At 43.7% G+C, this 72,089-nt stretch overlaps 1 protein-coding gene across 1 annotated transcript; it reads left to right on the plus strand.

Annotated features, from left to right (window-relative positions):
* The first annotated feature begins 14,725 nt into the window (after nt 1-14,725).
* Nucleotides 14,726-49,116, plus strand: APCDD1 (APC down-regulated 1). The gene is made up of 5 exons (XM_026495982.4): nt 14,726-15,193; nt 30,934-31,117; nt 34,106-34,637; nt 45,269-45,590; nt 47,030-49,116. The coding sequence occupies exons 1-5, from the start codon at nt 15,136-15,138 to the stop codon at nt 47,485-47,487; spliced, it is 1,554 nt and encodes a 517-aa protein (XP_026351767.2). The 5' UTR covers nt 14,726-15,135; the 3' UTR covers nt 47,488-49,116.
* Nucleotides 49,117-72,089: the final 22,973 nt, after the last annotated feature.

A 72,089-nucleotide genomic window follows, 5' to 3' on the forward strand; every position in this document is an offset into this window, starting at 1 on the left:
CAGAGCAATCTACACTTTCAATGCTATCCCGATCAAAATACCAAGGACATTTTTCAAAGAACTGGAACAAACAGTCCTTAAATTTGTATGGAAACAGAAAAGGCCCCGAATCTCCAAGGAACTGTTGAAAAGGAAAAACAAAGCTGGAGGCATCACAATGCCGGATTTCGAGCTGTACTACAAAGCTGTGATCACAAAGACAGCATGGTACTGGCACAAAAACAGACACATAGACCAATGGAACAGAATAGAGAGCCCAGAAATGGACCCTCGGCTCTTTGGGCAACTAATATTTGATAAAGCAGGAAAAAACATCCGGTGGGAAAAAGACAGTCTCTTCAATAAATGGTGCTGGGAAAATTGGACAGCTACATGCAAGAGAATGAAACTTGACCACTATCTCACACCATACACAAAAATAAACTCCAAATGGATGAAAGACCTCGATGTGAGACAGGAATCCATCAAAATTCTAGAGGAGAACATAGGCAACAACCTCTACGACATCGGCCAAAGCAACCTTTTTCATGACACATCCCCAAAGGCAAGAGAAACAAAAGATAAAATGAATTTATGGGACTTCATCAAGATTAAAAGTTTCTGCACATCCAAGGAAACAGTCAGAAAAACTAAGAGGCAGCCCACGGAATGGGAGAATATATTTGCAAATGACACTACAGATAAAGGACTGGTATCCAAGATCTACAAAGAACTTCTCAAACTCAATACACGAGAAACAAATAAACAAATCAAAAAATGGGCAGAAGATATGAACAGACACTTTTCCAATGAAGACATACAAATGGCTAACAGACACATGAAAAAATGTTCAAAATCATTAGCCATCAAGGAAATTCAAATCAAAACCACACTGAGATACCACCTTACGCCAGTTAGAATGGCAAAAATAGACAAGGCAAGAAACAACAATTGTTGGAGAGGATGTGGAGAAAGGGGATCCCTCCTACATTGTTGGTGGGAATGCAAGTTGGTACAGCCACTCTGGAAAACAGTGTGGAGGTCCCTTAAAAAGTTAAAAATTGAGCTACCCTATGATCCAGCCATTGCACTACTGGGTATTTACCCCAAAGATACAGACGTAGTGAAGAGAAGGGCCATATGCACCCCAATGTTCATAGCAGCAATGTCCACAATAGCTAAATCGTGGAAGGAGCCGAGATGCCCTTCAACAGATGACTGGATTAAGAAGTTGTGGTCCATATATACAATGGAATATTACTCAGCTATCAGAAAGAACGAGTTCTCAACATTTGCTACAACATGGACAGCACTGGAGGAGATAATGCTAAGTGAAATAAGTCAAGCAGAGAAAGACAACTATCATATGATTTCTCTCATCTATGGAACATAAGAACTAGGATGATCGGTAGGGGAAGAAAGGGATAAAGAAAGGGGGGGTAATCAGAAGGGGGAATGAAACATGAGAGACTATGGACTATGAGAAACAAACTGAGGACTTCAGAGGGGAGGGGGGTGGGGGAATGGGATAGACCGGTGATGGGTAGTAAGGAGGGCACGTATTGCATGGTGCACTGGGTGTTATACACAACTAATGAATCATCGAGCCTTACATCGGAAACCGGGGATGTACTGTATGGTGACTAACATAATATAATAAAAAATCATTTAAAAAAAAAAGAAGAGCCCATCCTTCCAAAGAGTGACTTCAAGGGATTCCAAGGGTGCCAATCCAACTCACCCACCCCAGGTTTGTAGTTGGAGCTCATGGTGACAAAAAGGGTCCTCTAGGAATCCATTCTGATGTGGGTGGAGCCAGCAGGTGAAGTTAGTCACCACTTTCAAGGGGATGGGGCAGTAGGTCTAGTGGTCATTCCTAGGGTTCAGTGTCAGTGGTGTCCACGGGGCAATCTTCATGGCCTGGTCCAGTGACAGCCGTGGCTGTGTCTTTACCAGATCAGCTGTGTGCTTTCAGTTTAAATGAACTAAAGTTGGTCTGTGTTGCTTTATAGCCAAGAACCCTAGCTTGTACAATTAGTGATTCAAACAGATTGCAAGGAAGATGTGAAGAGCTGCCATGGGCTCTCAGACTGGCTGCTGGCACGAGCTAGCACCATTAGGAACTCATCTGCCCAGCTTATCTCAAAGGCTGCTCAGCTCTTCCCACTAAACACTCATTTATTGGCATCTGCTAGGCGCCAGGCACGGGGCACAGAGCTTTTTGTGTCATCTCAGCTAATCCTCACACCATGCTATGAGATCCTCACTGCTGTCTTTGCCATTTGACAAACAAGAAAACAAGGTTTTCGAGAGATTGAATTATGTGCCAAAGCCCTACAGCTATAGTAAAGATTTGAAGCTGGGCCCCTCACACACCCAAGTCCACGCACTGACCTCCAGTCCTGCCTTCTCTTTCCCCCAGATGTGTAGTTTTCTACCACCATGCAGACCAACACCACATTCCTGACCCTGACTGGACCTCACAATTTGATCCGGTATGAACTAGTTTTAAAACTGGGAGCAGTTTTCAACCTAGACATTCAGAGCTTTGCTGCCACAATGCAGGTTTGAGAAACAGCTGTCAACTTGGCCAGTTCTGGTCACTGTAGCTGTGGCCATGACTTTCAGCGTCACTGAAAAAAAAATTGCCTAAGCCGTGGTTGACTCCATAGCCTTAAGTAGCCGAAGAGAAACCTATCTCCACCGCACAGTGGTCTGTGGTTCTTTCTGCTAGGACAGATCACTCCGGCAGGGCCAGATCAATGAATCAGTGGTTGAGTGATCTTATCTGACCGAACACTTACCAGGAGACTTACTAGCATTTTTCCTAAACATCCAATCAGCAGCCTTCCTGCCTTGTCTGAAGCAGTCCCAATGACATTGGTGCTACTTAATCGGACATCTCTTTCGTCATCTGTCTTGAGGCTGAGCAATGCCATCACTGACGTTAGGACAATAGAAAATCAGTGCACTGAATGCTCATTCATTGCAGATACTAGCCCCGGTCAGGCCGCCCCGTGCACGGGTCTTGCTGAGCAGATGGTTTAGTTTACTTTTACAAAGATGTGTTGTCTAATCTAGTGACACCATCTACACTTCATACACTTCATAAAAGGAGTTGGTTCTCTTAGCCATGGTTTTAATATTGTCCCTCTTTGTATGAATGTTAGTGCTAAAATGCTCACAGGAGATTGTCAACTGGCTGGCATATTAACTTCGTCCAGTCCTGTTTTGTTTTTCTCCAGTTTATTCATATTACCATGTGTATTCCGTGAGTGTATGAAGCAGGCGCCCCCCACCCTCACACCCACACAAAGCTTGATTGTTTGGCAGCTGCCTGAAGATCGCTTCATTGTGTAGTAAGATACAATGTAGTTTAATGTGATTATTACTTTTCTTTGTGTGTGTAATTTCAGGCTAGCTTTTAGCCATGCTGTATATATTTTATGTATTATAAGTAAAACTGAGCCCCCAAAAGCAAATGAGTTGAAGCTAAACTACTCCATTTCTCCTTTGTAACAACTTCAATTTCCACTGGAAATTACCTGAATACATTGAAGATACTACATTTTCAGATTACTAGAAGAAGTTGCTCTACTTTGAAAGAAGAAAGTAAACAAGAGGGAAATTTTAAATAAACATGGACAGCCCACCTCTCAGTAGGACAAAAAAAAAATACATACCACTTTTCTTTGCATTTCCTATCTCATAAAGAATCACAAGGCTTACTGCAATCCAGAGAAATGTTTTTTTTTTTGTTTTACTGTTTGTTTCCTGTCTTCTTATTTCTATTTATTTTAACTTCAAAGAGCTTTGCATCCAAAAGGAATAGAAATTGTAAAAAGTTATTTTGGAACTCTGATACGAAAATGTCTCTGCTTTCATCCTCAAAAGGGCAAACCTCTTTCCAAACAAAAGAAGTGATAGTAAGTTGTTTGCTAGAGTCTGTCCTGTTTATTTATTTATTTAAACCAGGTACACTAATTTTTACAATGAGTTATAAATAAATTTGTTATAGCTGACATTTATCATACCAAGTCCCACAGGTGAAAATAGACTCTTAAATTTTCCTTAGTTAATACTGAAATAGCAGAGTAATTGTCTTAGGTCTCGGGACAGGCAAACCCCAGCCCCAGGCCACCATAACCACTTTCGGGGTCTTTGACCCACCTTGAGAGTCATCTGGAGCCTGCAATCCATCCTGACACAAAGTGCTTCTTCCAGGGGTCATCCACATTTTCCCATTTCATAAAATGCTCTTGGACAACAGGGAAGACCATCAGCATATTCAATGATGGGACCACCAACCAGCTATTGAAATGTACCAACTTCCCTATCTATTACAGGAGAACTCATCCGTGATGTCACTGGCCAGCAGAGAACAGGAGCCAGGAATCTCCATCCCAGCCTGCTGATGATGGGGAAACCGCCACTGGGAAACCTAAGATAACAGCAATCTGAGCAAAACAGAGAATGAAAACCAGGTAGAGCTTCCGGTCATGCTGTGCATTCCAAGCCTTTCCCCAGTAATACTTTAGAGAAGATAGTGGCTAGCCAAGGGATAGTAAAAGGAGAGGAGAGGACAGAACCTTCTCACATGTGAGAAGCAAATGATCCTACAAATCTGACTAAATATGGGGGAGCCTGAGTGGCTCAGTCAGTTAAGCGTCTGCCTTCAGCCCAGGTCATGATCTCAGGGTCCTGGGATGGAGCCCTGCCACGGACTCGCGGCTCAGTGGGGAGTCTGCTTCTCACTCTGCCCTCCCCCTGCTCGTGTTCTCTCTCTCTCTCTCAAATATATAAATAAAATCTTTAAAAAAACAACAAATCTAACTAAATTCGTATGGCGACTATCTGTAGCCATGTCTCATATTCCTCTCTGCTTTCACGTGGGAAAGGGAAGGGTTTTGCAACCCAATTAATGGTTCAGGTAATCTAGATACTGAAGTTATATTACATAAAGTGGAAAACAGAATAGAACGAGATAACATTTACAAGTTAGAACAAAACCAGAAGACAACACTCCAGTGGTGTCACCAAATTCTCCACCTCCAGCGAGAAATAAAACATAAAACAACCACAGCCATAATGTAAACGAAAGAGAAATCTGGCTTCCCCAGAGTTCAAAATAAACACAGCAAAGCCAAGTCTCCACCACTCCCTCACTCACACCCCCACAAGGGAGTGAGCAGCCTCTTAAATACAAGCACAGAGGCTCACAGGCAACGTGAGTGCTTTGAGAAGTTGAGATGCCCTCTGATCTGGTGGTTACTCAAAAGGGTGCTTGGATGTCCTTCTTCTTCCAACTGAGATGCTCTGAGGTTGGGGTGGTCACTCAAGATAGTACTTGGATCTCTTTCTACTTCCAACTGAGATGCTCTGGGGTCAGGGTGGTTACTCAAGATAGTGCTTGGATAGCCATCTACTTCCAACTGATTCCTGAAATTCCACCTCTCCAGTTTCATTCTGGGTCAGGGTTCCATCTGCTGTTTAAATGCTAACACTTCAGACTTATTAATTATTTGCATTTTAGTATGAATGGTTTTTATGCAGTTCTTGTTTTGTTAGGGAATAAGGGCAGAGGAAATAAGGGTACTCTGGTATATCTGGGGAAGACAGGGTAAAGGAAAGAAGGAGGCTAAGTCAGATGAGTGCTGAACATGACCTAGGGCAGCACCAGGGAGACGGGGATCTTTCTAAGACTCCTTCGTCTAATCCTGACCCTTCTGTGTTTTTCTGATGAAAATAGTGGTGCACTTATGTAAACAGCATCTGAAATACAGTGGCTGCTAAGTAAATGTTTATCGAATGAATGCATGATTTAAAGAAGATGCCAAAGGCTGTTAGGCTGTTCGAGCAATGTTATAATAGGAGGCCCAGGACACGGGAGGGCATAAAAGGAGGAAGCCCAAGCTGCAGCCCCTTGCACCCACCCCTTTTGATTCCTAGAGAAACATCAGTGAGGCTCCTCTGGGGACCAGGCACTGTGCTATACGTAATTCACATCCCTCATCCACCCACCAGCCCCCAAAAGTAGCTGTTTCACTATTATGAGCATTTCCCAAATGAGAAGCCTGAGACTCGGTTTGCACAAGAGCTCACAGGTGGTAGAGTCGGAACTGTAATCAGTAGGCCAGGACCCAAAGCCCACTATGCTGCCTCCATTGTTGTAGAAAAAGTGAAAATATGCCATCACGTGTATCAGTATGGTTCCTTCCACTCTTATCCTACGTGTTTGGAAAGGGCCTAGATATAATGTAGTAGATCTTCAGGGGAAATTTTAGAAAACCAATGGCTTTCAAATCAGGAGTGTTTCTGCTGGTAGTGATTCCCCCACATGTGTAACTATACTTGCAACGCAGGTTTTAATTTTCAAAAATATTCTCAAAAATATTCAAAAATAGTCTGTGCGGGATGGTCTGAGGCCCAGGAAGGCTTCCAGGAGGAAGCGGCCTCTGAATTCAGATCTGAGGGATGTGTAAGAGGAGAAATAAGACTCAATAAATATTTGTTGAACAAAGAAAAAAAGGTTTTGAATGTTTTCCTTTCTCTGTGTTTGGCTTTCTGTATATGGCAGCTTTATTCTAAGATTGTTCAGTAATGTTTCTTTTCCTTCTCCTTTATTCTTAGATTGTCCCTGTTCTTTGGCTTATAGGAGAGAGTTGCTATTTGTTTTCAAATTATTTTGTTATAATAGGATTTCTGTGATTGCTTGTGCAGACATCTCTGCTCAGAGACATGCTTAACCACCAACTTATCTCTTTGAGCTGAGCTGGCCAGCCATGGAACTTACTATCCAAGAGGGGGACTTTTTTGTTTTGTTTTTTTTAATTAAGTTTTTTAATTCCAGTATCGTCAAAATACAGTGTGATATTAGTTTCAGGTGTACAATATAGTAATTCAGCACTTCCATACATCACCCGGTGTTCATCGTAACAAGTGCACTCCTTAGTCCCTGTCACCTACCTAACCCATCGCCCCACCCACCTGCTCTGTGGTAACCATTAGTTTGTTCTCTGTAGTTAAGAGTCTATTTTTTGGTCTGTGTCTTTTTTTTTCCTTTTGTTCATTTGTTTTGTCACTTAAATTCCATATATGAGTGCAATCATATGGTGTTTGTCTTTCTGTGACTGATTTCACTTAGCATCCTACTCTCTGGCTCCATCCATGTGGCTGCAAATGGCAAGATTTCATTCTTTTTGATGACTGAGTAATATTCCATTATATATATGTAATACATGGATTTCCATAATATATTCCATATATATAATGGGTATATATATATATATATATATATATATAATATATATATAATGGAATATATTATATATGATGGAATATATATTATATATAATGGTATGTATTTTATATAGATACGTATCTATATCTACATATATATATATATCACATCTTCTTTATCCATTTATCTATTGATGGACACTTGAAGGTGAAGATTTTAAGTGTTGGGCCAGACACCTGCACGTGTGGACTTGTCCCCTGGCACTCGTTGTAATAACTACTGCTGTCTGTACAGTGCTTTGTAGCTCTTCTGCTCTAGCACCCACCTCCTGCAGCCAGGCTTAGCTTGGCACAAGTGCTTGGGCTCCATGGGAAGGTCACATCTCTAGGACAGAGCAGTGGAAGTGTGTGTGGGAGGGGGGAATGGAGGGTCTTCTGTGCAAAATTGTGTCCAAGGGATTGGATTAAGATTTTAAACCTGAGTTACTGAATTGGACTATAATATGTGGGGTCAGCCGTCTTCAAATGGCCTTCTAGAAAGCCGTCCGACCTCTAAGAAGCTGTTTCACTTCGACTGTTTTGGAGTTACTCAACCCCTTTCCCATTCCATCAGGAAAGAAGTGAGTTCTGGCCTCAAGGCCGACAGCCTAACTGTTCAGCTTGACCACCTGCCCAAGTCCACCTGCAGACACTACGCTTACGGGTGGCTGTGCAGCCGTCCTTAGTGGTGTTATTCTGCTGCACGGTTGGGTGGCATCTCCACTGGTGTGGGGTCAGCCAAATGGTCCGCATTAGACTTTTACGACCAGAGACTCCTTCCTAAGCACGCTGCTTTGTTCTGGATGGATTGACTGTCTGCTGACCTCTTGTTCTACAAGCTTGGTTGGTGTGCATGACTCAGTTTCTTACCTCCTTGTCTATTTTCCAGCATGATTTGCCAGCATATTTGCTGCTTTTCATTTGACTTGATGGATCCATTACAGTAAAACATTAGATCCCATCTAATCAATTGAGTCTGTAAACAACTACTAATTTAAACACCAGGCTAACGTATATGAAAAACCTAGAGATAAAATGCGAGAAAATAAACTATATACCCTTATAGCTTTCCTAGATTAATATGATTAATTAAATTTAAAAAAGATTTTATTTATTTATTTGACAGAGAGAGAGCACAAGCAGGGGGAGAGGCAGAGAGAGAAGCAGACTCCCCACTGAGCAGGGAGCCCAATGTGGGGCTCGATCCCAGGACGCTGGAATCATGACCTGAGCCAAAGGCAGACACTTAACTGACTGAGCCACTCAGATGTCCCTGATTAATTTATTTTTAACCAAACTCTAGTGCTTTTTGAATCCTGTGTCTATATATAAAAGATTCCCCTTACTGCCTGCATAAGTATAGAGGCAGCAAGGACACCAAGTTCTGTATAAAAAATAAAACAGTTAGGCCTAAGCTAGGGCCTGCTGTGCCCTGATATAGCTAAAGTAATATTGTCAGTGCATGGAGATGCAAAATTGTGAAGTGTTCTGTGTCATGAGATCTTAGCAGAGACATCGTAATCCTCTCTGAAATTCGAGTTGGCATCCCTACATCAGAACAGCCCTGGCGGTCCTCTGGCCTTCACCAAATTGCATGAAGATCAAAAGAGACCATGTACTTGGACGTCTTTTGAGAATTACAAAGTGTGACACAAACATGGAAGTTAAGCGTCACTGTGGACTCCGTGATGTTGCTGTTGATGGCCGGGAGGACTGTTCTGTTTAAGCGCCACACTGCTTTAGAGAGCTGCATTTCAGGGAGAGGAGATGAGAGCATATACGGTTATGCCTGCACAGCTCATCACCGTGCACATACACCACCGAAAGCACACTAACACAGGCGTGGACGTTCTGATGGGGCTGGGCACGCCCTCATGCTGAGAAGTTCGGAGACTCACAGTAGCGGGCAGCACTTTGGTGACCTTCTGCTCAGCCCGCCTATCTTACAGACTGCAATAATCTGTTCTAGAAATTAGACTGTTTGCATATTTTACATGTAAAATAGGGAACTGCAGCAACAACCATCCAGATGACAGTTGCAAGAAATGTCCAAATATCCTCAAGGGCATTGCCTTTCTAGCTTGCATGTCTCAAAACACATCTAACTCAAAGTTTGGTTTGTTTCGTTTTGTTTTACTTCCAAGAGGTAAAAGGCATTTATTTTTGGTGGTAGGGCCATAGAGCTGAAGGTAGCACCTTCTTTAGAAGTTAGGAACCCTACCAATTCCGCCCCTCGAAGATTGTATGACTTTTAGGCAAACCACTTAATCTCTTTGGCCTTAGCTTTCCCATCTGTGAAGAGAGTTAGTAATTGTTCAAGTATCTAAATCGAAGATAAACAATATTTGAATGTGATATTATGATGATGTAATCAGATGGTAGAATGCCACACCAGATGGTCAGTTGAAGTAAAACATATTTGGTTTCATATAATCAAAACATATCAAGTGAATTAAAGAAATGAAGTTATGATAAACATTTGCTATATGATTAATTATAACAGGACTAATCTTAACTTTATTCCTCTAGTACTCGTGCTCCAACTTCTCTCATTATTGGCCCCCAAGGAGGCTTTTAGACATTTATTCCTAATTGCCTCCTGCCCCCATTAAATTGTAAGTAATGTGGATATACAGTACACCTGTTTAAGCAATGTGCCCCTTTGGAGAACCACAAATCATAAGAGGTGTTTAGTATTGTTTTGTTTTGTTTTGTTTTGTTTTTCAACACCCTCTCCCCACCAAAACTCAGTTTTCACCCTCTTGCGGGCGATTTCACCATCATTGAGAATGTATGGTCTAGTCTGAAGTCATCATTGTCAGTGAGTTATTTTTTAGGGTGCGCTTGACTCTGTGCAGATATATGCTACTCTTATCCCCATTTCACAGCCATGTTAAGTAACTTGCCCCAGGTCCTCGAGCTGCGAGACCTGAGCCTGGCAAACCTGGCTCCTTACCAAGCGCGCCACACTGCCTCCCATTTCTCATTTGACAAACATGTTTGAGCGTTGCTATGTGCGCCATAACAACACAGGGCGTGCTCAGATTGAATACCAGTGTTTTTGTGTCTTCCTGTTTCTGTAGTTGTGTGCTGCGGTGGCTTAGGGTGGTGTTGGTCTCATAAAGACTCTTTCTTGATGGTCTGATCTTATCCTGCCTCATCTATCAGCCCAACAAATGCCCATTATGGAAAGACTTGTGAAGGGACTGGGGGGAGGAGAGGCAAACATAATACCCAATTTTCTTCCTGACCTCAAAAAGCCAAGTAATCTCGTTAAGCAGATAAAGCAGTTAGACATACAGGGCAACCAGCCCAACAAGAAAGGATATTATAAGGGGCACATGAAAGTATAGACAAAAATGTTACTGAGGTCCCTTATTGCCTCCTGTTCCCATTGATCTCATATTTTCCTTTGGCGTTAAGGGTCCCAAGTCTTGTCATCAGCCCCGCGAAGACTTGTGACACAGGATGAATGGATGGGTAAGCTGGGCCATCCTCACGCATCTCTCTCCCTGTTTTGGGATGATTCATACGTACATGTTGGATGGATGACTGGATGAATGAATGAATGAATGTTAGGCTTACAAATATTTTAGTGGTTTCTTCAGATAACCGCTATGAAGATACAATGGGATGTAACCTTTAATTTCTGAAGCTCAGAAGACCATGTCACTCAGAAACATATCTATCTAAACTATACTTTGTTTTCAAAATAATTTGTTCTAACTAACATATTTTAAAAATGTAACTCGGACGTATGTCCCTTTCTAAGGACTCCTCAGGATAATGTTACTAGCTCTGCCTCTTACAGAAGCTGTATAAGATTTTTTAAATGTAATGTCTTTATCAACTATTGAAGTCCTGCTGGTAGCAAAAGACTGAAAAAACCGACGCAGGTGCTCGGAGGGGTTGAGTCATGACTAGACGCCATTCCTAGCCTCCAGCCTCTCACACTCAGAGGCATTTCTACAGTGTCGCAGGCTGGGCACTGACGTCCAGCAAGTTTTGAGAAAAGTCTATTCCCAGTGACACTTCCCATCTTCTGAGGATGCAGCAATAGTAAAATAATTTCAGTCTTAATCATAGTTAAATACATTTCAGAATTCATGCTTTCATTCCTCTGACCCTTCTTGAAACTGTCATTTTCTTTGAGAAATCTCCAAGGCTGCAAATGACTTGCATGATTCTACACCTTTCGTCAGTTTTCCCAAGGACTGATTAGGAAACCAAATTTTGGCACAGGTTTTCAAGGACATTGGTCCTTGTGCCTCCTGGGATAACGATGCAGTTGAGCTGTCCACTACTCTGCTCACTAACACTTGAGACACCCTCCTAAGAAAATCAAGCCTAGGTGATCACTTGAGCTATGTGGCAAGCACGGTCCATTCCAGAAAATGTGCTCATGACTCAGAGTAACTGGGGAAGAGCAAAGTGTGGTTCTGACTCAGAGATGGAGCCAACTGCAGAGGCTCTGAGTTAGGATCAACAGTGTTTGGGGGAAAAGACCACTCCCTAAGCACATGAGAAGCCCCGTGAGCTGGTGACAGAACAATCACAGGAGTTCCAAGTGTGCCTCTGATTTGCCACGTGCCTAAGAACTCAGCCCCTTTGACTTTCCTTTTCCGCATCAACATGCCAAAAGTTAGTTATGAGTAGCTCTGACTATTGTAACACACGGGTTGATACTGCTGAGGGTATCTGGTCCAGGGGCCCCGGCCAGGGACTCTCCCATCATCACCAGGACCTAGCTACAGACGCTAGGTTCAAGGCTTGGTCCTTGCAAATGGCCTGGGGAAATTCCTTGCACAGGTTGCAGGGGCCAGCTTCTGAGCTGGAGCTCACAGCCACCTTATTACCTCCCAGAAAAGGCCCTCATTCCAATTTTATTACTCTAAGCGGATAGCCACATACTATGTAATCACTCTAAGACAAATTCCTACTGTTGTTTTCATTATTCCCTCCCAGAAGCGAGCACACTCAGGGCAAAAGTGAAAACTAATACAGAGAGTGAACCCTACAGCCAAGACAAGGCAGAAGGCGATGAGGGAATTTCTGGGAGCAGCGACTCTGGCTGGATATTATGTTGAGGGTTGAGGGTCGAGCCTTTAAATCTATGACACTACATGTAGGAAATAAACTGGCAAAACACATTTTAAACTGATGACATCATTCTGGCTATGTTTATACCACACCAGTAAAACCAGTTGGAAAAACAAAAATTGAATCAACTTGACTGTCAAGATGACACCAAATTATTGGCTGGCCTGCTGGTTTTCTTCCTCTTTTTCTTAAATAACAGAACCAAATAATTATTTAACTAAATATATTACCTAATTTTTCTGCTAACATGTGATGAATGACCTTAACATTTTTCAAGTACTATCGACCCCATTGCTTATTCATAAACACACCATCCCTAATGTTCTCTCCTGTTGTTTGATTCTTTCAAATATTCGCCGAGAGACTAAAAAAGCATCAAATGACTAGAAGGCATAGAAAAGCTAAACACTGCCTAGTATGTGTTCTTGGTGACAAGGCTAATGTTCTGCTTTAAGCAGCCAAGTATGCTGTTTACATCATTTCCAACTGCCCAACATTCGTGAGGAAACCAAGTTCCTGCTTTAAACACGATTGACCTTTGGGCAACACTCAAATCCAACAAGTCATAATCTGCTACCCAAAGCTCCGAACAGGGACAAGCCCGAGAGACCTGGAACAAAGTGGGCCCAGGAGAGATGCTGGAAAGCAAGCCCAGCCCAAAAGAACGCTCCTGCTCAACCTGCCCTCCTCTCACACAGCCAGAGCCTTTCATCTTGGAGACTTGCAAACATTGGCTCGGAATCCTCACAACACCCTTGTGAGCCAGGCAGGTGGTACATGTTATGATCCCTCATATTGAAGATGGAAAGACGATAATGACGGTGATAAAAATTAAAGCACATCAAACGGTATCAGCACCATCCCATCAAAAGACCCACGGCTTTCTCATGGAAAAAAAAGAAAAAAAACCCAGAAAAGTAGAAACTGTCAAATGTATTCTTATCTATTTTACTAAGTTTTACGCCCATGCTAAGGTCCCACTAGTTTTGAAAGTCTAGAGCATAAGGAGTTGAATTGTTACATTGTTCAAAGGGGCCAAGAACTCTCTTGGGAAATTAGGCATTCTTTTTAAGTGTTTTATTTATGAAAAACACTAGCAGAGTCAAGAAATGTTCTCTTGATTCCATCTGGTCCCGTGGCTGCTCCTTATCCCAGTGTGAGGAGGAGGTGACATTTAGCCTAAGAGGCTGGATAAAGCTCCTGGGAGCTGGTGAATGGCCCATGGAGGAGCTCTGCAGAGGAGAGGCCTCCAGAGAAATCCCAGGGCCCTGGCACATCAACCCTGCGGGGGAGCTGCCATGGACAGAAACAGCTTGTACCAGCACCCTGGGGAATTAAGAGAGTGGAAGCCATTCCTGCCTTTGGGTCTTAAAAGACACTGTAAAATTGACTATACTCCCAAAGGCCCACAGAACACAGATAAAATCAAGATTTGGGCTGGGAAAGAGGAGGAACCAGAGAAGGCGCCACGGTGTACTTTCTTGGGGACTGCCAGCGAGTGTTCTCGGAGATTCCTCCCGTGTTTCAACAAGTCACTTGCCTCCTGGAAGGGGAAGAAGAGCAAGGGCTCCTGTTGCCTACACCATTCCCCTCACAGGTTGGGGCCTGTGACAGGGCTCCTTGCTCACGGGGGTAGATTGTTGGTGAAGGCGCTCACTGCACCCCTGAGGGAGCAGGCGCTGCCTCATCCCCACCCTGAGCAATTTTCCAGAACTCAACTCCTCTTTGCACTATCTCCCGTCTCTCCTAGTCTCTTTTTCTCTTCTGCGCCCGGACACGCGCGCGTGGGGACGGACACACACACACACACACACACACACCCCAATCCTTGCAAGCGGACTTTTCTCAGACTCGCTCCACGAGTCCCCTAGCCCTGCAGCGCCCCCCACCCCCTTTAGGAACACCTTTCACAAGTGGTCCCCTGCGGCGGGATAAGAAAGGGTCCACAGTGCCCAGGGTGAAGGCCGGAAGGGCACTTCTTTCCTGGCCGGCGGGGGCGCGGCGGCCGAAGGGGAGAAGGGAACGGGGCGCTGAATCCGGGGCTGGGAGAGGGGGATGCTGGCGGGAGGGAGGAGGTTAAGAACTGGGAGGGGGAGGGAAGGTAGAGGGGGAGCGGAGGCGGGGAGGGAGAGGGAGGAGGAGGCGGGAGGAGGGAAAGGGGCTGGAGTGGAGGACGCGGGAGGAGGCTGGAGAGGGAGGCAGGAGAGGCGGTGCCCCTCGCGCCCTTTCAAGTCTCCGCGCCCCCTGCCCCCGGCGGCGGCCGGGGAGGCGGTGGCGCGGCGTTGCCGCCCCGACTCCTCCCCTGGCTCCTCCCCCGGCCCGCGGCCCGGCTGCCCCGCCGGCGGCGCTCGGGAAATATGAAGAGAAGCTGCAGCTGCGGCGGCGGTGGCGGCCACTGCAGCTCGGAGCGGCGCGCGGGGCGGCGGCGGCGGCGGCGGCCGGGGAGGGACGCAGAGGGCCCGGGTGCGGGGAGGCCGGGAGCGCGGACAGGGCCGGGCCGGGAGCGCGGGGCTAGACGGCGCCCAGGGAGCGCGCGCCCCGCAGCCCCCGCGCCGCGCCCCCCGGGCATGGGGCGCGCCGCGGCAGCCTGACGCGCGGGGCCTGGGCCGGCCGCCCGTGTCCCCGCGCCGCCGCTCTCGCCTTGCTTGGCGCCGCCGCCTCGTCGCGTCCTCCGGGCTGGAGGCGAGGGGACAGAGCGCGCGCGGCGCCGCGGCCGTTCCCGGGGAGCGGCGTCCCTGGACCGCGGGCGGCTCGGGCGGTCCCGGAGGAGGACTGGAGATGTCCGGTCTGTGCCGCCTCCTGCTCTCGTACCTGTTCCCGGCCCTCCTGCTTCACGGTGAGTTCCTGCGCGGGCGCCGGGGAGCTGGGGCACAGTCGCTGCTCCCCCTGCCCGCCCCCGAGAGAGGGGGCTCGCGGGTCCCCCGGCGGCGCCGGGAGCTGGTTTGCGGTTGGAGCTTGCTTTCTGGAAGGGTGCAGAGCTCACACAGACACCTTTTAGCTCCTGAATGGATTGCATCAAGTTCCAGGGAAAACTTTTATGTACCGTTGGCGTTTCAAAGTAGACTGTCATGAAATCGCGGGGTCGACGATGCCGTCTTCAGAGTGTCAGAGTGCCTGCCGGAGGGGCTCTCGATGTGGTCCAAGCTTTTGTGGGTCTGTAAAGCGAAACTGGTCATTTAAGGGGAAAAACAGCCCGCGCGCGTTTCTGTGTGCCCTCGGAGAGGACGAGTGTTTGCTGAAGGTGTGGTGATGGGGCTCTCTCCCCAAGTGGACTGGTGCAGTCTCAAGGAGCAGGGGACTCTTAATAGCCAAGGTGCAATCATGCAAACCAGTCTCCTGAGGTTCTCCGGAACTGGACACCCTGTTTCCTTCAGACTCTTGCTTGATGGTTTTGTTTCTGCGCCCCACGGGCCACATTTCCTCAGGGGCTCCAGTAAACCCCTTAGCCAGGGAACATCAGCTCTTTCAAAGAGCTCCAGGAATTGCATGCAGAAACGTAAGGCCGATTTTGTGGTGGATTGGTGTTGATCCTCGCTGCAGGCGGTGGCAGAACACGTTGTGCTGATTCAGAAATCCTGAGTGACTTTTCCCTAATGGGGGACACCTGACATCTCAGCAGAGCGTCTCCATCCGGAGCACGGCTCTCCTTCCTCCGCACTACCAAGCCTCCAAAACCCCTGCAGGTCAGATGAGCGCCCTGAAGGACACTCACTTTCTGAGCAGGACCCGCAGCTCCGTGGAGCTTTAGAATGCTTTGCTGCATCGGAGGTAGCACTGAAGACCAGGCTGCGACCCCCGCCCCCCTCCGCCGCCACCCCCCGCCCTGTGTGATCTAGGAAGGCACAGCCAGTGAATCCGGGAGCTCTGTGAGTGGCTCTTTTCTTTGTAGTCCTGCTTCAGGGCAGACAGCTCCAGCGCTGCAGGCCCAGCTAAGGTGTCTGGTGGGGCCAGACCTGCCTGATTGCCAAGGTGTGTCCACTGAGCCTCAGTGATCCCAGACTTTAAAAGTCAGGATGGAAGGCTTGCAGTTTGAGGGCCAAAGAGAGAATGTGTAATTATAGGGTTGCACTCCTAGGCCCATCTGCTTAGAATTACAGAGCAGTTTTAATCTTTGGCTGAAACATGAAACAAATCAGAGCCAATGAACAGATCAAACAGCAGCTGCCACACACACCAGAAGAAAGAGGGTGAGAGAGATGAAACAGAGAAAATTGTCCCCTTAAAAAATGTGTTGTAATATCTGCGAACAAAAATGGCAGGATGGTCGAATGATAAAATGAGAAATTACTTGAAAATTTGGCATAAAGTTTTTTTTTTTTTTTTTTTTTTTTTTTTTGCATTTTGGACTACAAAAGTGGTCCTTAGATGTGCAACTTGGACCGGCTTATTCTGAATGCTTTCTCCCTCCTTTCAGAGGTGGGTGTTGTAATTATACTTCCTACCCTGATAGGAACTAATAGTTGGTAATAAAAGGCCCAGTATATCCTTGTGAGTATAGCCCCAAATCTCCAAATTTGAATCTGTGTTGGCCTGAACTTCTTGGGATGAGAGATTTACCCAGACCCAGTTGTGCTGGGAGGAGAACCTTGTGGGGGAAGGGAGGAAGGAAGGGGGCAGTCTGCACTATAACCCTGAGGGAGGGAGGGGGGCATCAGACCCTGTGCATGTGTGCGTGCCTGTGCGTGTGTGTTGAAGAGGATATAAGAGAAAAAAGGCATTTGCAAATTGTAATGGGATGACATGGATACCCTGCAAAAAATTATCCAATTTCAAAGTCAATCTGCAATGGCAAAGTTATTAACGCTGAAGTTGCTCAAAGATCAACTTGGATCCTGCAGGGAGTGTTGGACTCTAGAACAAAAAATAAACAGATGGAATGGTTGTTCAATGTATAAATCCTTGGGATTTAAGAAAGGCTTGTCATAATTCGTTAGGATAATGTAAAGCACCAGGAAACAATTGAGTATTCTCCTTTTCCCCTTTTTCCTCCTGATTTTCCCTGATTGAAGTGATTTGAACTGAAAATGGGTATTAATCATCTTAACCCGAGAATGGCTTGTTGAATGTGTCCTCCTCTGTAGTCGGAGGTTTTACAAGCATTTAAAAATTCTGTAGCAACAGATAAGCTCAATCATATATTCTAATAGTTATGAGTCGAAGGAAATTACCTGAAATCTTCTTAGAATGGGTTAACGATTTTTTCCCTGATACCCAGGCATCTTATTTTACTAAACATAGGACACTATTTGTCTGTTTATGGTAGCGATTGTTAAGTAACAAGAGATTATCTGGGGTTAGGAGTGTATTTATGACAAACTTCAGTAAGTGTAGTTTCAGACATCATTTATAGATTGTTACACTAGCAAGTCGCATTAATACAATTAAACAGTACACACGACTTTCATGAAGATTCTGTGTAAAGATGACATAGAAACTATGATGTTTGGCCTCCAGTCTTTGCTCAGTTTGTTGGTTACTTTTATTTCAAGTCATTGCAAGTCATAAATCACTCCTGTGCCCTACTGGTTAGTAAATTAGGCTCTGGCTAGACTTGAGCCTGTTGTTTGTTTTTGCTGTTTTTTAAACTGTAAATGTAGGGCAGGACTGAAGTTCAGAATTTAATGGCATAAAAGTATACATGTCAATTTCACTTTCCTCTCCTTCAACTTCTGAAAACAATTGAATTTCTTAATCCAAATAAAACCTATTGAATGTCACAGAGGTATGCAGCTGGAAGATGTCCATTGTCACTGTTTTCTTTGCTTAGATGAAAAGCCACAAAAATCATTCGGCTCCAGAAACACAGATTAGCATGAGGTATTCCAGAATAAGTGGTGCTTTAATGTACAGAGAAGGGCAGACTCTCCTTGCTAATGGAAGTACTTGATTTTAAGTTTTGGAACTGATGTTGGGGGAGATGTTCTATCCCCCCATGCTGTTTACTTGTGTAGAATTCGTTGACTTTTCTGAAAGGTGAAGGCAATTTTGAGCTATTCTTTCATTCAAGCATATTCTAGCAAAATGGGGAAAAAAAACCCAAAAAAACAAAAAACTGTAAATTTCCAAATAGGAGCTTACCCAATAAAATCGGACAAACACTTAAATAGGGAAAAACAGGAATCTTTGAAATACTGTTTTATTGAAGAAGACAGTTTTTGTAACCAAGAAAACATTGTGTTTCCTGCATCCTTTCCCCCTTGGTCATAAAATGAAATCTTGAAAAGAAATATGACTCATTGGTACATAACAGGGAGCAAGGGTCTTAGATGTTAAATATTCTCTTGCGAAATCAATTGACTTGCCTCAAACATGTGGCTAGGCAGATCTATAATAGCCATGTTCATTCTTTTTCTCCCCAAATGAGAAGAGAGCTAAACCTTTAGTGGATGATATGACTGTGTAATTACATACTGTTCAGCGACAGACTGATGACAACTTGATATAATCAATTAAAGTGAAGCATAAAACATTTAAGACTAGAAAGATGAAAAGCTGTGTTAGTGATTGTATACATCTGCTGAAAGCTCACACAGCAGGACATGTCTTCGATAGACCCTGCCATCATTGTCCACACACGCCTTCTTACTGTCAAGATTTTACGTTTACGGGTCCTTGTTTAGTTCTAATTTGGGAATAGAATTATTCTGGAAAGTCACATGATGGGTATCAAGGTTAAAGAAATGATACAGTGTCACCCTAAAATTATTAAGGATATTCTGTTCTGTAAGGATTTTCCAGTTTCATTCATTCAGCAAGTACATTTATGAGGCCCTACTGTGTGCTAGGTACCACTGCATGCCAGGGACAGGAGCTGTGAGGAACCGCATACTCCCTTTCCTGCAGAGCCCCAGAGAATATCGAGGGGGCTACGGATGGAACATGCAAATGGTGCAGTCTGTGGTTCAACCCCAGTGTCTAGCCTGGGGACCGTGGCATTAGATGAAAATGACATAGAAAATTACCTCGTTTTCAGCTACGGTTGAATGGAGCCAGGAATTTGAAATCTTGACTTTATTATATTTCTCATAAAGGGAAAAATACTTTTAGATAAAAAGCTTTAAAGATTGGCAAGAGCAGCTCTTTCAGCTTTTATCTCAAAAAACAATTTGGAAATAAATATAAGAGCTTGGTAGGCATAGCTATGCACATGGTAGTAAAATCCGGTTTGTCTGCAATGCATACAGGCTTTTATTCCAACACATGGAAAGCTGTGCTGAAGTTTATCTAGCAGAATCCACGGTAAAGCATACATTTACAGTAATGACTGCTTATTTAATTGGGCAGGGCAATTTCATGGCTAAGTAATTACCTGCATTTAATCTAATCAGTCACATTTTATCTGCTTTGGGTTCTTACATATCACACCAGTTCTAACTTGAGAATACTTTCTCACTCTGCTTATCCAAGTAATACATGTCACATTATTTAAAACAGAAGCATGCAAAATGAGCAAGAAAAGAATCACTCAGAACCCCCTCCCCAGAGACAAACCATTGTTAATATTTTTACATATGCTTATTTAGCCTTTTAATTTTTTTTAAAACATTGAACTACATATTATAGAGACTGACCTGATCAAAGATTAGTTCAGTCCCAAGTGTGCTTGAAAATTGTTTCCTTCCCCACTGATTTTACATTTTATTACACGTGAAATGGTTTGGAACTTTTGGTTCTCCATCTCGATTGGCAGGTGAGAAACTCTGGCATATATCTAGATAGTTCAAATTTTTTAAAATGTTATTGAAAAATTGGGGATTTGGACATGGGGTATACTTTCCTTCTATTTCACTTTTCCTTTCATTTAAAAACAACAGCCTGTGTGTAAGAGAGAACCTCACATGTAGTAGGCACTTCAGCTATTTGGTGAATGAATGAATATTGACTTTCAAAAGGCAAATAGTCTGTTGGAGAGGATGTGGAGAAAGGGGATCCCTCCTACATTGTTGGTGGGAATGCAAGTTGGTACAGCCACTCTGGAAAACAGTGTGGAGGTCCCTTAAAAAGTTAAAAATTGAGCTACCCTATGATCCAGCCATTGCACTACTGGGTATTTACCCCAAAGATACAGACATAGTGAAGAGAAGGGCCATATGCACCCCAATGTTCATAGCAGCAATGTCCACAATAGCTAAATCGTGGAAGGAGCCGAGATGCCCTTCAACAGATGACTGGATTAAGAAGTTGTGGTCCATATATGCAATGGAATATTACTCAGCTATCAGAAAGAACGAGTTCTCAACATTTGCTACAACATGGACGGCACTGGAGGAGATAATGCTAAGTGAAATAAGTCAAGCAGAGAAAGACAACTATCATATGATTTCTCTCATCTATGGAACATAAGAACTAGGATGATCGGTAGGGGAAGAAAGGGATAAAGAAAGGGGGGGTAATCAGAAGGGGGAATGAAACATGAGAGACTATGGACTATGAGAAACAAACTGAGGACCACAGAGGGGAGGGGGGTGGGGGAATGGGATAGACTGGTGATGGGTAGTAAGGAGGGCACGTATTGCATGGTGCACTGGGTGTTATACACAACTAATGAATCATCGAGCCTTACATCGGAAACCGGGGATGTACTGTATGGTGACTAACATAATATAATAAAAAATCATTAAAAAAAAAAAAAAGGCAAATAGTCACTCACTGGTTGCTCCCCTGGTGCCCCACCCTTCACTGTTCCGTTTAGTCCCTCCCTGTCCCTGGACTGGCTGCTTCCTGAAAACACCATGGGTTTAGGAGCAAGCTTTGCTGCCGATGACCATAGCAGAAGTAGTATGTTCATTTCCTTTGACAACTATGTTAAGGACTGCCTTCTGAATGAGTAATCTGGTGAATTCAGTGGGGGAAATAGTCACCTCATCACAGGGGCTTTGTATTTAGGGTGTCAATCTCTGCATAAATGCTCAACCCTCTGCTTCCTTTCATTTTGGGAAATCTGTTTTTTTTATTGATATCATTGAGAGTTTTCAGTCTCTGAATGGTAGACTATTACAATTATAATAGTAGTTAAGGTCATTCTGCAGTCATTTTGGATTACTGCTACAAAATGATTTATTCCCTGGGAGTAAATCACTCATGCACACGCACACGCATGCAGGTGTGTGAATAAACCATCCAGAGCTCCAGGATCTCGTTTAGTTCTCTAGAAGTGGTAGTCTGTACAATTATACCCTCAAGCCTTCAGGAATTAATTTTTTTTCAACAGGTGAATAATTTCCTTCCGAAGTCTACTATTTTCTCTCACACTTACTTGAAAGAAAGACCCACTTGTTATCATAATTTTATCTGAGCCCAGGCCCTGGCACCCCTAGTCTTGGAGACCATGGGGAAGTCCTTTTCCAGATTCAGAGCTCTGCTGGACAGGGAACAGTGCTGTGGAGAGCTTCCAGCTTAGTCTGTGTCATGGACTGGCAGTTTAAGGAACCCTTCCCATTAAAGAGCGGTTCTCTGCTTACAACTTTCTGTACCTCGGTAGTAACTGGCATTTGATAAATGAGATAGCATATACACAAAGTAAATTGTTAAGTGTTACACAAACTTTAGTTATTATTACCATTCACATAATTTTTACTTTCATACAAGTAAAAGGCACATATTAGATGACCTACCCAAAGCCACCTTGAAGACCACATTCACAGGCACTCTTTTACTGTATGGTGGTTGTTTTTTATTCCTTTGAGACACTCTTTTCCTTGGATCCATTTATGGCAAAATCTTAAAGGAACCCAATTAACTACTTTTCTCAGTTAACCAAAATATCTAGAACCCTCAGTTAACCAAAATATCTAGAACCCTCAGTTAACCAAAATATCTAGAACCCTCAGTTAACCAAAATATCTAGAACCCTCAGTTAACCAAAATATCTAGAACCCTCAGTTAACCGAAATATCTAGAACCCTCAGTTAACCAAAATATCTAGAACCCTCAGTTAACCAAAATATCTAGAACCCTCAGTTAACCAAAATGTTGATGTGCATGCAACTCCCACACACAGACTTCATCAGCTTATTAAACAAATAATAATAAATAAATAAAAAAGAGGAAAACACCTCTCATGGCTTAAACAGAGTTGTTTCCCGCTCACTCCAGTATCTCTGTATCCAGAGTACCATCCTACAGGGACTGATGTTCCTAATAATGACCTTGACTGTTTCCTTGGCTGTGCAGAAACTTTTAATCTTGATGAAGTCCCACAAGTTCATTTTTTCTTTTGTTTCTCTTGCCTTTGGAGAGGTATCATGAAAAAAGTTGCTGTGGCTGATGTCGTAGAGGTTGCTGCCTATGTTCTCCTCTAGGATTTTGATGGATTCCTGTCTCACATTGAGGTCTTTCATCCATTTGGAGTTTATCTTTGTGTATGGTGTGAGAGAGTGGTCAAGTTTCATTCTTTTTCATGAAGCTGTCCAATTTTCCCAGCACCATTTATTGAAGAGACTCTTTTTTTTTTTACTGGATGTGATGTTTTTTCCTGCTTTGTCAAAGATTAGTTGCCCAAAGAGCCGAGGGTCCATTTCTGGGTTCTCTATTCTGTTCCATTGGTCTATGTGTCTGTTTTTGTGCCAGTACCATGCTGTCTTTGTGATCACAGCTTTGTAGTACAGCTTGAAATCCGGCAATGTGATGCCCCAGCTTTGTTTTTCCTTTTCAACAATTCCTTGGCGATTCGGGGCCTTTTCTGGTTCCACACAAATTTAAGGGCTGTTTGTTCCAATTCTTTGAAAAATGTCATTGCTATTTTGATTCATTGGCATTGAAAGTGTAGATTGCTCTGGGTAGCATAGACATTTTAACTATGTTTATTCTTCCAATCCATGAGCATGGAATATTTTTCCATCTTTTTGTGTCTTCTTCCATGTCTTTCAAAAGGGATTTGTAGTTTCTAGAATATAGATCCTTTACGTCTCTGGTTAAGTTAATTCCGAGATAACGTATGATTTTTGGTGCTATTGTAAATGGAATGGATACCCTAATTTCTCTTTCTTCAGTCTCATTGTTCGTGTATAGAAATGCAACTGATTTCTGAGCATTGATTTTGTATCCCGCCACATTACTGAATTGCTCTCTAAGTTCTAGTAGTTTAGGGGTGGAGTCTTTTGGGTTTTCCATAGGAGGCAGCCCACGGAATGGGAGCAGATATTTGCAAATGACACCACAGATAAAAGACTAGTATCCAAGATCGATGAAGAACTTCTCAAACTCAATACACGGGAAACAAATAATCAAATCAAAAAATGGGCAGAAGATATGAACAGACACTTTTCCAATGAAGACATACAAATGGCTAACAGACACATGAAAAAATGTTCAAAATCATTAGCCATCAGGGAAATTCAAATCAAAACCACATTGAGATACCACCTTATGCCAGTTAGAATGACAAGAATGGACAAGGCAGGAAACAACAAATGTTGGAGAGGATGTGGAGAAAGGGGATCCCTCTTACACTGTTGGTGGGAATGCAAGTTGGTACAGCCACTCTGGAAAACAGTGTGGAGGTCCCTTAAAAAGTTAAAAATTGAGGGGGCACCTGGGTGGCACAGCGGTTAAACGTCTGCCTTCGGCTCAGGGCGTGATCCCGGCGTTATGGGATCGAGCCCCACATCAGGCTCTTCTGCTATGAGCCTGCTTCTTTCTCTCCCACTCCCCCTGCTTGTGTTCCCTCTCTCACTGGCCGTCTCTATCTCTGTCGAATAAATAAATAAAATCTTTAAAAAAAAAAAAGTTAAAAATTGAGCTACCCTATGGTCCAGCAATTGCACTACTGGGTATTTACCCAGAGATACAGACGTAGTGAAGAGAAGGGCCATATGCACCCCAATGTTCATAGCAGCATTGTCCACAATAGCTAAATTGTGGAAGGAACCGAGATGCCCTTCAACAGATGACTGGATTAAGAAGATGTGGTCCATATATACAATGGAATATTACTCAGCCATCAGAAAGACTGATTACACAACATTTGCAGCAACATGGACGGGACTGGAGGAGATTATGCTAAGTGAGATAAGTCAAGCAGAGAAAGACAATTATCATATGGTTTCACTCATTTATGGAACATAAGAAATAGCAGGAAGATTGGTAGGGAGGGGAAGGGAAGAATGAAGGGGGGGTAAACAGAAGGGAGAATGAACCATGAGAGACTGTAGACTCTGGGAGACAGTACTGAGGGCTTCAGAGGGGAGGGGGGTGGGGGATTGGGATAGGCCAGTGATGGGTTTTAGGGAGGGCACGTATTGCATGGAGCACTGGGTGTTATACGCAAATAATGAATCATGGAACATTACATCAAAAACTAAGGATATACTGTGTGGTGACTAATATAACATAATAAAAAATTATTATAAAATAAAAAATAAAAATTTTAAACTAAAAAGAAAAATGCCCTTGAGCCACTTTGGGAACCTGAATCGTCAAAGAACGAATGATCATAAATGTCAACTGCATTCCACATACAATGGCAGAATTTTTAACAGCCAGCTGTTGTGATTAGTCGACATTTCCAGTAACATAGGTAGTCCAATTAAATGGGGTTTTTAAAAAGTTATTATATATAACAAGCAGATTTATTATAAATAATAGGGATACTCAGCAGCTATTCTAAAAGTTGCCACCCCTGAGTACTGCATTACTAAGTATCAGGATGACGGATTTACACAATTTAAGATTAAAGTGTGACATATAAATATTTTGCACAAGTTTCTTTTCAGATGTAGTGCTAAATTAGTATTTGTTCCTACTTTCCTCTCTCCCTCCCTTCCTCTCTCTTTCCTCTCTTTGACTCTAACTTCTTATATACCTTCTCCACAACATGCAAAAGATGTACTGGACAAAAAACTCGGAGACTAGGAAAGAGATTTACTGCTATTTGTCCAGAGTGGTTCCCATCTCTTATCTTTTTCATTTATTCAGGCTAAAATGATATGCTGAGCCATCATCATAGAAGCTTCAGAATGGATCTTCCTGTTTCCCATCTGCTTCCCATACTTCCGAAAATGGGAAAAGTGATCTTCCCAAAATGGAATTCCTATTGTGCTGTTCCACCGCTTAACACCTTTTGGTTTCTCTTCACCTTTCCAGTGAAATTCACACTCAGTATGCTATGAGGCACTCTTGATCATGGCCCTGCCTCTCTTCTTCTGCTCTTTTGTTGTGGGCCACCCTGTGGTCACCCCACCCTGAGCCCGGCCCTCGTTCCTCCTATGTGAACCCTTCCTGTCTACCTCTTTATGTTTGGATATGCTGTATACTCTGCCCAGATCACTTCCATTCAGCATTGAAGGCATGGTTGCCCCTCCATGAACCCTCCAAGGATGAATTCAGAGTCTGCTCTCTCTGTCTTATGAGTCCCTCTACAAGCCCACTTAGGGTGGTTTCTGGCCCAGCTGAGACTCTCTCAGGGCATAATGTTTGTAGCTTCCATACCTAGACAAAGCCTGGCCCTTCAGAACCTTTCTGATGGTTTGGATAAATGAGTTGCTAGTTTCAGTCCCAAATTGGAGTTGACATAATCTGAGCAACACAGGGAACACAGGTGTCCCTGGGTTGACCAGAAGCCTAAGGCTGGTTTCCCTGGAGGTCACACCATGGGTGATCCTAAGATGGAAGGGTGGGGGATAAGGAAAACTGTTAACCTTGACCTCTTCTGCAGCTAGACTTGGTGCTTCAAATGACCTTTTAATTCTGAAAACCATTTCATAGAAGTAGCACTCATGAGAAGGCCGACCAGAGTTTCCACACCAGACAAACCAAGTAAATATTGGAGACCACTGTTGGCAATTGACTGCAGACCTAAGAGACAAGTTTCTCCAACTGTACAGCAGCTCCGGCTTTCACTTGATGCATTTAATTTTGTTCCCGCCAAGGTGATGGGTACTCGAAGGGCAAAGATAGAAAGAGAACCAATCCCATTTTTTTCTATCCTAAAAATATAGTTATCGGCCTTAAGTGCAAACCCTAAACTCACTGTACGCTGAAGAGCTGTGCTAGCTGTGGAGTTCTTCTCCACCTGGCTGCTCGTGCTGCCACTCTTCTGCCCTGACAGCCTTGCCATGTCTGTGGCCTTTGCTTGTTGTGTGATAAGAGCGATGGCCAAGTGGAGATTTGTCTCTAGAAACCTGAGTGACATAGTGATCTTTTGCCTGCTTTTGAATGATTGGCATATTGGTGGTTCTGGGATTTTTTTTCTTCCACCCCTGGTTAAAAAGCATCACTGTAGGCTCCCTTCCTGTGTGACTGGCCTTATGAACGACCCATGCAAATTTTGACCACCACTCCCTCTTCCTCTGCCTTTGAACTCCCAGCTGCCTTCCCAGAACCCTCCTTCATCATCTCCACCCTTGTTCTTTGACATTCAGGCCAATGAGTCCTTGAGAGCCTCAAGGTCAGAAAAACTTTTCTTCATTCTTCTTCATGCTTCCAGCTCCTAAAATATACAAAGTAAGAGTGAATAGGTATTTGTTAAACTGAGTAGAACTTGTCAACAACCACAGAGTCCAGCGCTTTGGGTCCCACCCTCTTCTGCATCAGGGTCACCAGTTAACTTTGTCGGGGAGCTCTGTGTCTTTCTGTATTCTGAGCTCTCTGTCATTCTCAGAGCAAAGAGTGAGCCTGGCTCTGGCTGACTTTTACCGTTATTTTAACTCTGCTGTTAGTTAGGAAGGACTTTTTGAGGGCAGTCTAAAAGCCTATCATTATTTAAAATAATAACACACTTAATGAGAACTGTTTCTGTGCTAAGGGAGACAGTCTCAGTGAATCCTGACACCAACCCTAAGAGACAGGTCATGTTATCCCCTCCTTACAGTTGAGTAGACTGAAGCTTGGAGAGGTTAAGTCATTTGTTTCAGGTCACTACGCTAATGGTGTGTTTCATCGATTGAAAGATACACATTTTTCCCCCATTTTAAGATCTCTGCAGTGGATGTGTATCTTATGATCGATGGGGGTCCAAGTCCCTGTTAACCTGCAGGCACCAGTCGTATGGGGTGATGCAGACTATGCCTGTGTGAATCTGGATGCGCAGCTCATACCGTCATCACATCACTTCCTTTATGTGGCCGCTTGTTATTCTATGTCTGTGGATTAATTGCAAATAGGTCGGTTTTGAAAATAGAGTACATGTTTGAGCCACGCGTGTTACTTATTTTCCCCATAACTCTCATAAATTTCACTCTTCAAAATCAGCATGTCCTCATAACAGAGCAGTGGAGTGTGAGTTTGACATCAGTAAGGCAGAGATTTATCACTGGAAGAATAAACTGCGATTCTGTATTTTCTCACATAGCAACAGTCAATTACATGGAAAGGAAGATACCCACAAAAAGATGTGGCTGTGTTTGTGTTTTGCTGTTGAGATACATGCAAAGCAAACACATTACCTGTCACACATGAAGCGTTGCAACTGAAGGCAAGAAACAGTCACATCTCTTTGAACAGATAAAAGCAATGTCAGAGCAGTGGGGCGCTGCTGTGCAGGATTCAGGGGGACCGCAGGACCATTGTGCAGGCATGGTGTCATCATCGAACTGCAAGTGTTTTTGTCACTGGGAGTAAAATAATGATGCATCTTAACAATCCTTGAAGGCTTGGATTCAATGAAATCCTTTAAGTGGCAGATCCAATTTCAGACTCATGCAGCCTAGCTCCAGAGACTTCTCCCATATCTACTATCTTCCCGGCTTTTATTATCTTTACGGAAAAGCAGTTGCAAAGGGGTTTACAAATCAATTTTTAGAACATAGCTTGGTTGATAGGGAGATGATGGTTCTTTACCACAAGCTCAGTGTCACATTTAAAGCAGACTCTTCCCCAACTCCCAATGCTTCATAACTTGAATTAAAATCTGTTTTAAGTTAGCCACATTATAACTGATCACACTGGCAGTTGACCCACCAGACAGCAAGCTGTAGTGTCTTTCATTTCTTGATGGCATTCAGGAACTGCTTCCCATCATCAAGATAATTACAACTCTTGGGATTGGTAGAGGTCCATAGTACCCCCTCTCCCTCCTCTAGTTCACAGCCAACCGAGAGATCAACAGAGGTCTTAGACAAATGGGGATGAAAACATGAGAACTGTGATAAATACTCAATCAGAAGCCACAGTATAGACAGATATCCATGGTAGGATTGCTAACAGGTCACCCCTGAATTTTTCAGCCTTTCCACCTGGCCTAGTGCCACAGCCAAACAACTGGAGAGTCGAGCGCTTACTACATGGCAGGGGTAGGCACTGATCACAATGCATGTGCACTTGGCCCTTGAACAACACAGCTTTGAACTGTGCGGGTCCTCTTACATGTGGATTTTTTTTTTCGATAGAGTACAGTACTGTAAGTGTATTTTCTGTTCCTTACAATTTTCTTGATAACATTTTCTTTTCTCTAGCTTACTTTATTGTAAGAATACAGTATATAACACATATAACATGTTGTTCAAGGGTGAACTGTATTTTGTAAAGAGGCCAGTTTGGCAGACAGAGACGAATAGTGTAGTCACACACACACACCTGTTTTCATCCTGCACATAGCTTCACTGGGGAGGGTTGAATGAGGAATGGGGAGAGAATACCCAGAAGTAAACTCTTCCTTCCTCCGTGGAAGCAGGGGCCACTGGTAGGAAGGGCCTCACTGAACCACCATGAGCCCATGAACACTGACACCACCAGACGTGGATTTCGGAGTTTCAGTGTTTTTCTCATTCTTGCTGGGATCCGAATCACCTGGTTGGGCTAAGCAGGGTTGGTGGTGAGGTTGCATTTCATTTGAACGCAGCACCATCATCTCATTTTAGAATCTCTTTTCACGCTTTTTATTTAGTTGAATGATACCCATAGATGTCTCTGCCTCATTGCCTTTCGCTTTATCTAAGATCCATAGGAGCAGTCCAAGGTTGCAGCTCTAGCCTGAGGCCAGCATTTGCTCAGAGGAAAAGCCCAGAGTTCCCACATGTCTACTCAGTACCAAAGACTTTCAACAAAAGATTAGTTCAGCCCTCTGAGTCATGGCAAATATCTGAATAGTTTACAAATACCTGAATGTTAGCAACATATGGGTCTGCAGTTTCTCCAGTAGATTTTCATTATGTTGTTCTAAGTCACCATGTTCTGGGTCTAACTTTTTATTCTTAGACGATCCCTCATAAGCCCTGGTTTCTCTATAAAGTTTTATATATTTCTCTCTATATATATTTACATATTTTTATATATTTATATAAAATATATAAATATATATATTTCTCTCTATAAAGTATATATATTTGCCTCTTCATACTATAGTTCTGATGGGTGCACTTTGTGTATATTTTTATTTTATTGTCTATTTGTCTAGGGTTTTTTGTTTTTATTTTATTTTTTTATTTTTTATTTTTTTGGTTAACAGTGCTGAATACTTAGTAGGTCCACAATAAAGACGTATTGATGTGTTAATTACTTCAGGAGTGAACCTCGAAAAGAAAGAGTAGGCTTTCAGATTATAACTCAGCTGGCCATGCTTTATTCTGAACAGGGGCTGGAGGGTTATTTTGCATGTTTAAGTGTCTGCCAACCTAAACTGATTATACTGAAGATGAACTTAGTCCTAATATACCTTTACCTGTGAAAAATAAAAATACGTAGTCTTCCTGTAGTTATTCTTAATTTAGAACCCTATATTAGCACAGCCTTTGTGGGTGTGAGGGGCTAGAGTGGGAACGTTATTGGGGGAAAATGTCCCCCACTTCCCCCACCAAAGGGGGATCTATGACTTGTGCCCTACTGATGGGCAGCCCTGTAGACTGTGTCCATCCAAGAAATGGAGAGAACCCAAAGATGCATGGCTTGGTGGGAACAGCTGGGAGCCAAGCCAGGGAGCAGGTGTCAGGAGCCCTCTGAGTTATTCCTGGGCCTTTCTCCACTCCATCAGAATTCCCCTTCCACTGAGGCTGGTCTCCATGTTCTTCCCCCTCCTCACCTCAATGTGTCACTGCATGAGTCCACCCTTCTGCTGACCCCTTTCTTACCCCTCCCTTGGGTGGCTTTGGAACATATTCACTTCTCTCTTCAGCCCCTGTTACGTTCACTTGTCTGCACTGTAAGCTGCTCACTTAGATGGACCATTTTATTTGCCGTTGCCCAGATGCACGGATTTGAGCTCAGGCTTTGCCAGGAACTAGCTAAGAGACCTCCCAAGAGTCCGTGTTGTCTCTGTGGGCCTCCGCTCTCCCAGCTTTCCCACCCGGGAAATGGTCTCCCAGGACGCATCTGCCTTTGAAATGTGAACTCCAGGAGAGCAGAGACAGTGATAAGCCTGGTGGGGTAGGAGTGCATTTCCTACTTGCAGTGATTTCTTTTTTTTTTTTAATAATTTTTAAAAGATTTTATTTATTTGAGAGAGAGGGGGAGAGAGAGAACAGGAGCAGAGGGGAGGGGCTGAGCGAGGAGCCTGAGATCATGACCTGAGCCAAAGACACTTAACCAACCGAGCCACCCAGGTGCCCCCCATTTGCAGTGATTTCTTTCCGAAGAGGCAGTTCCTCAGCCTGACTCCTGTCTGCTGCGAGCTCTCCTTTCAGCAAACTTCCCCTTTTCTTCCAGGGCTGGGAGAGGGTTCTGCCCTCCTTCATCCAGACAGCAGATCCCATCCCAGGTCCTTAGAGAAAAGTGCCTGGAGGGCTTTCAAGGAATCACAGTGCCATCACATGCTCAAACATCTCCACAATGGTGCAAGGATCACCGTGCAGATGCCACCAGCGATCGAAGGCCACTGGGTGTCCACTGGGTAAGAGGGTCGGGGGCTGGACCTAGGGGGGGAGGTGGGAGGGAACCAGAGAGCACGCGGCTGTGAAGGCCTTCCTTGGGGCTTCTCAGATGCACAGAGACTACCCTATCTGCAATGATGCAGGTGTTATCTAAGTTCTAACTAAAAACCAAGCAACACTTTGAAACTCTGGTCAGTAAAGAGCTAGAGCTAAGGACTGTAGGAATGTTAGCTAAAGCAGAGATGATGTACCACTGTTAACCACAGGCTGTGAGTGAATGGGTCCTTGTTTACCGACTCTGTGGGACCACGCATGTATAAAAAGAAACCATTAGCAAGTGAAATTAGGAGTCTGTGTTTCACCGACCCTGAAACATGACTTGCAAGCTTCTGAGGGTCTAAATATTCTAGCCATATTCTGGTAATTTAATATATGGCTTCAGGGTTGTAAGAGTAAGTGAAAGGTACTTAAACTACCTCTGCTAGCCAGGGCGTAGTTCTTGGACTGTTTTCCAGGCTACAGAGCTGAGATTTATCCCAGTTTGAGCTCTGGCTTATCTTCCATTAGAGCTTTTAAAAATAGCCGAGAGGCAGACCTGCAATTTTTCCCCTACCGATTAAATTGTTGAGAATTAACAAGGCTCACTCTGGGATCTGATCACTTTTCCCTTGCAGCCTCCAGGTACCTTGGGGAGGGATCAAATGCACACAGAGAAGAGAAAAAAGGAATTTTTATAAGATGATGAAGACCCAGAGGTGGTGTTTTTTTTTTCCCCTAAAGATGGGGTTTCTTAAAATAACCACATGATAAATATTTGCACAATCTTAATGTGGTGTACTTTTAAATAATTTATCATTTTATTTAAACACATATTTATTGAGTGTACAAATATTTACTGTGTGCCCAGCACTATTCTAGATTTTGTGTATATAGCAGTGAACAAAACAAGACATAGTCCCTGTCTTCAGGAATTTTACAAATAAACATACAAAGAAGTAGTATGAAGAGGGAAAAAAACAACAGGTGCTAAAGGAGAATACCAGGGGCCTTATTTTAGGACAGGGGTGGGGTCAGGAAAGGCTACCAGAGGAAAGGACACTTGAGCTGGGATGTCCTTAGCTGTGCAAAGACCCAGGGAAGTGCTTTCCATCTGGAAGAACTAGCAAAGACTGGGTTGGAGAAGCAACTGACCTGGAGTCCTTGTAGCAGGGAAGTAGTAAACCTGGGCATAGGTACCTTGGGGCGGGGGGGCACAGCTTCAGATGAGGCTGCCGGGGAGGGCGGGACCAGCTCCAGGACAGGTCTGGCCAGATTGGGGTTAAAGTTAAGAGAACTGGACCGTCATTGGTCACTGAAGAGTTTGCAGCAAGGACCATGTTTAAGACATGATCCAGCTTTCACAGGAGGAACTCGGGCTGCAGTGTGGCAAATGGGTGGTAGAAAAAGTGAGAGGAGGATGATCAATGAAAAGATGGTTGCAACAGGTGCATCCAGAGGTGACGAGGCCTAGGTGAGGGGGTGGCGGGACTTGGCATGCATTGAGCCCTGAGGCCAGGCAGCACACCATCAGTGCCCTTATAAACAGACCTCAATCACCGCTCACGTGGCATAGGGCCTTCTTCGCAGGGGGAGGACCTTTGCGGCTCCTCTCAAGCCTTCTCTGCAGAGCACTGGGCTCGGAGTTCCACTGAGTGCGTTCTGTGCATGCGCCCTCACTGGACTTCCGCTGACAGCCTTTCCCAGAGGCAGGTGCCTGCTTGGAGTGATGTTTACCTTTCATCAGTGTGTTAACTGAAAACCGGAAGTGTTAGCAGTTTTGAGAAGAACAGGTCTTTGGGATTTCCGTTCCACTGTTTGATTTAGCCAGCCTGAGTCTGCTCAAACCATAATTATTGTAAATTATACATAGTAAATATGATATATATATATATATATATATATATATATAAAACATACAATGTATGTATATATGATATATTGAGTTTTGATATTGTTATATAATATCACAGACTTGAGCAGAGTTATGGGCCAAGCCTGATGGGTGTAAGTCATGATGTAACTGAGATTCTGTTCTAGTGGGCACTTACAGAGGTCGGATTCTTCCGCGGATATGCTGAGGAAGCCCTCCAGCATTTCCCTGGTGTGGGCTGGGCTGCAGAGATAGGAACTGGCCACAGGTGGGGCAGTGATCAGTTCCTACCAGCCATGTGAGCCCTGTGGGCCTAGTCCAAGTATTTCTGGCCAAGAAATCTAGCATTGATTTAAAGCCACAGCCAAAAACCATTTTGTCATTGTCGTTTTGTCAGTCAGCACAAACAAAAGGAACCCTTACTTCTGTTCCGTTAGCTTTGCTTTCACTAATGGACCCTTTTCCCCAGTAGAGGGAAGATTAATTTTCACTGGACGGGAGGGTGAATTTCCACTTGCCCCTAAGTGATTTCTCCCCAGACTAGATTCCATTTCAGGACGACAGACACCCAACGCCTGCCTGCTATAGACAGGGTCCATACAACAGAAGTGCTCAGGGACCCACTGTTTTGGGCTCGCATAAGGAGACTTCCTTTACAGGCCGGCACTACTCTCTCCCTTCTTCCCACCGGAAGGACGCTTCTCTGTAGTTAGGCCCCCGTGGAAGTGAGAACGGCAGGTCTGGGCGCTCTTAGCTTGTTCATAGAACGAATAAAGACTGGAGTAGAGAGATAGGAACACAGCCTGGAGCCAGACTGCCCAGATTCAAGGTCTGGCTTTTCTGGCTGGTTCTGTGGCCTGGGGGCACTTTCCCTAATCTCTCATGCCTTGGTTTCTCTAGCTGTAAAACAGAAACAATACCTCCTTCACTCCTGGGTTGTTGTAAGGATTCAATACCTTGGTTTCTATGAAGGCACAGAACAGCGTCTGGCCCAGAATAAACTTTTGTTATTATTACCATAATTTCTTGACACTGTAACGAATCTGCTCCTCAGTGCCTTTGGGCTTGAAAATGTCTTCCTTCCCCATTTCTCCTTCAGCTGTGAAGTGAGGTCAGGCCCAGAGTTCATCACAAGGTCCTACAGATTCTACCACAATAACACCTTCAAGGCCTACCAGTTCTATTATGGTGGCAACCGGTGCACGAGCCCCACCTACACCCTCGTCATCCGGGGCAAGGTGCGCCTGCGCCAGGCCTCCTGGATCATCCGCGGGGGCACTGAGGCTGACTACCAGCTGCACAACGTGCAGGTCGTCTGCCACACAGAGGCTGTCGCTGAGAGGCTCAGCCAGCTGGTGAACCGCACGTGCCCGGGCTTCGTGCCTCCTGGGGGCCCCTGGGTGCAGGACGTGCCCTACGACCTGTGGCGGGAAGAAAATGGCTGCGAGTGCACCAAGGCCGTGAACTTCGCCATGCACGAGCTGCAGCTCATCCGTGTGGAGAAGCAGTACCTCCAGCACAACCTGGACCGCCTGGTGGAGGAGCTCTTCCTCGGGGACATCCACACTGACGCCTCACAGAGGATGTTTTACCGGCCGTCCAGTTACCAGCCCCCCCTGCAGAATGCCAAGGTAACACCCCCTCCCCCCACGCACACACATGCAGCTGACTGTACTCAGGGCCTGCGGCCTGTTCTTTATTAAGTAAGATAAGCAACCCGTAGGGAGGCAGTGGGGTCCAAAGGGACCCAGTGTCATGGAGGACGTGGTGGAGGGCTGCCCACAGAGGGACACACAGCAGAGTCAGGACACCTGGCTGGGCCACCAATTTGCTCTGCAATGAGGGGGTATGGTTTTCCTCATGACATGGGTGATGGCAGGAGGCTTGTTGGTGTGCTAGGGGCCCTGGGGTGGTGGTTCTAGAATATTCTTAAGGCTCTTCTCAGCTCTAACACTCCATGAACATCTTTGATTTGGAGAGGAAAGAATAAAGGAAGTTCGGAGATGTTAGAACCACACTTGGGACAGATGCCGGACCAGGAGTGATCCCAACCCTGGAGGAGAGGGAGAGGTGCCTGAGGGAACGGGGAGCGTGGCAGTGCTATCGTAGGCTGTGCCTATCGTCTCCCACCCACACGACTGCTCTCAGTCTTCACAACGACCCCCTGAGTCAGGTATTGCCACCCTCTTAGACAGAAAGGAGAGGTAGCGGAGACTCAAGGGGCTGTCTTTTGCCCAAGGTCACCCAGGTAGTGAGGTTCTGCATTGGAACTTGAACCCAGACCTCCTTCTGCAGACCCCACATTCTTTCCATTCAAGTAAGTGAAATGTAAAGTCACTGTGATCACAAGGGGGGACGGAGGGGGGCAGGAAACAATTAAAACCTTATAATGGTCTTCTCTTGAATGATAGTCCAGTAATTATATTTGGAATTCACAAAGCATTTCCTTCCCATGGGCTCAGAATCCGTGTCAGCCTGTAACACGATCTTCCACCGCAGAAGCTGGGGAAGCTTGAGGCAGGGAGGGGCGTGCAGGGAGGTGGTCAAGGGAGATTTCTCCAGTGCCTCCCCCCACTGGCATCAGATTGGCTTCTGTGGAATCCTCTCTAGAAAAATAACTCTAAATGAGGGGCCCCATTTGACTTTTATTTGATAGTTTATTCATTTTTTTAATCCTTTTTTTTCTTAGTCCTTTGAGCTTATTTATGACTTGTGGAGATATCCCAGAGTACTTCCCCTGCCAAAGACCACTCGGTGTTATCTTCTGTTTATCTGTGTTATTGTGAGCTCCTGTAATGAAAGTCGCCTTTATTATAATTGTGGGAAATCTGCTGAGGAAGCCCACTTGGCCGAGGCTGCTTCCTCTAGATGCGCCTCACCAGGGTCGGTCCCCATGTGTGAGGCGAAGCCAGGCCGAGGGCCCTGGGCCCCAGACCCAGCCCTCCCTGGGCTCACAGAATGACTCCGAGCGCCAAACGGGAGTCAGCCCCCCCTTATCCCGCCCTGAGGTTCCAGGTGCGTGGAGGAGGAAGAGGGGAGTTAGGGCAGTGAGGGAGAGGGTGGCCTTTCTTGCTTGCCTCCATCCCAGTGTCTGCCTGGGATTCCCCAGGCTTTCTCAGGAGAGGGGAGAGCAGAGGAGCTGAAGCTCCACCCATTCCACACATCATACAAAGGCATCAAGAGGACAATGGGCCATAGGTGGCATCTAGGCAACGGCGTGCTTTGCGGGGGGACAGATAGGAATCATGAGCTCCCCGTCCCATCGTGGGACCCTTCCAGACAGAAGCGTTGTCTAGAGTCAGTGCTGAACCCTGCAGCTGAACAACTTCTCTTGAAACCTCTGGTGTGCGAGAGCAGCGGGGTAAAGGAGCTTTTCGTCTGAACATTTGGCTGCCTCTGAGTACAGTCTAGCCAACTTTCAAATTATCTCTGGTAATGGGAGGTAAGAATGTCATGAATAAAACTGGCCCACAGATAATCCAGAAACTTTATGTCAGCCAAGAGCGCCAACCCTGTCCCACCCTGAACCTTTAGGAAGATCTGCTCAGCACGCAGTCCTTTTTGTGCCCACTTGCCCTCGTGCAGAGACACTAATAGACAGCGAACAGCCAAGAGACAGGAGCAGTGAGGCAGGGATCTGAGTGAGAAGGAGGCAGTCCGAGGGAGGAGGCTGAATTTCTGCAGGAGAGCGCAGGTGCAGTCCCGGAGCTGCCTGGGCTGGAGTCTGGCCACTCTCCCATCCACACCTGACCTTGGGCTGGGTTTTTGCACACACTCAGGTTCAGATTCCTTTTCCTCAACTGCAGACGCCCACGGAGGCAGGTTTTAGGACTGAAAAGAAAAAAGAATTAACCATGACATCTTTCTTTCCTCAGCTCCGTTCCCTCACTCTTAGCTTACTGCTGTTACTTCTGGTGGCACACCCCATCAGGAGGCCCGATAGGTAAAATCAGTATTCGTAGACCTGCAGCTCTGGAAGATTCTCTCCCACTCCCTCCCCGGGCCTATAGGAGGCATTTCTCCTGCTGTCAGTCCATTCACTGAACAGAGCCTGTCTGTTGCGAGAGCAAAGGCACACGCTTGTTGTTCCTGGAGGAAAAATGTCTTGACTGTGAGTTGTTACCATTGGCGTGAGGACTAAGGATGATAGTTGTAAGGCTGACCTTAGAATTTTTATGAACAAAAAAGTGGGAGATGTGGTTTTTTTATTTTTTAATTTTTTTTCTTTTTAACACCGTCTGGATAAATTGGCGAGAATATGGACTTTGGAGGTGGTATCCAATCCTGGAATCCACTTCTGTGGCCATCAGCTGTGTGTGTTGGTGGTGTCATCTGACCTCTGGGAGCCTTGATTTTTCTTCTGTAAAGTGGTAAGAATATAAAAATCGACTGGATTAGTGCCTGCCATCTGGAAAGGACCCTTCACCGAAGTTCCCTTCTCCTCACCCATGGAGTAGGTAGCCCTTCTGGGCACGTGTCTCCTGGAGGGATGACAATGACAGTGACATTGACCGGGAATAGCATAAAGAGTATGATACCATTGTGTGAAACTCAGAATGAAAGAAGAATAAGACGAACTTACAAAGACAGTATTTCTGGAAGGGTACACGGGATACGTAACAATTGCCTCTGAGGAAGGGAACAATTGGGGGACAGTTGACCGACGCTTATCACTGTATACCTTTTTTGTACCTTTTGCACCTTGTGCCATGATCTTGTATTATCCAAACAGAGTAACCATGAAAAATTAAAATAAATTTCGGAAGCTAGGGCTCTGAGGCTCAGAGGAGTGCCACAGCCACTGCTGGAGCTGGTGGCAGGGCTGGGAGGAGGACCCAGACGGGCGTCCAGGGCCGGTGTGCACTGCCCTCCGCTTCCGCTGCCAGCCCGCATGGCCACGGGCGTCCTTCGAAGGCCAGTGAGGTCTGCGTGGCTCTGGGAGCTGAAAGGGCCCGTTCTTCTCTTGTTGTCCCTGGCATTGAACGTCTTGGCCCGCAGCATGCCGTCGGGTCCTCAGGAAGCTTTTAGATCCTTCCCCAGGACAGCTATGAGAAGGAAGAAGCAGGCTTCACCATTGGTGCCTTTCCAGACTGGGCGCAGGCAGAGCCCCAGGTGCTCCCTGCCCGCTGGCCAGTGGCAGGTCGCCTCACCCGCTGGGAATGGGAAGGAGGAAGGAGGAGGGCTGGGAGCGCATCCGGAGAGACCACACTCCCCCCTGCCACCCGCCTCTTTGAACTCTTTGCCTCCCCTAATTGCCGGTCCATAGAGACCTGGCTGAAAATTAGTTTAAATGCTAAATTGAGTTTGAAACCACTAGTCTCAGCCCCTCTGGAAACGCGACACCATGTAAAAATAGAAACTTTAAATCAACTTGTTTTTCTAAGCTTTATACAGCTTTGCTGTGAGGTTCAGAGTCCTTTGGCAAATATATCGCGTTTGAAGAGAATCAGGTGTGCTGGGAGGATTCTTTCGGGATGAAATTGGCTGCTATTCACTGCGAAAAATCAAGACCACATAAAATACCCCTGAAAGAAGATGCTTTCCCTCAATTGAGTTTAACATCAGGGCAGCCATCACCCTCTGCCTAGATTTTTGTGCAGTTGAAGGGTTAGTGAGCTGAATTCTTTCAGTGGTAGAATCAAATAGTAATTAAAAGCAAATGATCACCCGGGTTGTTGGAAATGCCAGAGCCTCAGGATCAGACTTGTAAGCAAATGGAATTGGTCTTTCTCCAAAATCCTGCACCGATTTAGCCACAGGGTCATAAATCAAAGGGGTTGTCTAAAACCAGACAACTTTCCCCAAGCCGTGCATCTCAAATATTCTGCCCCAGCGCATTCACGGCACATCTGAGGAAGACAGGCACCGAAGTGTTTTCAAGAGTAGCTGAGCACTGAAAATGAAGAAGGTGATACTCATGTGCTTTCTCTCTTAAATTCTGTAGAAATCTCTAGACTGTGAACGAGCATTTCTTTCTGAGGAAGCTGGCCTTTCGGAGCCTTTTCACAGTCTGTGAGAAATACAGATGAACTTTGAGACTCTCTGACATCTGTGACATCCAAGGGACTGTGGACCAGGTGGCCACGGGCAGCACATTTTTCAGCCCAGCCCCAGGAGGTGGCTCTGCCACACGGAGGGGGCCCTGCCTCAGGCATGTGCTTGGCGGGGCTCCCAGGTGGCTGGGTGAGTGGGTGTCACAGGACTAACGGCAGAAGGAGCTGGGAAAGGAAGGTGGTTGTGGAAGAATTCGCCTTCCTTCTCTTTCTGCTGCTGGAGGGAAAGGAGGTTTGTGGAGGTGACAGGGAATGGAAGAGGTGGGAGAGGACCGGGGAGTTCAAGGAGTCATGACCTAAAAAGCCCATCTTACATCAAGGATGAATCCTAAAGAAAAGTGTGACCCTGCTTGCCCGGTCTGGGTGTTTACTATAGAGCAGCAAATGGTACACATTGGATGATGGGGTCTTGACCTGGAAAGGATTGCCCGCGTGGACCTCTGATTGGGCCAAAGTGTGAAGTGTCTTGCAGTCGATTGCTGACAGCCACTTTTTTTGCAGGAACAGTTGGTTATATTTCTTGATTCCAGAGTATTTCAGCAGATAAACAGACATGCAAGGTTGCTTTATTTAAGGAGTTAGCCGACCAGGAAATACTTGTTGTCAGGGACAGTATAAGTGGTAAACAGTTCATCCCTTAAAAGGCAAGAGAGCCCAAGGACGGAGTGAGAGCCTGGGCGTGCCGGAAATCAACTGTTCAGAAAGTCTGGAGCAGACCCGTAATGTGCAGAGGTGCTGGGTCAGCATTGGGGGGAGCGTGGAGGAGGGGGAGAGGGCCAGACCCGGGGGGCTTCCGGATTTACAGCAGAGTTAATGTCATTATTAAAATGAATCTACTTTATTGAAATGAATTTAAATTGATAGGAGTGGAAGAAACAATCAAACAAGTAAAAACATCAATCAGAAATTTTTTTCCATAACCATTCTTGAAGTCCTTTGTTTTAAAGAACTGGCCTCTCGTAGCCGTTCCTATCTGGCCGTTGAGTCTGTACACAGTGTGTGTACAGGCAAGGTGGAAGCAAGCTTATCTTTGTTGTGATTTACTAATGTTTTGTAAACTGGAAAGGCCTTTGTGAGCTAACTTGTTGGATTCTAAACTTCTTAGAAAACCTCTTTCTAGAAAATGAAGGGCTGCTCCCAGGGACCCCACCCCCACCCAAGTGCCCCTTTTTAACTCCAGGGCAGTGTTGAGTTGACTTTTGTGTCACTAAACGGTCAGGAGATAAATGTGAAGCCTGAGATGTTGGCAGCCCACCGTTCTTGTGTCCTTCCATCATCCTTTCATCCCCTGTCCCTTCATGGCCAGCCACCTTCAGCGGCTCCTAAAGCTAGTGTTTGAGACACACAGCAGGTGTGACCAAGGCTATTCCACTTCCTCCTGAAAGTGCAATCATCATGACCCATTGAGGTCATCAGAATGAGCCCAAGTTCATAAACTCCTGGGACTCCAGATCTGAAAAGCACCCCGAGAGGCCCATTCCACAAGGCAGTCAGCTCTCATCATTTGCGATGACCGCTGGCCTACTATATTCATATTGTTAAATAGCCAGTGACAGCATTCTAGCAATCACTCTGCCACTCGTGAGCCTTCATCATACCTGCCGTGCTCCCCCAGACGTCATGGGAACTAGGAAAAAGGGAGCGTACTCTGGTCTTGACCTCTAAGAGCTTGACGAAGTTCTTCCCCAGTGAAATGGAGAGGCCCCCAGAAGGCTGTATGTGTAGGAATACCTGGAGCAGAATATAATCAAATGCATGGAGAATTGCAGTGTAAAAAAAAAAAAAAAGGTTTTCGGCTTCAGTCACTGGCAGGTTTCTTCCTGAGACACATGAATATGTTTTTTATCCCATGGAAGAAAACTCTGTGAAAGGAAGTTTCCATCATCTGTTCCCATTTCTCCTCCTCCTCGGGCAAAACTTTTAGCCCAAGAAATGTTGCATTCATGTTGCTTCTCTAGTTGGTCTCTTCACGGCAAGATGATATCAAGTAATTTCTTCCATTCTGGGAAGATACTGGAAACAAGTGGATACTCTCAGCAAATGTTGTTGACGAACCACCTCTCCAGAAATAAATGTTGGCAGGGAAAGGAGAGAGCCTGAAGAATCCCTATCAGTCATCAGCCAGAGAAGACCTTTTCTAGGGACCAGAGTCCTTGATAGGGAGACATCTGTTCTCAGCCTTAGGGCCAGGCTGGGGCCAGGGGATAGCACTCAGCAAGCCCCAAGACCAAATTATGTTCCAGACTCTACCTTGGCTTGTAAAATCATCTGGGCCATGTTATTCTATCTCTCTGTGCCTTGTTGGCCTCATCTGTAAAGTGTACCCATGGTCTCTTTGAGAGGTTGTAAGCTAAGGGCATGGTGCACTTGAACTTCCTTAGACTCACATGGCTTGTATGTGCAAGATGTGGGTAGCTGACGTGTTGTCAGGGCGCCAGGCAGGAATCAGAACGCAGAGTGGGCAAAACCCCACTCTTTGCCTATAACATTGAGCACTTACGAAGTTAGAGGTTGATTTTTCATTTTTAGAATGAGTTTGATTGTTTTCTTTTAGGAAATTACATGGCGATCTTTTTTTCTCCCCTCCTCCTTCAGAATTAAAGCTTTTTATAGTTGGTGTAAAGAGTAGCAACAAGGAAACACATTCTGGTCCCTCTGCTTTAACCTTCAGATCTTCCATGTGTAGAAACTCTAACTTTAAAGTAGCCCTTTCTAAGATTCAGGGAGGGACCGAGGTAGAAGCCCAAGGGGAGAGCCCACAAAAGGATAGCTTCTTAGAATCGTGTATCAGAGCATGGACCAAAAAAGAGAGGAATTTCATAAAGCAAATGATATTTCAGAGTACACATCATTCTTAATGTCAAAAAACTCTTCCCATTTGTTCTTTTTGAAAAGCTGCTGTTTATTTTTTTTAAGATTTTATTTATTTGAGAGAAAGCAAGAGAGAGAGAGTGCACAAGCAGGGGGAAAAGCAGGCAGAAGAAGAAGCAGACACCCTGCTGAGCAGGGAGCCTGATGTGGGCTCCATTCCAGGACTCCAGGATCATGACCTGAGCTGAAGGCAGGCACTTAACTGACTGAGCCACCCAGGCACCCCGAAAAGCTGCTGTTTAAGAAAAGCATCCCCCAAAAAAGAAACTTTAGAGCCAGTATATAGGCCTTAATTTCTGCTTCTGCATAATTGTTCCTATAGGTCTTTTGAGTTTTATTCAAGCCAAGGATGGTGGGAATTAAGAGCACAAATTAGATTTATTCAAAATCTGTCAAATATAACAGGTTTCTCCCTTATCTAACCGTGGCTAAAACTGTCCACTTGGTGACAGTATCCACAGAGAGGCCAAAAATCCCACCCATGTTTATGACATCTTGGTTTCTTCATGCCTGCTCAAGAGTTGTTATAATAGGCTACTAGGTAATTCAACAATAACAAGAAAAACAACCCTATTAAAAAATGGGCAAAGGACTTGAATAGACATGTCTCCAGAGAAGATATACAAGTAGCCCATAAGCACATGAAAAGATGCTCAATCATTAGGGAAATGCAAATCAGAGCCACAGTGTTATACCACACCATACCCATTGGCTATTATCAAAAAGAGAAAAAAATAATTGTTGGCAAGGATGTGGAAAAATCGGAACCCTTGTGCAGTGTGGGTGGGAATGTAAAATGGTGCAGCTGCTGTGGAAACAGTATGGTGGTGGTTCCTCCAAAAGTTAAACATCGAATTATGGTATGATCCAGAAATTTCACTTCTGAGTGTATGCCCGAAAGACCTGAAAGTGGGGTCTGAAATAGATTGTACGCCTGTCTGTGCTCGTAGCGTCGTTCTTCACAGTAGCCAAAAAAATGGAGAGTTCATCAGGGGATGAATGGATAAACAAAATGTGGTGCATACACACATGGAAATATTATTCAGCCTTGAAACGAGAGGAAATTCTGACCCAGGCTACAACATGCACGAACCTTGAGGACATTATGCTAAGTGAAATAAGCTGGTCACAAAAAGGACCGATTCAGTGTGCTTTCACTTCTGCGAGGTCCCTAGGGTAGACAACTCCATAGAGACAGAAAGTAGAATGGGCTCGATTGAAAGAATGGGGAGTTGGTGTCTATTGGGCACACAGTTTCAGTTTGGGAAGATGGAAAAAGTTCTAGAAATGGACAGTGGTGGCAGTTGCTCAACAGTGTGAATGTGCTTATTAGCACCACTGAACTATGCACTTAAAATGGTTAAGATGGTAAGTTTTATGTCATGTATATTTTACCACAATAAAAAAATGGGAATTTGGCAAGACCAGTACCTAAGGGCCAGCTTCCTCCTACTCTGTCCCTAAATTCTCACAGACCCAGCTGATGGATAGCAAGCTTCCCCTGCTTGTGGCTTGCTTTTCTCTGCTGACAAACAGAAATGATTCAGCCAGGTCCCCATCGCCAAGGTCAGGCCTCTGTGCCATTGTTCTTAACAGCATCACAGGACTCCACACGCTACCACGGCACCCCCTCCTCTCACCGAGCCTGTTCCTGTTCCGACGGAAGAGCACTGGATCCCTGATGTTATGCAGCAGCTCTAGTGAGAATGAAGACCTCTATTCTCCCAGCGTCCTCTGCCCCATCCGAGAAGCTTTCTGGGAGGTTGCCGAATTGAGATTGGTATTTGAGGAGACAAATCTTGTCAGGGAAGGAGACTCCTGTCTTAGAATGGCCAGAAATGAAGTGGCCACAAATGATGTTTCTAAATCCCCAAATTACAGATAGCAAACCCATTTGTGCACTGCTGGTGGGCAGTCTCTGGCCACCTCTGCTTGTTGGAGGGTTTCTCAGCCACAGCCCCAGACAGCCAGTCGTTGTCCGGGGACTGTGGGAGTGTTCTAAAGGGGACACTCAGGGAGACAGCCCCTGAAAGACAGAGCTGCAGCTATCTTGCACTAATTAAATGGCTTAAAGCTATAAAGCAGGAAGCAAATTAAAAGCCTATAAACCTTCTAACCTGGGGGCCGGCAGACATAAATGGGTGACAGGTGTGCAGACTGTCTTTGCGGAGGCCTCCTTTATGCCCCCCTTTGAAAGGACCCCTGCTTTTCTACACAGCTCCCTTTGTCGTCCCAGCAATTGGAAGGCTGTCCTTTTTTTTTTTTTTTTAGTTTTGTGTGTCTCATAATTGTTTTTAAAAGTGAAAAAAAATCTAATTGTAAAATACACGTAACATTTCCATCTTAGCCGTTTGAGGTGTCCAGTTCAGTGGCATTAAGTACATTCACACTATTGTGTGACCATCTCCCCCATCCACCCACACAACTTTTTCATCTTCCTGACCTGAAGCTGTGTCCCCATTAAACAGGAACTCCCCGTCCCCCCTCCCCTAGCCCCTGGCCACCACGATTCTACTTTCTGTCTCTGAATTTGATCACTGTGGGTCCCTCATAGAAGTGGGATTGGGATCGTACCAATTGGGATTTGTCCTTTGGTGACTAATTTCACTTAGCATCATGTCGTCAGGGTTCATCTGTGTTGCAGCTCAGAATTTCTTTCCTTTTTCAAGATTGAATAATCTTTCATTGTATGTGTGGACCACACCTTGTTTGTCCATTCACCCGTTGATGGATACGGGTTGTTGTCATCATTTGGCCGTGTGAATACACTGCTAGAAACATGGATGAGTAGCTGGCTCTTCAAGACCTTGCGTCCTTTGGACATAAACTAGAGGAGGAATTGCAGGATCGTATGGGAGTTCTTTTCCTCAGCCACTGCACCATTTTATCTTCCCACCAGCAGTGCACACAGGTTCTAGTCCCCCCCAACCCCATCCTTGTCCACACTGTTCTTTTCAGATTTTTTTCATAGCAGCCATCCAGCGGGTATGAGGTGATGCTAGCCTTGCCAAAGTCAAGTGTCTGGGACATGTGATAGGATTCTAAAGAGAGTATACATCCCAGCTGAAATATTTAGACAAGTCCCTGATGTCAGCCAAACACACATGTGCACTTCTCAGCCCCCACTTGCACACACACACACACACACACACACCCTACCACAGTCCCATCCGTGCCCAAGGGCATAGCTCCAGGTACCTCTTGGGTCCCCAGGTAACAAGTGACGGTGCCCTTGGGGCCCTGCCCAGTCCCACTGGTGAGCCTCATGTGAAGGGAGCGTATGTGCGCTGCTCTGTGATAAAGACAAAGGTCTCTCCGCGTGTGTTTCTTGTCCCCAGAACCACGACCACGCCTGCATCGCCTGCCGCATCATCCACAGGTCAGATGAGCACCGCCCGCCCCTCCTGCCCCCCAAGGCTGACCTGACCGTCGGCCTGCACGGCGAGTGGGTGAGCCAGCGCTGCGAGGTGCGGCCCGAGGTCCTCTTCCTCACGCGCCACTTCATCTTCCATGACAACAATAACACCTGGGAAGGGCATTACTACCACTACTCCGACCCTGTCTGCAAGCACCCCACCTTCTCCATCTACGCCAAGGGCCGCTACAGCCGGGGAGTGCACTCCTCCAGGGTCATGGGAGGCACGGAGTTTGTGTTCAAAGGTAGGGCTCCTGCCTCGACTCCCACAGTAACAGCCCAGTGGGTGAAAAACTGAGCGGTTTGGGGACTTTTTGTCCAGGCAGAGCCTGAGGGAAAGGGCTTTTTTTTTTTTTTCCCCCTGGGAGAGATGTTGGGGGAGAAATTAGGGAGTCCTTTCTGCTTCAAGGTCATCATTCACATCAGCCTTCAAGGTTCCCCTGTGCTCAGGATGGGGCCAACAGGGGTGGCTGAGCCTGTGGGCCACAGTGCGGGAGGGCCCACACTGCTATGCACGGTGTCAGATGTAGCCAGGGAGCATGTGACGAGGGGTGAAGCCTCACGTCTGCACGTTTCCTGCTTGTGCACAGCTCAGGGTGATTCTGACCTGCCCCTGTGATAACATACATTGCACTTACTTGCTGCATTCAGTGTGCTTTCTGGCGTGGGCACTAAAGAGCAGGTGCTAGTTACAGCTCAGGTGCTCAGCATTGTCCTTTCCAGCGCTGGGTTTGTCATGCACTCGAAAGTTGTCCTGTGCCTGGAGCTCTGGGAGATTTGGGATTTGTAATGATTACCTAACTGAGGAGCAGAAGGGGTGAAATTCACCAGTCTGGGATCAGCAAGGGAGGTCTCATGGCCTCTTTTTCTAGAATTTCTTTTTACGTTTCTGTATCTTGTTAAGATGGTGTCAGTCATGTCACAGACAAATAAAAGAGAGGTGATCCAGATGCTGGGTGTGACCCCTTCTAGGATAGCATCCCATGGTTCAGTCTATTTAATATGAAGTATTTCTGCTAACCCAGATAAGTCCTAGGGCATCTTAATCATCCACTTAGGAAGGAAGATTTTCTCCAGGAAGGATGGACCTTTGCTAGATGTGGCCAAGAGAACAGGCATCTTGGTCTGATTCCACCCTGAGGCTGTCGTGGTGCGCATAAAGTCCCCTGGGGTCCTTCAGAAACAGCCCTCTGTACATGCTGGGATTTTTATTTAATGTATTCACTCATATTTTTCTTGCCTGCAGCTTAATTCATTTTAGATGCCTGATATATGGGCCAGTAAGAATTTGCAAGACTGCTAACTAATATAGGCATTCAACACCAAAACTATTGAAAAGCCTCAAAACTTTTTCACAAAAACAAAATTCCAGTTTGTGTTGAATATTGTGTCAATGCCAAAGAGTCAGTGTCACCAAGGGCAACTCCTCGGAGACATTCTGTGTGACAGTTTGAGTTCACAGTGACAGGCAGTCGGCTGCAGCGTGGGCTCCGCATTTATACGCCAAGTGAGGTCTCCCTGCAGTATGTTTGGGGTGATGGCCCTGCACATCAGCACGCTGAACACTGCACTGGGGGTGCTTCTGTGCTGGCTGCGACCGGTAGGTGGCTGTGCAGCCGGAGTGTTTTGTGCACCCCACGCCCCCCACCCCCTGAGTCACCGACCTGTCCTCTCTCCTTCGCAGTGAACCACATGAAGGTCACCCCCATGGACGCGGCCACGGCCTCACTCCTCAACGTCTTCAACGGGAACGAGTGTGGGGCCGAGGGCTCCTGGCAGGTGGGCGTCCAGCAGGACGTGACACACACCAACGGCTGCGTGGCGCTGGGGATCAAACTACCTCACACCGAATATGAGATCTTCAAAATGGAGCAGGATGCCCGTGGCCGCTATCTGCTCTTCAACGGCCAGAGGCCCAGCGACGGGTCCAGTCCAGACAGGCCCGAGAAGAGAGCCACCTCCTACCAGATGCCCCTAGTCCAGTGTGCGTCCTCCGCGCCCAGAGCCGAGGACTTCTCCGAGGACCACCGAGGTCACCAGTACAGGAGCTGGGCTCCCGGGCGGAGCGCTTGTCCCCTGCTCCTTGCTGCGCTCGCCGGCCTTTTGACTCTACCGCACTGGAACGTCCTCAGAAGTTTTTAAAAAGCTATATTTTTCCAAACCAGGATTCCTTACAATTGACAGATTTTCTTTACAAAAAAGAAAGGGCGCTACTTCTTGTGATGCACTTGAACGCCCCAGAACTGTGGCTCCTTTTCTGCTGCCCGGCCCCCTCCCTCCCAGCCTGAGTCCTGAGCAGCGCTGTTTGAAGTTTCTGCTTTGAACTCTGGCCAGTGGGATCCCAGGCCCGGGCGCCTGCTCAACAGTAATTGCACTTTAAGACCGCAGAGAGTGTCGAGCTAGTGTGTTTGGTAGAGGGGGCAGGGTGATGGCTAAGCCCTCTTCTGTTCTTCCTCGGAATCATTATTCTGTTTCTGAGTTTCATGTAGACAAATCAGGCTCCTGCTTTTCCTGCCATTGTTCCGCGGACGCTTCCTGTCCTCCCCTGAAGCTGTGTAGTGACCTGGAATCCAGTGCAGAGTTGGTTTGGGACTGTCATCAAGACACCTTTTCTAAGAAGAGACTTGAGTGTAGATACGTATATAGGGAAAGACACGGGCTTCAGCTTAACCATCCTGACAGCCTTAATGCAAAAGAAGGAGGGAATCACAGCTTTGAAATGTTGAGTGGAAAAGTATCTGTAATTAAAGTTTCAACATAATTTAAACTACTGTTGTTTTAACTTGTGGGGAAAGGAGACTTGGTGAAATGCTGGTTTCTGGGTGGTTGCCGAATGCACGCTGCCTGATGACTGTTCAGCTGACAAGGGTGATCGAGCAGATACCAAAAGCAGTGCACACAGGACCAGCGATGCACGGGACGGTGACAGTGCGTTAAAGGCCACCTGAGTGGTTAAAAAGTGCCTGTTCATTCCACAGTTTCCTCTTCGTGGGACCCTTGTCCTGGCTCATGCTGTGTCTGGTTAGGGGTGAGCCATGGAGCCTCGCTTGGCCACCTCAGCCACCTTCAATGATGACTATTCAGAGACCATGCTTTGCTGTTCAGGGGCCCGGCTGTTCAAAGAGAGTGTAGTGGGGGCATCCTCACCGGGGCTGCACTAGACGCTCAATATGTGTGAGACCCACGCTTTGGGAAAAGCCGCCTTATCACCGGATGTGCCGGATTGACTCAGTTTCTGTCCTGCTGTTGCCTTTGCTCTGTGGCTCACAGGGTCTCAGGGTCACCTTCTGGAGAGTCTGTGAGCTTCTTCCTCACAGACGTTGGGAGGGGGCATGAGTCATGTCTTCCCATTCCTTTGGATCATTACAGATGGTGCTATCTGAACACCAAGTGCTGTGGCCAATAGAGCCCGATGGAGGGAAATAGCAGGTCACCGAAAGCCTGGATGGAACCAGAGTGAGCACGGAAACCACAGTCGAGGTCAAGAGTCATACTTATATTTAAAAATTAACTTTATGAAATGCTGTAGCATTCAGTGTGGTGATAAGTTATAAGGATAGCATGGAGTACCAAAGTGCTTTATCTTTAGAATATATTTTAAGTCGTGGTGCACACTGAGGGGGTTTATTCGGATGAAATACTAACTTAATGTCTGCCAAGTTTAATAAACAAAGATGTCAAAAATACTCCCACAGAATTCATTTTACCTGTGGATCTATTTAATTAGCACTAATGCTATCTTTAAAGGATATAATAAAATTATGTGAAAAACTGTGTTCACTGCTAAAGAATACGTCAGCGATTTGCCATAAAAGTGACTAGATTTATAGCCATTTAATTCACAGGCACTCACCTAGGCTTAGATATTCACACTTTTTAAAAAGTACACCACACACACATACATGCACACATGTGTCCAGACATATAGGTATTAACATGAATATAATGTATGTGTATGTATATGTCTTAGGACAACATGACATTCCTGGGGTCGCATCACTTTCTGACACACTATACATCATTACAGAGAACGGCCAGTGTAATTTACTCACAAATACTCAGCACAATGAGATGTATGCCTGTGGCTTGCTGTATCACGTATATCACATCTTGTCTCGGTTATGTCATATTAACGCAAATAAGGGTCCGTAAGTCAGTGGCAGGTAGCTCCCCTTGTAAATGCTGGGTTTGGTGAAAGAAGTAAGTACATAAAGGATGGCTCTTCTCGACTTCCCGGCCTGGAACTAGACTTCCTCTCTTCCTGGGTAGTAGGCTGATGATGGTCAGGGTCAGAAAGTTGTTTCTTCGGCAAATCCTGTCAACTCCAGGGGGACCTGGACTCAGAAAGGAGCTTCCTGGAGCCCCCAGTCACCCAGTATGGAACAAAGGTAATTTGTGCAGACATGACAAATCTGGTCATCTGCGTAGATGCCTAGCGTCTGTGACTTCCAGGTGGTGGTGTCCCTCCTGCCATCCTGAACAGTCTGTCAAGGCATCCTGGTGCTGTGGCAGCCCACTCGGGTAACTCTCAGCAGCACCCAGCACCCAGGATCCCTGCACGAGAGGCTAGGACTCAGGGCATCCTCGACAGGGCTTCACACACACTTGTAAAAATGACTGGACCGTAAGACCTGTGGTTCCTGGTTGAAGGGAAAGCTTTCAAAAGAATAGAAGAGATTCTCCATCCCAACTCCTTAAATAGGTCTTGAAAACACAGATGATGTCCAAAGCAGTCCACACACACACTGCAATGTTTCATTTTAAAATGGTAAACCCCCCTCCCATCCGTATGACTTATCAGGCGATGGCAATGGAGTGCGGCAACCAACAGATAGCATCTAACTGGGCATTTCTGGACACGTCCTCAAAGGAAAATGCGGAGCATCCCGAGGTGGCATTAGGGGAGCAGGGATGGGTGGACATACACGGAGAGGGGGCCCACTCTGAACAGAGAATTTCTCTACCTGACACAGATTTTTCTGGCCTTTTCGAGACATTTAAGCTTTTGAGTCCAAACATCTTTCATAAGGATACATCTGCATCAAGAAGAAGTAAAGGTAGCTTGAATAAATGTTTCTCACTGATTTCTGGATTCTTGAGAAAAATGTGTAAGCATTCTTTACTTACAAGTAAGAGAATCGTATGTCCTAAAAGACTAATTGAATCCTTTAAATCCGTTTGATGACCCACGAGTTTTTGGCCTGCAGGGTGAACAATCTCTGCATGTCCGTGGGGCTCTTAGTTTATCACAACCCCATTTCCCTGGGGTTTTAGTAGGTAGAAGTAACACTATCATGAGAAAAAAAAACGCTGGGGAGGTTATGCCCTCCCACTGCTGCATTGAGTGAGACCTGATGACGTGGACACTTGACACAATCACATTGCTCCGGGGGAGACCTAACTGATGCCAAGTGGTAGGGCACAAAGTGTGCCACACTGGGCACACCCACATCTCCTCTACTCAAGTGCACGGCACACTGGACAGCAGGTTGTAGGATCTGACCCACGGCCTCCCGTGGTTTCCATGGATTCATTTGGGTCTCTTGGTTTCTGACATCCACTTTACAACCGCCTGTGCAACCCCTATGCCCTCTGGAACACCTGGAACACCCCCTGAGCAATTCCACGCCCCCTTCACCTAATCAGCCTTGTAGAGCTATTCTGTTAGAATCTGGAAGCCAGAGGGTTTGTGAGCACAGAGTGCACCACGTTGCGGCCCCAGGCATCCAAGCTTCATCAACCACCAGCTGCATCTTCACCCTCCGGAGCTGGAGGGGCACCTGGCAGCTTTGTCCGCTGCTCAGGAATGGCTCCAGCCTCTTTATTCCTCATGAAGTCTCTCCATCTCAAGTGATATGAAAGGCTGAGAAAGATCCTCAGCAGGTTGAGAATTGTACGTCCTGAAAACTTTCAGCATTTGAGGCTCAGGCTTTTTCTGCAGCAGATGAGGCAGCATTTGAGAGGACCTGACCTTCAGAAAATCAAGGTTATAATAGCGAAGTGAGGGACACTGTGTGTTAAGAAAGCTCATTTGCAGAATGTCTTCCCGTTTCCCTAAAGAACGCAGTCCATGTTCTCACACGCTGAGCCCAGGGTAATACGTCTGCCCTGGAATCAGTGTGAAACATTGAGATAGCTCATTGAAAATGGGAAGATATGTTGCAGTTTTATCCTCCAGCTTATTTGGGAAGAGGAGCTATATTATATCTGATTCCCAGCATCACTTACATGAAAAAGAAGAGCTAATCAGCCTTATAGTATTCTCAACTCATAGCATCTAAGTAGAGCGTTAAAAGAAAAAAAAGTCCCTAAAAGAGCGTCGTCTCAAAGCAGAAGAGAGTATATTGCGTTGTGTTAGAAGCAAGCAGCTTGGCAGGGGAAGCTCGCATAGGCAAGAAGAGAGCTCTCTTCCACTATTGCTGCCTTCCTGTCCCTGGAAATAAAAGGCACCTTAGTAACACATAAGGCTGCTTTGCCTTAAAAGCCCTTTGCATAAATTAAGATTTTGAAATGAATTCTCTTCCCAATATCAAATGGAGAGCACGCCAATACGAGTACTATGGTCCGTTAAAAAGAAATAGCACTCACTACAGAGTTCTCTGCCACTTATGTAAAAAAAGAGCAATCAGTATCCAATTCCAGTGGACATTCGCATCCATTTTCAATGCTTTTTCCGCCCTTTGTCAATGTGAAGATCTTTCTGATTTTTAATTATATGTATATTTCGCCAGTGTACAAATCAATTCTTCTTTCCCACTACACATTCCAGATTATATCTCACCAGTTTTTAAAGTGTGTTTGAAAGTAAGGCTAGCGAATAGAGCATTGAATTCCTTGGAAGCTTCGACCGACTCTAGAGAAGACCAAAAAGGCATCACTAATTTCAGGTTCTAGATGATAAAGTTGTGCTCCCTGAAGTCAGGGATTAGGGAATCAAAGAGTTTTTATGGAGCTGTTCTTTCCATGCCCCAGAATGTCAGCCCAACTTCCTCAAGCACAGCAGCTGTGTGTGGAATGCACACTGTCTACGGCCTCATAACTGCTTCTTCACATACTTACCTTGTTTCATCTTCACTACAACCTACTACTTTACTGTTTTGAATTCTTGTGGGGAAATCCGGGTATGGTTTGCAGTGTCCTTGTCCTAACTCCCCACAAACAAGCCAGTTTTTCTTTAGGGACTTTATCACCCACCCTTCCAGAACGTGCGGAGACACAGCGAAGCTGGTGAAGCATACGTTAGTCCCTGAGTTCAGGGGAGAGAGAATAGAAACTAGGGCAGCGGCGGTCTCTGCTTTTAACTTTGCGAGCGAAACTCCCAATCATTACTCCCTGAATCAGGCCTGGGAAGCCAAGGGAGCCTCCTTCTTCCCAGAAGTCTTCGGGAACCGTCCGGACAGAAGAACGCGTGCCCTCTTTGCAACAAGCGGGCATTTTCAACTTCCAAGCATCCTCAGGCTTCCGTGACCCTCAGTTCCTCAGCCAGGCCAAGATGATTCCATCCAGACCTGTCCTGGTCCAAGATCTCCAGACCAGTGAGTGAAGGGCTTCTGCACACATGAGCACACACTCGATACATCAAGCTCAACGGACAGATACTTGAGCAGCTTGCGTCAAGCTGGAGAGAGACTTAAAGCACTTGGTGAAACTCCTGAGAAGAAGCATGTTGTGCAGCATGAGGGATCTCCGGGTGGAAGTACGCGTACGAGTGTCTGCGCTCTCTGGGGCCAAAGTGTGTTTTAGCGAATTGTCAGAACAGGCTGGCGCTTATCTTGTCCCTGGTTTAGCGCAACGTCTGGTCAAGCTACGTCTGCCTGTGCATGTAAATAAGCACCGCCCACGCAATCACTCACGTGAGCTCTCCATACTTTCTTTCAGGCTTTGTACCCAAGTCAAGTATTGAGCCACTGCCCCCATCCGTGCTGTGGTTGTACCCGCCAGGCCCTCACCCGGTCATTGCAGATGGGGAGGCTTGTCCACATCTTGAGGATGTAGCACTCAAAGCCACGCTCAGCAAAATAGGCCCAGAGGAGAGTGCAGGAGAGGCACCCATGGTAAGCTGGGCAGCATATTGTCTGCTGGGCTCTCCAGGTCCAGACCCGGGCTCCACCCTTCCCCATCTGGGACCCCACATGGACTGCAGCCATGCACTCCCTTGCCTCCACCATCCGACTAAATTTGGCCAACACGGGCATAGGCAGGCGGTCCCAGCCAAGGCAGGAGGAGACAAGTGGGGGAGTTAGCCCCCTGGCTCTATACCTGCTGGGTCGCTGTAGGTCAGCTGCTGGAGCCACTGCTCCTATCAGACAGTCCTCTTCAGACAGCTGCCCTCTCTGCTCTCTCTGGAAGCCCTTCCTCCCATACCCTTCATGGCTCCCCATCAGGCCTACCCCCGGAGTACTGCACTAGCCCTTGATGTTTGTCCTTAATATTTGGTACATTCCTTCATAAAGAATAGTCATTTCCCCTTTTTGGTGACCAGCTCTGTTTTTCTATCTTTGTGGCTCACCTGATCTTATTAGAGGGAACACAGAAATAGGAGTTTGAATCATTTTTTTCAGAGGACACCTTAGCGCTTCTAGGACATCTGGGCAGATTTGGTGGCAGCCTTTCCGAGGAGCTGCTTCCTTTCCTAAGCAATAAAGTCCTTCCTCACCTGACCCAATCTTGTGGCGCTTGCCCCCACACCTGGAGGCCCCTCACACACTGCAGGCGGCATTTCCAGGGAGGCAGGTTAGCTGCTGGACAGGACGAATGGACAAACGAGAAGAGGAGAGACGTGGACGAGAAGATGAACGAGAAGATGCTGAGTGAAAAATACTTTCCGTATTACACAAACTTCACTTTCCATTTAGGGGAGGGGAATAACCGATCATTTAATTCAGATCAGATTTCATGGTTTTACCCCAAGCTCTTTTCTATTTGTCTGCATTCTCTGTTAATCTTCCCATGGAGGACTTATGTAGTCACCATGATGTCGAGTCAATTGATACTTCTATTTTCAATATGAGAAGTTCAATGCCAAGACAAGCTATGTGTTAAAATATATATCTATTAATTTTTTTATTGTAGTAAGAACATTTAAAATGTCTAGCCCTTTAACAAAATTGGAAATGTATAGGACAGTATTGTGAACTAGAGGCACGATGTCATACAGCAGATCTCTAGAACTTATGTATCTCGCATAACTGGAACCTTATGCCTATTGAAGAGGAACACTGATAACCACTATTCTGATCTCTGATTCTATGAATTTGGCCATGACGTATACCTCATATAAATGGAATCCTACAGCATTTGTCCTTCCAAGTGGCTAATTGCACTTAGCATAATGCACTTCTAGCTCATTCATACTGTCACATTTTGCAGGATTTCCTTCCTTCTTAATACCAAGTAATATTTCATAGTATGCATATACCAAGTAATATTTCATAGTATGCATATACAACATTTTGTTTATCCTTTGTCTGTTGATGAGCATTTAGGTTGTTTCTACTTCTTGGTTATTATAAATAATGCTGCAGTGAACATGGTACAGTTAGCTTTTGAAGGTAATGATTTTGTTTCCTTTGAATAAATACCTAGAAGTGGAATTGTTGGAGCAGATGGTAATTCTATTTTTAATTATCTGAGAAACCACAATATTATTTTCCACAGTAGCTGCACACACCATTTTACATTCTCATCATCAGTATACAAGGGTTCCAATTTCTCCACATCTTCTCTAATACTTGGTTTTGGTTTGTTGTGGGAGGTGGTGGTTTTATAATGGCCATCTAAGCAGGTATAAGGTGAAATTTCATTGTGGTCTTTATTTGCATTTCCCTGACAATTTTAGTATAGCTGTTGGCCATTTGTATATCTCTTTGGAGAAATGCCTATTTAAGTCTTTTGCCCATTTTTTAAATTCAAACTTTAAGTTTTTAGAGCAGTTTAAAGTTCACAGCAGAATTGAGGGGTAGGTACAGAGAATTCCCATATACGCGCTGGTATATACCCATACACATGCACAGCCCCCACCCCATTACCCACAGCCGGGCACCAGGATGGTACATTTGTTAGGACTGATGTACCTACATTGACATGTCATAATCACCCAAAGTCCAGAGTTTACCTTACAGTTCACTCTTGGTGTTGTACATTCTATGGGTTTGGCCAAATGCATAGTAACATGTATCCATCATTATGATATCATACAGAGTATTTTCATTGTCAAAAATCCTCTGTGTTCAGCCTATTCATTCCCCCCCCCTCCGCCATTTCATCCCACGAACCCCTGGCAACTGCTGATCATTTTACTGTCTCCATAGTTTTACATTTCCCAGAATGCCTTGTAGTTGGAATCCTACAGTATGTAGGGTTTTCAGGTTGGCTTCTTTCACATAGTGATAGGCATTTAAAGTTCCTCCATGTTTTTCTCATGGCTTGATCGATCATTTCTTTCTAGCACTGAATAATATTTCATTTTCTGGATGTACCACCTTGTGTTTATCAATTCACACACTGAAAGACATCTTGTTGCTTCCAAGTTTGGGCTATTATGAATGAAATTGTTATGAACATCCACATGCAGGTTTTTGTGTAGACATGAGTTTTCAACTCCTTTGGCTATGTACCAAGGAGTGTTCTTGCTGGAGCATATGGTAAGAGTATATTTAGTTTTGAAAGAAACTACCAAACTGTCTTGCAAGTGGCTGCACCATTTTGCATTCCCACCAGCAATGAATGAGTGTCCCTGCTGCTCCACATCCTCACCAGCACTTAGCGTTGTCTGTTCTAATAAGTGTGTGGTGGTATCTCATTTTAATCTGTATTTCCCTGATGATATATGATATGGAGCATCTTTTCATATGCTTATTTTCCTTCCCAATCCATATATCTTCTTTGGTTAGGTGTCTGTTAAGGTCTTTAGCCAATTTTTTAAATTGGGTTGTTTGTTTTCTTATTGTTGGATTTTAAATGTTCTTTGTATATTTTGGCTAACAGTTCTTTATCAGTTGTTTATTTTGTAAATATCTTCCCCTAGTCCGCAGCTTGTCTATCTCATTCTCTTGACATTGTATTTCACAAAGCAGAAGTTTTTAATTTTAATGAAGTCCAGCTTATCAATTATTTTTTTTCATGGATCATGCCTTTGATGTTGTATCTAAAAAGTCATTGCCGTACCCAAGGTCATCTAGGTCTTTTCCTGTGTTATCTTTTAGGAGTTTTATGTTTTACATTTAGGTCTACAATCCAAGTTAATTTTTGTAATGGGTGAAAGGTCTGTGTCTAAATTTGTTTTTTTGCACACGGATGTCTACTTGTTCCAACATCATTTGTTGATCCATTGCATTGCCTTTGTTCTTTTGTCAAAGATCAGTTGAGTACAATAATGTGAGTCTATTTCTGGACTCTCTGTTTTGTTCCATTGATCTATTTGTCTCTTCTTTTGCCAATACTATACTGTTTAAATTACTATAGCTTTAAAGTAAATCTTGAAGTTCAGTAGTGTCAGTCCCCCACCTTTGTTCCTCTTCAGTATTGTGTTGGTTATTCTGGGTCTTTTGCCTCTCTATATAAATTGCAGACCCTGTTTGTCAATATCCACAAAAGAACTTGCTGAGATTTTGGTTGGGAATGCATTGAAACTAAGATCAGGTTGGGAAGAACTGACATCTTGAAAATATTGAGTCTTCTTATCCATGAATATGAAATGTTTCTTAATTTATTTAGTTACCTTATTTCTTTCATCAGAGGTTTGTAGTTTTCCTCATATAGATATTGTACATATTTTGTTTGATTTACAGCTAAGTATTAGTTTTTTAGGGTGCTAATGTAAATAGTATTGTGCTTTTAATTTTAAATTCCACTTATTCATTGCTGGTATGTAGGAAAGTGATTGACTTTTGTATATTAACCTTGTATCTTGCAACCTTGCTATAATCACCTATTAGTCCTTGAAGTTTTCTGGTTGATTCTCTTAGATTTTCTACATAGATGGTCATGTCAACTGTGAACACAGTTTTATTTCTTCCTTCCCAATCCATACACCTTTTATTTCCTTTTCTTTCTTTTTTGCATTAGCTAGAACGTCTAGTGTGATATTGAAAAGTGATGGTGAGAGGGGATGTGCTTGCCTTGTACTTGATTTTAGTGGGAAAGATTTCAGTTTCTTACCATAGGTTTGATGTTAGCTGCAGGTTTTTGTAAATAGTCTTTATCAAGTTGGAGATTTGATCAAGTTCTCTATTCTTAGTTTAGTGAGAATTTTTATCATGAATTGATGCTGGACTTTGTCAAGACTTTTGTCACATCTATTGATGTGATCGTGTGTTTTTTCTTTTTTACCCTATTGATGTGATGGATTACATTTTTGATTTTCAAATACTGAACCAGACCTGCATACCTGAAGTAAATTTCAATTAATCCTTGTGCATATTTCTTTTCATTATTTATTGTATAATCAGAATATTTATTTTTGTTCTTGGGTTATAAGAATTCCTTATATTTTTTAATATTAACCCCTTATCAGATATATAGTTTGCAAATATTTTCACCAATTCCATAGCTTGCTTTTCACATTAGAATGAACTTAACTAAGAAACTGAAAGACTTATACATTGAAAACTAGAAAACATTGATGAAAGAAATTAAAGAAGACATAAAAAATGGAAAGGCATCCATGTTCATGGATAAGACAAATTAATGTTGTTAAAATGTCCATACTACCCAGAGACATCTATAGATTCAATGTAATTCCTTTAAATCTCAATGGCATTTCTTGCAGAAATAGAAAAAAAAAATCCTAAAATATGGAACCACAAAGGACTCTGAAGAGCCAAAGCTGTCTTGAGAAAGAAGAACAAAACTGGAGGCATCATACTCTCTGATTTCAAAATATATTATGAAGCTACAGTAATTAAAACAGTGTGACACTGGCATAAAGACACAGACCAATAGAACAGGATAGAGAGCCCAGAAATAAACTCAGATTTATACAGTCAACTGATCTTTGACAAAGGTGCTAAGAATACATGGGAAAAGTCTCTTCAACAAATGATGCTTGGAAAACTGGATATCCACACCCATAGAGTGAAATTGGATCCTTTACCATACACAAAAATCAAATCAAAATGGGTTAAAAGCTTAAAGTCCTGAAACTATAAAATTCCTAAGAAAAAACAGAATTGCTTAATGACATTGGTCTTGGCAATGATTTCGTGACTCCAAAAGCAAGGGCAACAAAAGGAAAAATAAACAAGTGAGCCGCTATCAAACCAAAACCTTCTGCACAGCAAAATCAATAGAATGAAAAGATAACTTATAGAATGGGAAAAAATATTACAAATCATCTATCTGATAAGGGGTTAATATCTAAGAAATATAAGGCATAAGAAACTACTACAACTCAATAGCCAAACACAAAGAAAATAACTCAATTTTCAAAATGGACAAAGGACTTTTCTCCAAAAACAATATTATATTTTATATTGTTTCTTCCTTGACTTTTTCTAAAATTTCTTTTTTAATTACTTTTTTTTGCCATGGAAACAACTGAATGATGTCACAGACAGACTCCATAAACATGGAAGTTCAAACTTCACAAAAGAGTTGGTCAAAGATGAGAAATAGCTCTGATTTCCAAATACAAATTATTTCAATAGCCAAAAAAACAAAGTCCCTGGTACAATAAAATGCATTCTCTGAAGAAACGTCTTTGAGTGTGTTCCAGCACAAATGTCTATCTACAGTATTCATAGCAAACTCTAGCCAACCTCTGCATTTCCTTATTAGCTTGAAACTAAATGGCAGGAAACACCCAGGGGCACCAATAACACTTTAGAATCTTGTGCCAATTTCAAACGGGGGTAGACAGTACTATGGAGCTAGTTTCTTAATACTTTGAAAAATTCCATTGACATGAGAGATAACAAACTTGAAAGGCAAGTCCTTTTTTTGCATCAATAAATAAAACATCAAAGTGATTATTGAGCCAAAGATCCAAAAAAGTCATGTGCAATTTTCAGCATAATAAAGCAGCGAATATGAATTCAAATGAGCAGTCTGATTGAAAAAAAAAAACAGCAACAACAATACCGTCTATTTCTGGAGCAACCTTTCTTCTATGGAATGATGTAAGCACGAACATCACCGTATTATGCCCAATTGTTCATTTGTGCCTAGTTTTTTTTTTTATCATTTTTCCAGACAACAGAGAGCCAATATGTTAACTTTCCAGTTGCAATTCACTTGAAGAGCACCAGGATGTTGGAGAAAATGATGGTAATAAAAATAATTAAAAACTCAGAGGAACTCTGCAAGCCCTAAATGTTTGTGACAATACATAAATTTAAGGAAGAGAATGTGAGGTCTCTTACCTTTATCTGACCTTTCTAATGATTGGTATGAGGTCCAGAAAGTCACTGATCTTGCCCTGGAAACTGTTTTCTCCTTTTTGCTGTTTCCTCTGAGCAGGTTGGGCAAAGCTGCCATCTTTTCCTACAGTCCTTACCTGAGTATCTTGTGCAGGACATCCCTCGGTAAGATCACAGGCTTTAGAGCCAAAGAGTTCCCTGTTCGAGTTCCCGCCCACCCACTGCCCATACCCTCTTTGGGTAAGTCCTTCAGCTTCCCTGTGTTCAGCTTCTGCTTTTATATAATGAGAATCATAACCTGGTGGAACAGAAATTTTTTATAGCAGACCTGTACTTCTCAGTAACCTGCATTCATGGACTCTCCCATTTCCTCCAGAAGATAATCTGGCTGATGCCACAGCCTGCTTTAGCACCTTGCTTCTCAGAGTGGGAACCATGAACCAGTGGCATTGCATCACTTGGGAGTTTGTTAGAAATGCACAATCCCAGGGGCACCTGCGTGGCTCAGTCAGTTAAGCATCTGCCTTTGGCTTAGGTCATGATCCCAGGGTCTGGGACGAAGCCCTGAGTCAGGCTCTCTGCTCAGCAGGGAGCCTGCTTCTCCCTCTCCCTCTGTGCTCTCCCTCTCTCTCCCCCTCTTTCTCTCTCTCAAATAAATAAATAAAATCTTTTAAAAAAAAGGAAATTCACAATCCTAGGCCCCATTCCAGACCTGCTAAATCAAAATCTGCATTTCAATAAGATCCCCGCTCTCCCGTGAGCATTCAAGTTTGAGAAGTCTGACTTTAGCTTGCTCTCTAGTCTACTCTGCCCTTCTGCTGCAACCAGCTGACTTGTATACCAATTAGGAAGTTGCTTTATTCCCATGCTTATTTTATGTTTGCTCTTCTTTTTGTCGTCATTATATAAATAACTTCAAAGCTGATTTTTTAAATGATAGAAAAGAGGGACACCTGGATGGCTCAGTTGGTTAAGCGTCTGCCTTCAGCTCAGGTCATGATCCCAGGGTCCTGGATCAAGTCCTGCATCGGCCTCCCTGCTCAGTGGGGAGTCTGCCTCTCCCTTTCCTCCCTGCTTGTGTTCTCTCTCATTATCTCTGTTGCTTATCTCTGTCTCTCTCTCAAATAAATAAAGTCTTAAAAAATAAAATGATAGAAAAGAGAAAAATTAATAAACAAAATAATGATTTAAAAAATTTAAAAAGAAAATTGTTGTCTCCATGAAATTGACATTGAATGTGTTGGGAAGACAGCATGAAAAGGGAATGAAAAATGTTCCTGCTGAGTAAGGTGGAAATAAGACAAATGTACGTCACTGGCTGGGATGGTGGGACCTAACAATATAGACGGAATCTGAGCTCTAATGATTTCACAAGTATTTCGAAATTCTCCCTTCTCTTGGAGGAAACCCAAACTGGAAATTAGGAAACTGGGTCATGTGTTAAAAGTGAGCTGTAAAAAAATCGATGAACCAATGGGCAAAGTTCCTAGTTTCTTATGAAAAGATTAATGAGTAAATGCATGTTTATATGTTTTCAGTTAAAATGTTCAAGCATAAATTTGGATCATCATCTAGAATATTTTCATTTTAACGTACTCTTGGTATCAGCTGACCAATTGTCATCCCCCCCATTCCCGTGGCATGGGTACCCGTGGTACCCACTTTGCAGAATTGTTGTGAAGATTAGAAATGATGACTGTGCTTGGTTCAGGATAGGTGCTCAAGAATTTATGTTATTACGGTGGTCATGCTGCTTGTCATCGTGCATCTTGGAGCTTTGGGGCTTTGGTGCATTTGGGGGCCTCTTTCCTCCCTACGAAACATTTTACTTTAAGGATGTTGAAAGCAGCACTGTGAAAAATGCAAAGAGATTAGTACACTGACTCTGGCTTCCAAGTGTTTGCAGTTGAATATTGATAAAACAACAGAAATAACATTCATTTAAGGCAAGCTGTTATTGGTGCATTTTGATATTCACTTTCAGAAAAATGTGACACTCAATGTAGACAATGTCTATAAATTACCCTTTGAATAATAATGGTTTTTATTGTGTTTAAAGTCACATAACTTAAAATTCTCCATTTTAGCTACTTAAAAGTGTACATTCGGTGGCATTCAGTACATTCACAGTGTTAGGCACCCATCATCACCATTTAGTTCCTGAGCACTCTCATCACCCCAAAAGGGCACCAACACCTTTAAGCAGTCACTCCCATTACCCACCACCCCCTGTCCCAGGCAATCACTAATCAGCTTTCTGTCTCTATGGATTTGCCTACTGTAGATACTTCATTTGAACGGAATCAGACAATATGTTGCTTTTCCTGTCTGGCTTCTTCACTCAGCATGTTTTCTGTGTTCATCTATGTTGTGACATCAGTTCTTCGTTCCTTTTTATGGATGAATAATATTCTATTGCACACCACATTTTTTTATTCATTCATTAGCTCATGAGCATTTGAGTTGTTTCCAACTTTGATTTATTGCAAATAGTGCTGTTAGGAGCATTTGTGTACAAGTTTTTGTCTGAACACCTGTTTTCAAATCTTTTGTTTTTTTTCCTGGGAGTAGAATTGCTAGGTCATAGAGTAATGCTTAACTGATTGCGGGACAGCTGCCTCGTTTTATGTTCCAACCAGCCACGTATAAGGGTTTCAATTTCTCTACACCCTTGCCAGCACTTGTCATTTCCCTTTTTCTGTTGTTACAGCCATCCCTGTAGTTGTGAATTTGTATCTCATTGTAGTTTTAATTTGCATTTCCCTAATGACTATTGATGTTGAGCATCTTTTCATATGCTCAGTGGCCATTTGTACATCTTCTCCAGAGAAATGTCTATTCCAATCTTTGGCACCTTTTGAATATGGGTTATTTGTCTTTTAGTTGTTGAGTTATAAGGGTTCTTCATGTATTTTGTATCCTAGACCATGATCGAATATATGATTTACAAATATTTTCTCTTATTCTGTAGCTTTTCCTTTTTTTGTTGACTGTGTTCTTTGATGCACAAGTTTTTAACTTTGATGAAGTTCAGTTTATGTTTTTTTTCTTCTTCTCTTGAATATACTCTTGATATTATATGTAAAAAATCATTGCCAAGCTAAGGGTATAAAGATTTGCTCCTACCTTTTCTTCTAGGAATTTTATAGTTTTAAACACTCTTACATTTAGGTCTTCAGACCATTTTGCATTAATTCTTGTATATGGGATGAGATAAAGGTCCAACATCCTTCTTTTATACTTGAATATCCCATTGTCTTGGCACAGTTCAATAAGGAGACTATTCTTTTTCCATTGAACAGTCTTGACAAACTTGTTGAAAAATAGATATATAGGTAATTTATAAAGTCTCGATTCTATTCCATGATCTATATGAATATGACCTCATGTATACCTTTATTTATAGCATATCCTTAGGCCAATATCACATTATTTTGATTACTGTAGTTTTGTGGTTTTAAAATTGGGAAATATAAATACTGCAACTTTGCCCTTCTTCTTCAATATTGTTTTGGCTGTGTAGGATGCTCTGCAAATCTGTATGAACTTCAGGATTGGCTTTCCCCAGTGCTGCAAAAAAAGGCTCTTGGAATTTTGATAGGAATTACATTGGATCTGTAAATTGCTTTGAGGAGTACTGCCATTTTAACAGTATTAAGTCTTTTTTTTTAAAGATGTATTTATTTGAGAGAGAGAGAGAGAGAAATGAAGAGAGAGAAGAGGGAGAGAATCTCAAGCAGACTCCAGGCTGAGTGCAGAGCCTGACTTGGGGATCTATCTCACGACCCTGAGATCGTGACCTGAGCTGAAATCAAAAGTTAGATGTTCAACCTACTGAACCACCCAGGCACCCCATCAGTATTAAGTCATCTAACCCATAGACACAAATGACTCTCCATTTACTTAGGTCTTCTTGAATTTCTTTCAACAATATTGTGTGGTTTTCAGTGTACAAATCTTGTACCTTTTCAGTTAAGTTTATTCTGAACTGTTTTATTCTTTTTAATGCTATTATAAAAATGCAATTGCTTTTTAACTCTCCTTTAGATTGTTCATTGCTGGTATATAGAAATACAACTGGTTTTGTGTGATCTAGTGTCTTGCAGCTTGCTGAATTCATCTATTAGTTCTAATCGTTTTTATAAGGACATTGCAGGATTTTATACAAGATTTTGTCATATGTGAATATGGATAGTTTTCTTTCTTTCTTTCTAATTTGGATGTCTTTTATTCCTTTTATTTTTCTTAATTGTTCTGGATAAAACAATCCATAAAATTTTGAATACAAGTGGCAAAAGTAGGCATCCTTGCCTTATTCCTAATATTAGCAGGAAAGATTTCAGTTCTTCATCATTGAATATGATGTTAGCTGTGGGGTTTTTCCTAAATGCCCATTGCCATTTTGAGAATGTCCATTCTATTCCTAGTCTGTTGAGTATTTTTATAATGAAAGTGTATTGGATTTTGTCAAAGACTTTTTCTCCATCAATTGACGTGTTCCTGGGTTTTTTTTTCTTTCTTTGTTCTATTAATGTAGTGTTGATTGATTTTCTTATGTTGAACCACCCTTGCATTTCTGGGTCATTACGTATCATATGTTCAGTATGCTACTGGGTTCAGTTTGCTAGCATTTTGTTCAGGAGTTTTTAGTCTATATTCATTCGGGATATTGGTCTATCATTTTCATTTTATTTTTTTTAAAGATTTTATTTATTAATTTATTTGAACGAGAGCGAGCTAGAGAGAACACAGGTGGAGTAAAGGGCAGTGGGAGAAGCAGACTCCCCACTGAGCAGGGAGTCCAATACGGGACTCGATCCTGGGACTCCAGGACCTGAGCTGAAGGCAGATGCTTACCCGACTGAGCCACCCAAGTGCCTCTATCATTTTCAATTTCTTGTAATGTCTTTGTCTGGCTTTGGTATCAGGGTAATAATGGCCTCACAGAATGAGCTAAGAAGTGTTCCTTCCTCTACTATTTTTTTAAAGTATTTGAAAAAGCTTAGGTTTAATTTTTTTTCATATTTGGTAGAAGTCACCATCCTGGGCTTCTCTTTGTTGGCAGGTTTTTGGTTACTGATTTAATCTCTTTACTTATTATAGGTCATTGAGATTTTCTATTTCTTCTTCAGTCAGTTGTGGTAGTGTGTTGTTTCTACGAATTTGTTCATTTTGTCTAGGTTATCTCTCGTTTGTGATGTACAAGTTTTCATAGTATTGTTTTATAACTCTTTATTTCTGCAAAGTTGGTATTTTCATTTCTTATTTCAGTAATTTGAATCTTCTTTTTTCTTAGTTTTTCAGTTCTGTTGATCTTTTCAAAGAATTAATTTTTAATCTATCCGTTTTTATACTCTCTATTTCACTATCTCTACAGTTACACATTTCTCTCTGAGCACTGCTTTCACTGCAACCACAAGTTTTGGTATGTTGTGTTTTTGTTTTCACTTGTCTCAAAGTATTTTCTTATTTTCTCTTGCAATTTCTTCTTTGATCCATTGGTGGCTTAAGAGTGTGTTGTTTTAATTTTCACAAATTTGTGCATTTTCTAGTTTATTTCCATTATTGATTTCTAGTTTCATTCCATAGTGGTCAGAGAAGATACTTTGTATAATTTTAATCCTTTAAATTTTATATAGTGGTTTGTGGCCTAACATATAGCCATTGTGGAGAATGTTCCATGAGTACTTGAGAAGGGTGCGTAGTCTGCTGTTGTTGGGTAGTACATTCTACAGAGTGTGAGGCTGAATCTCACGACCCTGAGGTCACAACCTGAGCTGAAACCAAGAGTCTGCCACTCAAGGGACTGTGCCACACAGGCGCCCCTGCTCAGTGACTTTTATAAATGAATTTTGTAAAGACTGTATTCATTGTTACTCAAGGTTACTGATGTCTCTGTTTCATTAGCTTTGTCATTAGACAGATTTCCTTAAATGCCTGGAGCGAAAGGAAAAAAAAAATCCTGAGTTTGAAGGTTGGCTTTTGTTGAGACACTCTTTCCACATTTAGCCTGGCTGTTGACAAATCTGTCTTAACTTTCATTTCCCACTTATCCAGAGCATAATGGTCAGCCAGAGGAGAAAGTTCAGGGTCTTCTCAGTCTTTTCTGAACATCTATCTAGCACTGGGCATGAGCATGGCCTTCTATTCCCTGGTATACGCAGGAACTTTTTAAGTCCTTGTTTCCCTACGGTGCCCTTGGTGTCTCCTTCCTAGCCTTTTCCTTCCCTGTTTTTTTGGTCTGCTGCTTGCCCTTTGGTGGGTGGCTTCTGCTAGTGCATTTGTGTTTGAATACACTTGACAAATACTGCCTAGAAGGCCATCCAGCCCTGAGAAAACTTCAAGGTAGGAAAACAAAGGTTACCTCCACCGACCCCCACTCCAGCCTCCCCAGGGCCAAGCTTCAGGGAGCCACCAGATAGATGAAAGCCCACAAGCACAATCCTCTGATAACAAGGCCCACTCTGCTCCCACTGGTTCTAGCAAGCCGCACTGTGGATTCCTGGTTGCCGCCATGCTAGCGCACAGATGATCACAGGCAGGTAAGGAAAAATACCACCACTAATTCTTACTGAATTTCAGTAGCTTACCCCTTCTTTAATCATTCCCCAGTTGTTATGAGTTTTTTAAATAATAATTTTTATTATATTATGTTAGTCACCACACCCCTAGTTTTTGATGTAAAGTTCAATGATTCATTAGTTGCATATAACACCCAGTGCTCCATGCAATACGTGCCCTCCCACCACCCATCACCAGCCTATCCCATTCCCGCACCCCCCTTCCCTCTGAAGCCCTCAGTTTGTTTCTCAGAGTCCACAGTCTCTCATGCTTCATTCCCCCTTCGGATTACCCCCCCTTTCTTTATCCCTTTCTTCCCCTACCGATCTTCCTAGTTCTTATGTTCCATAGATGAGAGAAATCATATGATAATTGTCTTTCTCTGCTTGACTTATTTCACTTAGCATTATCTCCTCCAGTGCCGTCCATGTTGCAGCAAATGTTGAGAACTCGTTCTTTCTGATAGCTGAGTAATATTCCATTGTATATATGGACCACAACTTCTTAATCCAGTCATCTGTTGAAGGGCATCTCGGCTCCTTCCACGATTTAGCTATTGTGGACAATGCTGCTATGAACATTGGGGTGCATGCAGCCCTTCTCTTCACTGTGTCTGTATCTTTGGGGTAAATACCCAGTAGTGCAAGTGCTAGATTTTTAAGTTATATTCCAGAGATCCAAAGTGTTAATTCTGACAGGTTTTGCTAGCTTAATCATTGCTTTAGTGGGGAGTGTGGATGGGGGGAGGTAGTTTTGGAGTTCTCTATACTACCTTTTTCAGTCATGCAATAATGTTTTAACCTAAACTTTTCTGCAACTGTTACTTATGTTTCATATTTAATAGCACAATTTATGCTGATCCCAGAAAGGATCTTTGTGCTGAAAGTCCAAGACCTTACTACACCTGTGAATCAATTTTTTTTACATATATATTTTTTAAATTTTTTATTTAAATTCAATTTAGTTAACATATTAGTGTATTAGTTTCAGAGGTAGAATTTAATAATTCATCAGTTGCATATGACACCCAGTGTTCATCACAAGTGCCCTCCTTAGTGCCCATCACCCTGTTACCCCATCTCCCCAACCACCTCCCCTCCAACAACCCTCAGTTTGTCTCCTATAGTTAAGAGTCTTTTAAGGCTTGCCTCCCTCTCTGTTTTTATCTGATTTTATTTTTCCTTCCCTCCCCCATGTTCATCTGTTTTGTTCTTAATTCCACATAGGAGTGAAATCCTATGGTATTTGTCTTTCTCTGACTGACTTTGTTCGCTTAGCGTAATTCCCTCTAGTTCCACCCATGTTGTTGCAAATAGTAAGATTTCATTTTTTTGATGGCTGAGTAACATTCCATTGTATATGTATATACCACATCTTCTTTATCAACTCATCTGTCGATGGACATCTGGGCTCCTTCCATATTTTGACTATTGTGGATATTGCTGCTATAAATATTGGGGTGCATGTGCCCCTTCAAATCACTATGTTTGTATCCTTTGGATAAATACCTGGTAGTATAATTGGTGGGTCATAGGGTAGCTCTATATTTAACTTTTGAGGAAACTTCATACTGTTTCCCAGAGTGGCTGCACCAGTTTGCATTCCTACCAATAGTGTAAGAGGGTTTCCCTTTCTCCACATCCTTTCCAACATCTGTTTCCTGATTTGTTAATTTTCGCCATTCTGACTGATGGGAGGTGGTATCTCATTGTGGTTTTGGTTGTATTTCCCTGATGCCAAGTGCTGTTGAGCATTTTTTTCATGTGTCTGTTGGCCATTTGTATGTCTTCTTTGGAGAAATGTCTGCTTATGTCTTCTGCCTATTTCTTGACTGGAGTTTTTGTTTTTTGGATGTTGAGTTTGATAGGTTTTCTATAGATTTTGGATACTAGCCCTTTATCTGATATCTTTACATATTGTCTTGATGGGCAATGAAATAGGGTCTATTCCATATTTTTTTTATGGAATAAAAATATAGAGGGACGCCTGGGTGGCGCAGTCGCTAAGCGTCTGCCTTTGGCTCAGGGCGTGATCCCAGCGTTCTGGGATCGAGCCCCACATCAGGCTCCTCCGCTAGGAGCCTGCTACTTCCTCTCCCACTCCCCCTGCTTGTGTTCCCTCTCTCGCTGGCTGTCCCTGTCAAATAAATAAATAAAATCTTTTAAAAAAATATGGAAAAAAATTTATGGCAATCCTCGATTGCCTCAGAATAAAATCCATCTATTTATTGACCATGTCTTAAAAACTTAGGCCTTCTTTTCTTCTAATAAATTTTATTACCTGGTTCTTTAAAATAATATTGTCTGTGAACAACAGGCTGGAGACTAATACTGTTTTATCATGTTCTATCTCTCAGAATGGACTCAAGAAAAACTGTTGGGAATGGGAACCTGGCTCTTCATAGTTATCAGATTATTTTTGGTACATTTTGGGTGACTTGTGACTTCATAGCCTTGCCCCACAATCCATGATTCTATATAGTCTTATTACCAGGCACTCTGGCAAAATGAAAGTAGGCTCTGAGAAATCCCAGCATCTTCCTTCATGCAAATTACATATCTTAACTGCTTTTTACTAGAAGTTATGCTACAAGAGAGTGGTGCATACAGATTAGTTAATATTAGATGCCATGACTTAAAGTAATTATTCTAAAGTTCATATATTTATTTTGATAGTTTTTCACTTATGTTTACATGACCTACATTTTGTAAGGGCTATGCCCTTCCATGATTTAGCAATAGCAAATATGTTGCAACAAATAGAGAATTTTACATCCAATGAAACTTTGAATCTATCTAGTCCTACCTCATACCCAATGCAGTGATCCTCTCAAGGCTGTAACTGATGGGGACACCCAATGTTAGTTTAAACACTTCCAGAAGCATTGCTTAAATCTCCAAGGCATGTCATTCCATTTCTAAACACTTGCAATTCTAAAAAGCTTTCTAATATTGAGTTAAAATGAATTTGCTTCCTCCCATGGCCCTAGTTTTGTTAGAATAAATTAGACTCTTCCTTCACTTGATAGGCTTCCAAACAACTATTCTTTCCAATTCTGTTCTTTGGTAGTTTCTTCACACTTTCCTAATATGACTTGGATACAGTGCCAAAAATCACTTCTCTATTCTATTTTCTTTTAGTTAGCTTCAGTCTGACAAATTAACATTTCTCTTGAAATACTGAATAAAATATCATAGTTAGTTAAGTGAATTAGACGAATGACAATAATATTAGTACCACTTCCCCTATTCTAAACGAATTCGGGTCGTATCAGTAACTTATAGTTTTAAATCTAAGACTTGCATTTATTTTTGGCATTGTGTCCTTAAAGATTTAGAAGCTAAAGTTGTTTCTTTTATGTTGTGTGGTGTCGAAATGTAAGAACTCAGTTGCTCTAAGAACTTGAGGAGATTCAAAGTTTTTCATACAGGAATACGTTATGCATTTGTTGTGTCGACCTAGAAGCTGTTCCGATGCACCGTCAACTTCACCTTCTTCATGTCTGGCATCTAAGACATGTGCTGTATGTAATCCACAAAATAACAGGTGCGCATGACGATATTAGTTAAGATATTTTACCTTTGACAGACTCAGTGTTTATTAAAGCTCACAGACAATACTTAATTGCAATGGAGGAACAAGATCAGTCTGCAGGACAAGACACTAGGGCCTGTTTGGGAATCCCTGGAGCCAGGACCCCTAAGTTTCATTCCCATTAAGGACCACGAAGTTTTAAGAATTTGGTGTATTAATAGCTAAATCGTGGAAGGAGCTGAGATGCCCTTCAACAGATGACTGGATTAAGAAGTCCTGGTCCATATATACGATGGAATATTACCCAGCTATCAAAAAGAATGATTTCTCAACATTTGCTGCAACACGGGCGGCACTGGAGGAGATAATGCTAAGTGAAATAAGTCAAGCAGAGAAAGACAACTATCATATGATTTCTCTCATCTATGGAACATAAGAACTAGGAAGATCGGTAGGGGAAAAAAAGGATAAAGAAAGGGGGGGTAATCCGAAGGGGGAATGAAGCATGAGAGACTATGGACTCTGAGAAACAAACTGAGGGCCTCAGAGGGGAGGGGGGTGGGGGAATTGGATAGACTGGTGATGGGTAGTAAGGAGGGCACGTATTGCATGGTGCACTGGGTGTTATACACAACTAATGAATCATCGAGCCTTACATCGGAAACCGGGGATGTACTGTATGGTGACTAACATAATATAATAAAAAATCATTTAAAAAAAAAAGAATTTGGTGTATTTTCAGGGGAAGGTAAATAGAGAACATCACCTTGGCCTGTGAGTGAACAGTTGTATTTAGAGTAGAGGAGTGGTTATAAAAATTATATTTTGCTTATCTTGGTGCATTATTGTTTGTGCTTTTGAGGGGTTGATCTCTATTCCTGGCTTTGATCTTACTGCATCACTTTAGTAGATTTAAATTGTTTGAGTTCTTTAATTTACAATCGGTGTTTCTTTATTTACTTATTTATATCCCACTTTATTCCCAAAATTATTCAAGGCAGCTTATGTAAATACCTACGAGACCGAATGAAATATCAGAACAGCTGAGTGCATCTGAGCAAACAGAATGTGGGTCTACAAAAACAAGAACAACCAGACAGGACAGGGTATTCTCAAGATGTGCTGGCAAACCTCAGCCCCTCACTTTGAGGGGAGCCATATTTAATGTCAGGCTCTCTAGAAGCCAAAGTGGCAACATGACTTCAAATTTCATATGACTTATTAAACAAATTAATTGCTTATTAAACAAATTAATTAATTAAAGAACGAATATTTGTGAAAGCAGAGAGAGATTCTTCTTTGGAAAACTTATTCAGTGAAGAAGAATCCACTTGTTTATTTCTCAGTCTAGTCCCTTCCATCGAGGAATTTGAAAGCTACACATTCTTTGCACCTCCTGAGATGGATGCCCTTTTTTTGTATTTTTGAGAAGACGCAGTAAGGCTGCCTGTGTTGCACATCCCAGGTCTGCACCACATTTAGTCCCAGTATGGAAGCTTCCACTTAAACTGAAAACCCTGGGTCCATCTGAAATTAGCCTTCAACTGGTCCAGGGATCTCTAGAAAACATACTTCTCTTATTTGTGTGTACCTTTGATGTATGTGGCTTTCATGTTCAATTATTGTGTTAAACTCAGTGGTCTTCCTTTCCAGGGCTTTGTGTAGCAGAAGTTGACTTTCATCCTTCAGTTAAATCTAATTAAGAAAATCAACTGAAGGAACTTCCCATAAAAGTGAGATGTTATTATGCGCTAATGAAAGGCAGATTGTCTCCTTGTTACCCCAGTCATAAACACGAGGCTGCATTCCCATCAAAGCGTCTTAATTATCTGTCCCCAGAGCCCTCCCATAATTATGGTATGTTATTATCAGGTGTCAGTGAATGCCCAAACATGCAGTCTGTATGCAGAGTACATTCTGCGGAATAGTTGATGTGATGGTTTTTGTTGGGCTTACCCAACTTTGGAAACCTAAATTCCTCTACTTCTTCAGAGCAAAACCGTTTCTTATATAACCTCCATGTAGAAGGGTCCTTGCTTTTTTTATGTATCCAAAGATGCTCTTGGAAAAAGTGTTTTGGAGGGAGTGGGAGTAAGTGGCCATAGGGAGTTCTGCTTACTGTCCCCACTCTTGGAGGGTCTTGATGAGGCCAGCAAGTGGGTCTGCTTCTCTTTGCACCAATGTCAATGGCATCAGCCTTGCCCTCCCTCTCCCCAGCTCTCTCACCAAATGGCTGGCAGTAGAGAGTGCTTAGACAATCTACCCCAGACCAGTTATATCCAACTTTGGTGG

This window comes from Ursus arctos, unplaced genomic scaffold, assembly GCF_023065955.2.
Source record: "Ursus arctos isolate Adak ecotype North America unplaced genomic scaffold, UrsArc2.0 scaffold_17, whole genome shotgun sequence".
NCBI lineage: Eukaryota > Metazoa > Chordata > Mammalia > Carnivora > Ursidae > Ursus > Ursus arctos.

Excerpts from the sequence above, each read along its gene's own strand:
- APCDD1 (XM_026495982.4), top strand. The coding sequence starts at position 15,136 with ATGTCCGGTCTGTGCCGCCTCCTGCTCTCGTACCTGTTCCCGGCCCTC. Across the intron at positions 34,638-45,268 it reads CCCCCCTGCAGAATGCCAAG|AACCACGACCACGCCTGCAT; the intron begins GTAACACCCCCT and ends TCTTGTCCCCAG. Across the intron at positions 45,591-47,029 it reads CACGGAGTTTGTGTTCAAAG|TGAACCACATGAAGGTCACC; the intron begins GTAGGGCTCCTG and ends TCTCCTTCGCAG.